The sequence below is a fragment of the Leucoraja erinacea genome, unplaced genomic scaffold (assembly GCF_028641065.1).
Source record: "Leucoraja erinacea ecotype New England unplaced genomic scaffold, Leri_hhj_1 Leri_242S, whole genome shotgun sequence".
Classification (NCBI taxonomy): Eukaryota; Metazoa; Chordata; class Chondrichthyes; order Rajiformes; family Rajidae; genus Leucoraja; species Leucoraja erinaceus.
In genome coordinates, this window is record NW_026576143.1 from 1 (window position 1) to 72,089 (window position 72,089).

The 72,089-nt window shown below is 46.7% G+C and overlaps 2 protein-coding genes across 2 annotated transcripts in view; both read right to left on the reverse strand.

Annotated features, from left to right (window-relative positions):
• Window positions 1-18: 18 nt before the first annotated feature.
• Window positions 19-44,652, reverse strand: LOC129716475 (mucin-4-like). Its single transcript, XM_055666339.1, has 15 exons — window positions 44,620-44,652; window positions 39,229-39,324; window positions 37,210-37,305; window positions 29,951-30,046; window positions 27,055-27,150; window positions 25,429-25,524; window positions 23,370-23,453; window positions 18,518-18,613; window positions 14,654-14,749; window positions 12,628-12,723; window positions 9,214-9,309; window positions 8,461-8,556; window positions 6,502-6,597; window positions 4,600-4,695; window positions 19-2,056 (listed from the first exon to the last, which is right to left on the reverse strand). The coding sequence occupies exons 2-15, from the start codon at window positions 39,314-39,316 to the stop codon at window positions 1,890-1,892; spliced, it is 1,395 nt and encodes a 464-aa protein (XP_055522314.1). The 5' UTR covers window positions 39,317-39,324; window positions 44,620-44,652; the 3' UTR covers window positions 19-1,889.
• Window positions 44,653-52,014: 7,362 nt separating this feature from the next.
• LOC129716473 (pancreatic secretory granule membrane major glycoprotein GP2-like) overlaps window positions 52,015-72,089 on the reverse strand; it is a 23,826-nt gene continuing 3,751 nt past the window's right edge. Inside the window, exons 2-6 of the mRNA XM_055666338.1 lie at window positions 71,657-71,733; window positions 69,443-69,619; window positions 58,974-59,115; window positions 56,438-56,514; window positions 52,015-52,115 (exon numbers count right to left, since the gene is read on the reverse strand). Of these exons, the coding sequence (XP_055522313.1) occupies window positions 52,015-52,115; window positions 56,438-56,514; window positions 58,974-59,115; window positions 69,443-69,619; window positions 71,657-71,733 (574 nt within the window). The remainder of the gene's footprint in view (window positions 52,116-56,437; window positions 56,515-58,973; window positions 59,116-69,442; window positions 69,620-71,656; window positions 71,734-72,089) is intronic.

Consider the following 72,089-nt stretch of genomic DNA (forward strand, 5'->3'; position numbering starts at 1 on the left):
ATCTCATGTACCATCTCTAACAGCTCATTCCATATACCCACCATCCTCAGTTGCAGTTTTCTGGCTGAAAGACATTGAACTGATCAATCCCTATAATTGATTAAACACATCTCAATAAGAACACCCATTAACTTCCTGCGTTCCAAGCAATAAAGTCCTAGCTTACGCAATCGATTCCCTATAGCTCAGGCCCTCGAGTCCTGGCAACACCCCTGTAAATTCTCTCTGCACTCTTTCCAGTTTAGTGATGTCCTTCCCAGAACAGGGTGACCAACAGGGTTTCTGTGTTGGGTCCACTGTTGTTTGTCATATACATCAATGGTCTGAATGATGGTGCGGTAAATTGGATTAGTAAGTATGCAGACGATACTAGGAAAGGTGGTGTTGTGGATAATGAAGTAGATTTTCAAAGTCTACAGAGAGATTTAGGCCATTTGGAAGAGTGGGCTGAAAGATGGCAGATGTAGTATAATGCTGATAAGTGTGAGGTGCTACATCTTGGCAAGAGAAATCAAAATAGGATGTACATGGTAAATGGTAGCGAATTGAGGAATGCAGTTGAACAGAGGGATCTAGGAATAACTGTGCGTAGTTCCCTGAATGTGGAATCTCATGTAGATAGGGCGGTAAAGAAAGCTTTTGGTGTGCTGATGGAAACATTTATGTAATTATTTCCTTGTGTATTCTATCTGTGTCTGCACAAGATTGGTTACCGAAACTGCCTAGGGCACAAGTAATTGACAGGTCTCGGTCAAGAGATTAAGAGTCTATCACAGAACTTGCAGAACGGCTAATCTTGCTCTGGTGAAACTTTCCACAGCTAAATGTTATTTCCTTTGAATTCTGAGTGTCTGTTCATTACCATTTGTCTGGATGCTTTTTTTGTCTAAATCAATGTATAAAAGAGATGGTTTTCAGCATTAGCTCAGAGAGGACTCCCACAGACACTTGGGCTCTGTGTGACTCTCTCTTGCAATAAAGTTCTACCTCCGTTTTTGTAATAGTCTTTGTTGGAAAATTTCTAACATGTGCTGGCCTTTATAAATCAGAGCATTGAGTATGGAAGTTGGGATGAAATGTTAACATTATACAAGGCATTGGTGAGACCAATTCCAGAGTATGACGTACAATTTTGGTCGCCTAATTATAGGAAGGATGTCAACAAAATAGGAGATTGCAGAGGAGATTTACTAGAATGTTGCCTGGGTTTCAGCAACTAAGTTACAGAGAAAGGTTGAACAAGTTAGGTCTTTATTCTTTGGAGCGCAGAAGGTTAAGGGGGGACTTGATAGAGGTCTTTAAAATGATGAGAGGGATAGACAGAGTTGACGTGGATAAGCTTTTTCCATTGAGAGTAGGGAAGATTCAAACAAGAGGACATGGCTTGAGAATTAAGGGACAAAAGTTGAGGGGTAACAAGAGGGGGAACTTCTTTTCTCAGAGAGTGGTGGCTGTGTGGAATGAGCTTCCAGTGGATGTGGTGGAGGCAGGTTCGAGTTTATCATTTAAAAATAAATTGGATAGGTATATGGACGGGAAAGGAATGGAGGGTTATGGTCTGAGTGCAGGTAGATGAGACTAGGTGAGAGTCAGTGTTCATCACGGACTAGTAGGGCCGAGATGGCCTGTTTCCGTGCTGTAATTGTTATATGGTTATAAGTGCTGTTTTACAAAGAAACACACAAAGTGCTGGAGTAACTTGGCGACTAGACAGCATTTCTAGAGTGGTTTCCTCAACCATCCTCAATCCAAGGGTGAAATCTGAAGAAGGGCCTCAACCTGAAACGTCATCTATTCCTTTTTTCCAGAGATGCTGCCTGACCCGCTGAGCTACTCCAGCACTTTGTGTCGATGGATCCAAGGGGGATTATTCTCTACTGTTGAACAAACTACCACCCTCTCCAAAAGCTGGCTGCAGGGTTAATGAGGATAAGGGATAACGTATGCAAGGACTTGGTACCTGAGGATGTGTCTCCCACTGGGACAGAAGACGATTCCTGGGTGGATTCTCCAGTCGATGATCCCTGGGTCTGTTTCCCTGTGGACATCTGGTGATCTGGAATAATGAAACAGAGAAACGGGAGTGTGGCAACACCACAACAGGTCATCAGACTGGAAAAAGAGGTTGGGAAATAACGGACTGGGAGCATCATCCAGTCTCTCTTCACCCACTCTCCTTCCGAAACATGTCTCACTCCACGTGACTCCCCCCCCATTCTGTGTTGGGGTGAATTTCAACGCCTGACCACAGAACCATAGATGATAGAGCACGTAAACACACCCTGCTGCCCAACTTGTCCATCTCGACGCATCTAAACGTCTCCTATTTGCCCCTCTTTAGCCCATATCAGTCTAAATCATTCCTATCCATGTACCTGTCCAAGTGGCGTATAAATGTGGTTCTTGTACCTGCCTCATGGGGAGGCCCTGACCACGGGGAATAGTGGCGGAAGAAGACTGAATTTGGTGCCTTCCCACACAGTGGGGAAATTTGACTCTGCTGTGTGGGGATGTTTTATGTCAAACCCTATAGTGTGTTATGTCCTGTTTATTTTTATTGTATGGCTGTATGGGAATTCATTTCACTGTGCCATCAGGCACATGTGACAATTAAATCTATCTTGAATCTTGAATCTTGAATCTCATGTACCATCTCTAACAGCTCATTCCATATACCCACCATCCTCAGTTGCAGTTTTCTGGCTGAAAGACATTGAACTGATCAATCCCTATAATTGATTAAACACATCTCAATAAGAACACCCATTAACTTCCTGCGTTCCAAGCAATAAAGTCCTAGCTTACGCAATCGATTCCCTATAGCTCAGGCCCTCGAGTCCTGGCAACACCCCTGTAAATTCTCTCTGCACTCTTTCCAGTTTAGTGATGTCCTTCCCAGAACAGGGTGACCAACAGGGTTTCTGTGTTGGGTCCACTGTTGTTTGTCATATACATCAATGGTCTGAATGATGGTGCGGTAAATTGGATTAGTAAGTATGCAGACGATACTAGGAAAGGTGGTGTTGTGGATAATGAAGTAGATTTTCAAAGTCTACAGAAAGATTTAGGCCATTTGGAAGAGTGGGCTGAAAGATGGCAGATGTAGTATAATGCTGATAAGTGTGAGGTGCTACATCTTGGCAGGACAAATCAAAATAGGATGTACATGGTAAATGGTAGCGAATTGAGGAATGCAGTTGAACAGAGGGATCTAGGAATAACTGTGCGTAGTTCCCTGAATGTGGAATCTCATGTAGATAGGGCGGTAAAGAAAGCTTTTGGTGTGCTGATGGAAACATTTATGTAATTATTTCCTTGTGTATTCTATCTGTGTCTGTACAAGATTGTTTACCAAAACTGCCTAGGGCACAAGTAATTGACAGGTCTCGGTCAAGAGATTAAGAGTCTATCACAGAACTTGCAGAACGGCTAATCTTGCTCTGGTGAAACTTTCCACAGCTAAATGTTATTTCCTTTGAATTCTGAGTGTCTGTTCATTACCATTTGTCTGGATGCTTTTTTTGTCTAAATCAATGTATAAAAGAGATGGTTTTCAGCATTAGCTCAGAGAGGACTCCCACAGACACTTGGGCTGTGTGTGACTCTCTCTCACAATAAAGTTCTACCTCCGTTTTTGTAATAGTCTTTGTTGGAAAATTTCTAACATGTGCTGGCCTTTATAAATCTGAGCATTGAGTATAGAAGTTGGGATGAAATGTTAACATTATACAAGGCATTGGTGAGACCAATTCCAGAGTATGATGTACAATTTTGGTCGCCTAATTATAGGAAGGATGTCAACAAAATAGGAGATTGCAGAGGAGATTTACTAGAATGTTGCCTGGGTTTCAGCAACTAAGTTACAGAGAAAGGTTGAACAAGTTAGGTCTTTATTCTTTGGAGCGCAGAAGGTTAAGGGGGGACTTGATAGAGGTCTTTAAAATGATGAGAGGGATAGACAGAGTTGACGTGGATAAGCTTTTTCCATTGAGAGTAGGGAAGATTCAAACAAGAGGACATGACTTGAGAATTAAGGAACAAAAGTTGAGGGGTAACATGAGGGGGAACTTCTTTTCTCAGGGAGTGGTAGCTGTGTGGAATGAGCTTCCAGTGGAAGTGGTGGAGGCAGGTTCGATTTTATCATTTAAAAATCAATTGGATAGGTATATGGACGGGAAAGGAATGGATGGTTATGGTCTGAGTGCAGGTAGATGGGACTAGGTGAGAGCCAGTGTTCATCACGGACTAGTAGCGCCGAGATGGCCTGTTTCCGTGCTGTAATTGTTATATGGTTATAAGTGCTGTTTTACAAAGAAAGACACAAAGTGCTGGAGTAACTCAGCGACTAGACAGCATTTCTAGAGTGGTTTCCTCAACCATCCTCAATCCAAGGGTGAAATCTGAAGAAGGGCCTCAATCCGAAACATCACCTATTCCTTTTTTCCAGAGATGCTGCCTGACCCGCTGAGCTACTCCAGCACTTTGTGTCGATGAATCCAAGGGGGATTATTGTCCACTGTTGAACAAACTACCGCCCTCTCCAAAAGCTGGCTGCAGGGTTAATGAGGACAAGGGATAACGTATGCGAGGAGTTGGTACCTGAGGATGTGTCTCCCACTGGGACAGAAGACGATTCCTGGGTGGATTCTCCAGTCGATGATCCCTGGGTCTGTTTCCCTGTGGACATCTGGTGATCTGGAATAATGAAACAGAGAAACGGGAGTGTGGCAACACCACAACAGGTCATCAGACTGGAAAAAGAGATTGGGAAATAACGGACTGGAAGCATCATCCAGTCTCCTTTCATCCACTCTCCTTCCGAAACATGTCTCACTTAAACTGTGATCCCTTGTTCTGGACTTCCGAAACATTGGAAACAATCTTCCTGCATCTAGCCTGTCCAACCCCTTAAGAATTTTGTAAGTTTCTATACGATCCCCCCACAATCTTCTAAATTCTAGCGAGTACAACCGAATCTATCCAGTCTTTCTTCATATGAAAATCCTGCCATCCCAGGAATCAGTCTGGTGAACCTTCTCTGTACTCCCTCTATGGCAAGAATGTATTTCCTCAGATTTTGAGACGAAAACTCCAGGTGTGGTCTCAGACAGACCCTGTACAATTGCAGTAGAATCTCCCTGCTCTTATACTAAAATCCCTTTGCTATGAATGCTAACATACTATTCGCTTTCTTCACTGCCTGCTGCACCTGCATGCCTAATCGTCTCCCATTTGCCCCTCTTTAGCCCACATCAGTCTAAATCTTTCCTGTCCTTGTATCTGTCCATGTGGCGTATAGATGTTGTTCTTGTACCTGCCTCATGTACCATCTCTAACAGCTCATTCCATATACCCACCATCCTCTGTTGCAGTTTTCTGGCTGAAAGACATTGAACTTATCAATTCCTATCATGATTAAACCCATCTCAATAATATCACCCATTAACCTGCTGCGTTCCAAGCAATAAAGTCATAGCTTGCCCAATCGATTCCCTATAGCGCAGGCCATCGAGTCCTGGCAACATCCCTGTAAATTCTCTCCGCACTCTTTCCAGTTTAGTGATGTCCTTCCCAGAACAGGGTGACCAAACCTGGATATGATGCTCCAAGTGTGGCCTCACCAACATCTTGTACAACTGCAAATGAATATCTAAATGTTTATACTCAATAACTTGACTGATGAAGGTCACTGTACTAAAAGCCCTGTTGACCACCCTATCTAGCTGTGACACCATTTTCAGAGTCCTATGTACCTGCACCCCTAGATCACACTGGTCTATAACACTTTCCAAGCCCCTACCAGTCACTGTGAAGCCCCCTCCCTCATTGACTTCCCAAAACAAAATTGTTGGAGGCGAGGAAGGCTGTTAAAATACACAGCAGGATATAGATTAGCTACAGAAATATGTGCAGAAAGCACAAATGGACATTAATCTAAGCAGGTGTGAGGTTCTGCACCTCAGCTGCCACCTCTCCCGAGCCTGCTCGGGCTTGCACAGTTTCTTCCAGCACTGCGGACTCGAGCCCGAGGTGATCGATAACCTGGCCAGGGAGAAGTTTGCCGCCGATGCCACCTTCGAAAGCCTTGCCCTCAAGTTTCACAGCCCGAGCTGCCCAGACTCGTCCCAGCATAGCTCCGGGGGGAAAACAAGCCTCTGCTCTTTCAGTCATCCAGTGGCTGTACGGCAGCAAGAGGGCCAAGCAGCCCAAAGGCAAGGCACCCGCTGTCCTGGTGTAGAATCAATCAAAAAATATTTCTCCCCAAATTAAAAAAATTTTTTTTTTTTAATTTCACTATTCTTTTTTTACTCTGCAGATGCTGTTTTATAAAAAAAAGACACAAAGTGCTGGAGTAACTCAGCGGGTGAGGCAACATTTCTGCAGTGATTTCCTCAACCAACCTCAATCCAAGGGGGATTGTTGTCCACTGCGGAACAAACTACCGTCCTGTCCAAATGCTGGCTGCAGGGACAGGTGATAACGTGTGAGGAGGCTTGGTACCTGAAGATGTGTCTCCCACTGGAACTGAAGATGGTTCCTGGGTGGAATCTCCAGTCGATGATCCCTGGGTCTGTCCCCTTGTGGACATCTGGGGAACTGCAATAAAGTAACAGGGAGACGGAAGTGTGGCAACACCACAACAGGTCATCAGACTTTGTGATGTGTACGGCAATCATCTGATCTCCCATCTCCCACTCTCCTTTAGAAATGTCCATCACTCCACGCTCTCCCCCTCCTCCCTTTTGAGTCAGGGCGAATTTCAACAACTGACCATAGAGCACAGAACAGGTCCGTCGGCCCACCTCGTTCATGCCGACCTATCTGTTAGTCCCATTTGGCCACATATTGCCCATATTCTGCTAAAGGTTTATTATCCATGCACCTGTCCGAGGGTATTTTAAATGTTGTTATTGTATCTCCCTCAACTATCTTCTCTGGCAGCTCGTTCCATATTTCCACCGCACTGAATGAAATGGTTGCCCCTCTTGTTCTTACTAAACCTTTCCCCTGTCATCCTAAATGTATGTCCTCTGGTTCTTGTTCCACAATTGAAATCTGAAGAAGGGCCTCAACCTGAGACATCACCTATTCCTTTTTTCCGGAGATGCTGCCTGACCCGCTGAGCTACTCCAACACTTTGTGTCGATGAACCCAAGGGGGATTATTGTCCAGTATTGAACAAACTACCGCCCTCTCCAAAAGCTGGCTGCAGGGTTATGCTATGAATGTTAACATACCATTCGCTTTCTTCACTGCCTGCTGCACCTACATGCCTAATCGTCTTGCATTTGCCCCTCTTTAGCCCACATCAGTCTAAATCTTTTCTGTCCTTGTATCTGTCCATGTCCATGTACCCACCATCCTCTGTTGCAGTTTTCTGGCTGAAAGACATTGAACTTATCAATTCCTATCATGATTGAACACATCTCAATAATATCACCCATTAACCTGCTGCGTTTCAAGCAATAAAGTCCTAGCTTGCCCAATCGATTCCCTATAGTTCAGGCCCTCGAGTCCTGGCAACACCCCTGTAAATTCTCTCCACACTCTTTCCAGTTTAGTGATGTCCTTCCTACAACACGGTGACCAAAACTGGATATGATGCTCCAAGTGTGGCCTCACCAACATCTTGTACAACTGCAACATGTTTATACTCAATAACTTGACTGATGAAGGTCACTGTACTAAAAGCCCTGTTGACCACCGTATCTAGCTGTGACACCACTTTCAGAGTCCTATGTACCTGCACCCCTAGATCACACTGGTCTATAACACTTTCCAAGCCCCTACCAGTCACTGTGAAGCCCCCTCCCTCGTTGACTTCCCAAAACAAAATTGTTGGAGTTGAGTAGGCTGTTAAAATATACAGCACCATATAGATTAGCTACAGAAATATGTGCAGAAAGTACAAATGGACTTTAATCTAAGCATGTGTGAGGTTCTGCACCTCAGCTGCCACTTCTCCCGAGCCTGCTCGGGCTTGGACAGTTTCTTCCAGCACTGCGGACTCGAGCCTGAGGTGATCGATAACCTGGCCAGGGAGAAGTTTGCCGCCGATGCCACCTTCGAAAGTCTTGCCCTCACGTTTCACAACTTGAGCTGCCCAGACTCGTCCCAGCATAGCTCGGTCATCCAGTGGCTGTACGGCAGCAAGAGAGCCAAGCAGCCCAAAGGCAAGGCACCCGCTGTCCTGGTGTAGAATCAATCAAAAAATATTTCGCCCCAAATTTAAATTTTTTTTTTTTTTAATTTCACTATTTTTTTTTACTCTGCAGATGCTGGTTTACAAAAAAAGACACAAAGTGCTGGAGTAACTCAGCGGGTGAGGCAACATTTCTGGAGTGGTTCCCTCAACCAACCTCAATCCAAGGGGGATTGTTGTCCACTGCGGAACAAACTACCGTCCTGTCCAAATGCTGGCTGCAGGGACAGGTGATAACGTGTGAGGAGGCTTGGTACCTGAAGATGTGTCTCCCACTGGGACTGAAGATGGTTCCTGGGTGGAATCTCCAGTGGATGATCCCTGGGTCTGTCCCCTTGTGGACATCTGGGGAACTGCAATAAAGTAACAGGGAGACGGAAGTGTGGCAACACCACAACAGGTCATCAGACTTTGTGATGTGTACGGCAATCATCTGATCTTCCATCTCCCACTCTCCTTCAGAAATATCCATCACTCCACGCTCTCCCCCTCCCCCCTTTTGAGTCAGGGCGAATTTCAGCAACTGACCATAGAGCACAGAACAGGTCCGTCGGCCCACCTCGTTCATGCCGACCTATCTGTTAGTCCCATTTGTCCACATATTGCCCATATTCTGCTAAAGGTTTATTATCCATGCACCTGTCCGAGGGTATTTTAAATGTTGTTATTGTATCTCCCTCAACTATCTTCTCGGGCAGCTCGTTCCATACTTCCACCGCACTGAATTAAATGGTACCCCTCTTGTTCTTATTAAACCTTTCCCTTGTCATCTTAAATGTATGTCCTCTGGTTCTTGTTCCCCAATTGAAATCTGAAGAAGGGCCTCATCCTGAGACGTTACGTATTCCTTTTTTCCAGAGATGCTGCCTGACCCGCTGAGCTACTCCAGCATTTTGTGTTGATTAATCCAAGGGGGATTATTGTCCACTGTTAAACAAACTACCAACTTCTCCAAAAGCTGGCTGCAGAGTTAATGAGGACAAGGGATAACGTATGGGAGGAGTTGGTACCTGAGGATGTGTCTCCCACTGGGACTGAAGACGATTCCTGGGTGGATTCTCCAGTCGATGATCCCTGGGTCTGTTTCCCTGTGGACATCTGGTAATCTGGAATAAGGAAACAGAGAAACGGGAGTGTGGCAACACCACAACGTGTCATCAGACTGGAAAAAGAGGTTGGGAAATAACGGACTGGAAGCATCATCCAGTCTCCCTTCATCCACTCTCCTTCCGAAACATGTCTCACTCCACGTCACTTCCCCCATTCTGTGTTGGGGTGAATTTCAACGCCTGACCACAGAACCATAGATGATAGAGCACGTAAACAGACCCTGCTGCCCAACTTGTCCATCTCAACGCATCTAAACATCTCCCATCTGCCCCTCTTTAGCCCATATCAGTCTAAATCTTTCCTATCCATGTACTTGTCCAAGTGGCGTATCAATGTGGTTCTTGTACCTGCCTCATGTACCATCTCTAACAGCTCATTCCATATACCCACCATCCTCTGTTGCAGTTTTCTGGCTGAAAGACATTGAACTTATCAATTCCTATCATGATTAAACACATCTCAATAAGAACACCCATTAACTTCCTGCGTTCCAAGCAATAAAGGCCTAGGTTGCCCAATCGATTCCCTATAGCTCAGGCCCTCGCAACACCACTGTAAATTCTCTCCGCACTGATTCCAGTTTAGTGATGTCCTTCCCAGAACAGGGTGACCAACAGGGTTTCTGTGTTGGGTCCACTGTTGTTTGTCATATACATCAATGGTCTGGATGATGTTGCGGTAAATTGGATTAGTAAGTATGCAGACGATACTAGGAAAGGTGGTGTTGTGGATAATGAAGTAGAGTTTCAAAGTCTACAGAGAGATTTAGGCCATTTGGGAGAGTGGGCTGAAAGATGGCAGATGGAGTTTAATGCTGATAAGTGTGAGGTGCTACATCTTGGCAGGACAAATCAAAATAGGACGTACATGGTAAATGGTAGCGAATTGAGGAATGCAGTTGAACAGAGGGATCTAGGAATAACTGTGCATAGTTTCCTGAAGGTGGAATCTCATGTAGATAGGGTGGTAAAGAAAGCTTTTGGTGTGCTGGCCTTTATAAATCAGAGCATTGAGCATAGAAGTTGGGATGAAATGTTAACATTGTACAAGGCATTGGTGATACCAATTCTGGAGTATGGTGTACAATGTTGGTCGCCAAATTATCGGAAAGATGTCAACAAAATAGAGAAAGTGCAGAGGAGATTTACTAGAATAGAATAGATCCTTAGTGTGGTTCAGGCAGGTTTCCGCAAGGACCGCAGCACAGGAGAACAAGTTCTGGCCCTAACCACCTGCATTGAAAACGGCTTCGAGAACAAACTGAAGATCGGGGCAGTGTTCCTTGATCTCACCGCAGCCTATGACACTGTGTGGCACAAAGGCCTCCTCCTAAAACTCACCAAAGCACTCCCTGCCTGGGCATCAGAAAGCATCAAATCTCTGCTCTCCAATCGCAGGTTCAGAGTTCACCTTGGTCAGAACAAGAGTGCATGGAGAACGCAGAAGAATGGACTCCCGCAAGGGTCAGTCTTAGCCCCAACCCTGTTCAACCTTTACACAAATGACCTACCCACCACCAAATCCCGCAAATTCATCTATGCAGATGACATCTGTTTGGCCTTCCAAGCACCAGATTTTGGTACATTGGAACAGGTGCTCAATGAAGACCTTGCTAAACTGGACAAGTACTGCAAAACCTGGCGGCTAAAACCAAGCCCAGAAAAAACGGTCTCCAGTGTGTTCCACCTCCATAATGCAGAAGCCACAAGAGAACCAAACATCTATCTGAGCAGGACCAAACTGAAGTATGCCCCCACTCCAACCTACCTCGGAGTGACCCTTGACAGGACCCTATCATACAAGGAACATCTCAAAGGAACAGCAGCTAAGGTGAAGTCCAGAAACAATCTCCCCAGTAAGCTTGATGGCAGCAGCCCCCACACTGCGCATTTCAGCACTAGCCCTTGCATTTTCTTCAGCCGAATATTGTGCCCCTGTTTGGTCCAGGTCATCCCACACACACCATGTGGACACCCAATTGAACTCAACAATGAGGATCATCACAGGAACAATCCGCTCAACACCACTCCCCTGGCTCCCTGTCCTATCCAACATAGCCCCTCCACACATCCGGCGAGTAGTCCTCACTCAAAGGATGCTCCAAAAGACCAAAAACTCCCCTCACCTGCCAATTCACATGGACATCTTCAACCCACCCACTGCTCGACTTATAACACTTATGGGAACCCACCACCAGCTGATTTCACCATCCAATCAGCTTGGAAAAAGGAATGGGAGTCCAAGAACGTCCCAAATAAACATCTGGTGTCAGACCCTACCCTACCGGTCCCTGGCACCAATCTCCCAAGGAAGCAGTGGACGACGCTGAATAGATTCAGGACTGGACATGGCCCCTGCTTGGCCAGCCTTCACAAATGGGGCAGCAGTCCAACCCCACGGTGTGCTTGTGGAGAGCAGCAAACAATGCAACACATCATTGAAGCATGCCCTCAACAAAGACTGAAAGGAGGACTTGTCACTCTTCATACAGCAGATCAAGAGGCAACTGCTTGGCTAAAGGACTTTGCATTCGCTAAATAAATACTAGAATGTTGCCTGGGTTTCAGCAACTAAGTTACAGAGAAAGGTTGAACAGGTTAGGTCTTTATTCTTTGGAGCGCAGAAGGTTAAGGGGGGACTTGATAGAGGTCTTTAAAATTATGAGAGGGATAGACAGCGTTGATGTGGATAAGCTTTTTCCATTGAGAGTAGGGAAGATTCAAACAAGAGGACATGATTTGAGAATTGAGGGACAAAAGGTGAGGGGTAACACGAGGGGGAACTTCTTTTCTCAGAGAGTGGTAGCTGTGTGGAATGAGCTTCCAGTGGATGTGGTGGAGGCAGGTTTGATTTTATCATTTAAAAATCAATTGGATAGGTATATGGACGGGAAAGGAATGGAGGGTTATGGTCTGAGTGCAGGTAGATGGGACTAGGTGAGAGTCAGTGTTCATCATGGACTAGTAGGGCCGAGATGGCCTGTTTCCGTGCTGTAATTGTTATATGGTTATAAGTGCTGTTTTACAAAGAAAGACACAAAGTGCTGGAGTAACTCAGCGACTAGACAGCATTTCTAGAGTGGTTTCCTCAACCATCCTCAATCCAAGGGTGAAATCTGAAGAAGGGCCTCAACCTGAGACATCACCTATTCCTTTTTTCCAGAGATGCTGCCTGACCCGCTGAGCTACTCCAGCACTTTGTGTCGATGAATCCAATGGGGATTATTGTCTACTGTTAAACAAACTACCGCCCTCTCCAAAAGCTGGCTGCAGGGTTAATGAGGACAAGGGATAATGTATGTGAGGACTTGGTACCTGAGGATGTGTCTCCCACTGGGACAGAAGACGATTCCTGGGTGGATTCTCCAGTCGATGATCCCTGGGTCTGTTTCCCTGTGGACATCTGGTGATCTGGAATAATGAAACAGAGAAACTGGAGTGTGGCAACACCACAACAGGTCATCAGACTGGAAAAAGAGGTTGGGAAATAACGGACTGGAAGCATCATCCAGTCACCCTTCATCCACTCTCCTTCCGAAACATGTCTCACTCCACGTGACTCCCCCCATTCTGTGTTGGGATGAATTTCAACGCCTGACCAGAGAACCATAGATGATAGAGCACGTAAACAGACCCTGCTGCCCAACTTGTCCATCTCGACGCATCTAAACGTCTCCCATTTGCCCCTCTTTAGTCCATATCAGTCTAAATCTTTCCTATCCATGTACCTGTCCAAGTGGCATATAAATGTGGTTCTTGTACCTGCCTCATGTACCATCTCCACCAGCTCATTCCATATACCCACCATCCTCTGTTGCAGTTTTCTGGCTGAAAGACATTGAACTTATCAATTCCTATCATGATTAAGCACATCTCAATAATATCACCCATTAACCTTCCTGCGTTCCAAGCAATAAAGTCCTAGCTTGCCCAATCGATTCCCTATAGCTCAGGCCCTCGAGTCCTGGCAACACCACTGGAAATTCTCTCCGCACTCTTTCCAGTTTAGTGATGTCCTTCCCAGAACAGGGTGACCAACTGGGTTTCTGTGTTGGGTCCACTGTTGTTTGTCATATACATCAATGGTCTGGATGATGTTGCGGTAAATTGGATTAGTAAGTATGCAGACGATACTAGGAACGGTGGTGTTGTGGATAATGAAGTAGATTTTCAAAGTCTACAGAGAGATTTAGGCCATTTGGAAGAGTGGGCTGAAAGATGGCAGATGGAGTTTAATGCTGATAAGTGTGAGGTGCTACATCTTGGCAGGACAAATCAAAATAGGACGTACATGGTAAATGGTAGCGACTTGAGGAATGCAGTTGAACAGAGGGATCTAGGAATAACTGTGCATAGTTCCCTGAAGGTGGAATCTCATGTAGATAGGGTGGAAAAGAAAGCTTTTGGTATGCTAGCCTTTATAAATCAGAGCATTGAGTATAGAAGTTGGGATGAAATGTTAAAATTGTACAAGGCATTGGTGAGACCAATTCTGGAGTCTGGTGTACAATTCTGGTCGCCCAATTAGCGGAAGGATGTTAACAAAATAGAGAGAGTACAGAGGAGATTTACTAGAATGTTGCCTGGGTTTCAGCAACTGAGTTACAGAGAAAGGTTGAACAAGTTAGGTCTTTATTCTTTGGAGCGCAGAAGGTTAAGGGGGGACTTGATGGAGGTCTTTAAAATCAGCAGAGGGATAGACAGAGTTGACGTGGATAAGCTTTTCCCACTGAGAGTAGGGAAGATTCAAACAAGAGGACATGGCTTGAGAATTAAGGGACAAAAGTTGAGGGGTAACAAGAGGAGGAACTTCTTTACTCAGAGAGTGGTAGCTGTGTGGAATGAGCTGCCAGTGGATGTGGTGGAGGCAGGTTCGATTTTATCATTTAAAAATAAATTGGATAGGTATATGGACGGGAAAGGAATGGAGGGTTATGGTCTGAGTGCAGTTAGATGGGACTAGGTGAGAGCCAGTGTTCATCACGGACTAGTAGGGCCGAGATGGCCTGTTTCCGTGCTGTAATTGTTATATGGTTATAAGTGCTGTTTTACAAAGAAAGACACAAAGTGCTGGAGTAACTCAGCGACTAGACAGCATTTCTAGAGTGGTTTCCTCAACCATCCTCAATCCAAGGGTGAAATCTGAAGAAGGGCCTCAACCTGAAACGTCATCTATTCCTTTTTTCCAGAGATGCTGCCTGACCCGCTGAGCTACTCCAGCACTTTGTGTCGATGAACCCAAGGGGGATTATTGTCCACTGTTAAACAAACTACCGCCCTCTCCAAAAGCTGGCTGCAGGGTTAATGAGGACAAGGGATAACCTATGCGAGGACTTGGTACCTGAGGATGTGTCTCCCACTGGGACAGAAGACGATTCCTGGGTGGATTCTCCGGTCGATGATCCATGGGTCTGTTTCCCTGTGGCCAACTGGTGATCTGGAATAATGAAACAGAGAAACGGGAGTGTGGCAACACCACAACAGGTCAACAGACTGGAAAAAGAGGTTGGGAAATAACGGACTGGAAGCATCATCCAGTCTCTCTTCATCCACTCTCCTTCCGAAACATGTCTCACTCCATGTGACTCCCCCCATTCTGTGTTGGGGTGAATTTCAACGCCTGACCACAGAACCATAGATGATAGAGCACGTAAACAGACCCTGCTGCCCAACTTGTCCATCTCAACGCATCTAATCATAGAAACATAGAAACTAGGAGCAGGAGTAGGCCATTCGGCCCTTCGAGCCTGCACCGCCATTCAATATGATCACGGCTGATCATCCAACTCAGTATCCTGCACCTGCCTTCTCTCCATACCCCCTGATCCCTTTAACCACAAGGGCCACATCTAGCTCCCTCTTAAATATAGACAATGACCTGGCCTCAACTACATTCTGTGGCAGAGAATTCCACAGATTCACCACTCTCTGTGTAAAAAATATTTTTCTCATCTCAGTCCTAAAAGATTCCCCCTTATCCTTAAACTGTGACCCCTTGTTCTGGACTTCCCCAACATTGAAAACAATCCTCCTGCATCTAGCCTGTCCAACCCCTTAAGAATTTTGTAAGTTTCTGTACGATTCATATGAAAGTCCTGCCATCCCAGGAATCAGTCTGGTGAACCTTCTCTGTATTCCCTCTATGGCAAGAATGTCTTTCCTCAGATTTGGAGACCAAAACTGTACGCAAAACTCCAGGTGTGGTCTCAGCTAGACCCAGTACAACTGCAGTAGAATCTCCTATACTCAAATCCTTTTGCTATGAATGCTAACATACTATTCGCTTTCTTCACTGCCTGCTGCACCTGCATGCCTAATCGTTTTGCATTTGCCCCTCTTTAGCCCACATCAGTCAAAATCTTTCCTATCCATGTACCTGTCCAAGTGGCGTATAAATGTGGTTCTTGTACCTGCCTCATGTACCATCTCTAACAGCTCATTCCATATACCCACCATCCTCTGTTGCAGTTTGCTGGCTGAAAGACATTGAACTTATCAATTCCTATCATGATTAAACACATCTCAATAAGAACACCCATTAACCTCCTGCGTTCCAGGCAATAAAGTCCTAGCTTGCCCAATCGATTCCCTATAGCTCAGGCCCTCGAGTCCTGGCAACACCACTGCAAATTCTCACCCCACTCTTTCCAGTTTAGTGATGTCCTTCCCAGAACAGGGTGACCAACAGGGTTTCTGTGTTGGGTCCACTGTTGTTTGTCATATTCATCAATGGTCTGGATGATGGTGCGGTAAATTGGATTAGTAAGTATGCAGATGATACTAGGAAAGGTGGTGTTGTGGATAATGAAGTAGATTTTCAAAGTCTACAGAGAGATTTAGGCCATTTGAAAGAGTGGGCTGAAAGATGGCAGATGGTGTTTAATGCTGATAAGTGTGAGGTGCTACATCTTGGCAGGACAAATCAAAATAGGACGTACGTGGTAAATGGTAGCGAATTGAGGAATGCAGTTGAACAGAGGGATCTAGGAATAACTGCATAGTTCCCTGAAGGTGGAATATCATGTAGATAGGGTGGTCAAGAAAGCTTTTGGTGTGCTGGCCTTTATAAATCAGAGCATTGAGTATAAGTTGGGATGAAATGTTAACATTGTACAAGGCATTGGTGAGACCAATTCTGGAGTATGGTGTACAATTTTGATCGCCAAATTATCGGAAAGATGCTAACAAAATAGAGAGAGTGCAGAGGAGATTTACTAGAATAGAATAGATCCTTAGTGTGGATCTGGCAGGTTTCCGCAAGGACCGCAGCACAGGAGAACAAGTTCTGGCCCTAACCACCTGCATTGAAAACGGCTTCGAGAACAAACTGAAGACCGGGGCAGTGTTCCTTGATCTCATCGCAGCCTATGACACTGTGTGGCACAAAGGCCTCCTCCTAAAACTCACCAAAGCACTCCCTGCCTGGGTATCAGAAAGCATCAAATCTCTGCTCTCCAATCGCAGGTTCAGAGTTCACCTTGGTCAGTACAAGAGTGCATGGAGAACGCAGAAGAATGGACTCCCGCAAGGGTCAGTCTTAGCCCCAACCCTGTTCAACCTTTACACAAATGACCTACCCACCACCAAATCCCGCAAATTCATCTATGCAGATGACATCTGTTTGGCCTTCCAAGCACCAGATTTTGGTACATTGGAACAGGTGCTCAATGAAGACCATGCTAAACTGGACAAGTACTGCAAAACCTGGCGGCTAAAACCAAGCCCAGAAAAAACGGTCTCCAGTGCGTTCCACCTCCATAATGCAGAAGCCACAAGAGAACCAAACATCTATCTGAGCAGAACCAAACTGAAGTATGCCCCCACTCCAACCTACCTCGGAGTGACCCTTGACAGGACCCTATCCTTCAAGGAACATCTCAAAAGAACAGCAGCTAAGGTGAAGTCCAGAAACAATCTCCTCAGTAAGCTTGCTGGCAGCAGCCCCCACACTGCGCATTTCAGCACTAGCCCTTGCATTTTCTTCAGCCGAATATTGTGCCCCTGTTTGGTCCAGGTCATCCCACACACACCATGTGGACACCCAATTGAACTCAACAATGAGGATCATCACAGGAACAATCCACTCAACACCGCTCCCCTGGCTCCCTGTCCTATCCAACATAGCCCCTCCACACATCCGGCGAGTAGTCCTCACTCAAAGGATGCTCCAAAAGACCAAAAACTCCCCTCACCTGCCAATTCACATGGACATCTTCAACCCACCCACTGCTCGACTTATAACACTTATGGGAACCCACCACCAGCTGATTTCACCATCCAATCAGCTTGGAAAAAGGAATGGAGTCCAAGAACGTCCCAAATAAACATCTGGTGTCGGACCCCACCCTACCGGTCCCTGGCACCAATCTCCCAAGGAAGCAGTGGACGACGCTGAATAGATTCAGGACTGGACATGGCCCCTGCTTGGCCAGCCTTCACAAATGGGGCAGCAGTCCAACCCCACGGTGTGCTTGTGGAGAGCAGCAAACAATGCACCACATCATTGAAGCATGCCCTCAACAAAGACTCAAAGGAGGACTTGTCACTCTTCATACAGCAGATCAAGAGGCAACTGCTTGGCTAAAGGACTTTGCATTCGCTAAATAAATACTAGAATGTTGCCTGGGTTTAGCAACGAAGTTACAGAGAAAGGTTGAACAGGTTAGGTCTTTATTCTTTGGAGCGCAGAAGGTTAAGGGGGAACTTGATAGAGGTCTTTAAAATGATGAGAGGGATAGACAGAGTTGAGGTGGATAAGCTTTTCCCACTGAGAGTAGGGAAGATTCAAGCAAGAGGACATGATTTGAGAATTAAGGGACAAAAGTTGAGGGGTAACATGAGGGGGAACTTCTTTACTCAGAGAGTGGTAGCTGTGTGGAATGAGCTTCCAGTGGATGTGGTGGAGGCAGGTTTGATTTTATCATTTAAAAATAAATTGGATAGGTATATGGACGGGAAAGGAATGGAGGGTTATGGTCTGAGTGCAGGTAGATGGGACTAGGTGAGAGTCGGTGTTCATCACGGACTAGTAGGGCCGAGATGGCCTCTTTCCGTGCTGTAATTGTTATATGGTTATAAGTCCAGCACTTTGTGTCGATGAATCCAAGGGGGATTATTGTCCACTGTTAAACAAACTACCACCTTCTCCAAAAGCTGGCTGCAGGGTTAATGAGGACAAGGGATAACGTATGCGAGAACTTGGTACCTGAGGATGTGTCTCCCACTGGGACAGAAGACGATTCCTGGGTGGATTCTCCAATCGATGATCCCTGGGTCTGTTTCCCTGTGGACATCTGGTGATCTGGAATAATGAAACAGAGAAACGGGAGTGTGGCAACACCACAACAGTTCATCAGACTGGAAAAAAAGGTCAGGAACTAAAGGACTGTAAGCATCATCCAGTCGCCCTTCACCCATTCTCCTTCCGAAACATATCTCACTCCACGTGTCTCCCCCCATTCTGAGTTGGGGTGAATTTCAACGCCTGACCACAGAATCATAGACCATAGAGCACGTAAACAGACCCTGCTGCCCAACTTGTCCATCTCAACGCATCTAATCATAGAAACATAGAAACATAGAAAATAGGTGCAGGAGTAGGCCAGTCGGCTCTTCGAGGCTGCACCGCCATTCAATATGATCATGGCTGATCATCCAACTCAGTATCCTGTACCTGCCTTCTCTGCATACCTCCTGATCCCATTAGCCACAACGGCCACATCTAACTTTCTTAAATGTAGCCAATGAACTGGCCTCCACTACATTCTGTGGCAGAGAATTCCACAGATTCACCACTCTGTGTAAAAAATATTTTTCTCATCTCAGTCCTAAAAGATTTATCCTTAAACTGTGACCCCTTGTTCTGGACTTCCCCAACATTGGGATCAATCTTCCTGCATCTAGCATTAAGAATTTTGTAAGTTTCTATACGATCCCCCCCTCAATCTTCTAAATTCTAGCGAGTACAAGCCGAGTCTATTCAGTCTTTCTTCATATGAAAGTCCTGCCATCCCAGGAATCAGTCTGGTGAACCTTCTCTGTACTCCCTCTATGGCAAAAATATCTATCCTCAGATTTGGAGACCAAAGCTGTACGCAATACTCCAGGTGTGGTCTCAGCTAGACCACACCTTACTCTTATACTCAAATCGTTTTGCTATGAATGCTAACATACTATTCGCTTTCTTCACTGCCTGCTGCACCTGCATGCCTAATAGTCTCCCATTTGCCACTCTTTAGCCCACATCAGTCTAAATCTTTCCTGTCCTTGTATCTGTCCATGTGGCGTATACATGTGGTTCTTGTACCTGCCTCATGTACCATCTCTAACAGCTCATTCCATATACCCACCATCCTCTGTTTTCCGGCTGAAAGACATTGAACTTTTCAATTCCTATCATGATTAAATACATCTCAATAATATCACCCATTAACCTGCTGCGTTCCAAGCAATAAATTCATGGCTTGCCCAATCGATTCCCTATAGCTCAGGCCCTCGAGTCCTGGCAACACCACTGTAAATTCTCTGTGCACTCTTTCCAGTTTAGTGATGTCCTTCCTGGAATAGCTACAGAAATATGTGCAGAAAGCACAAATGGACTTTAATCTAAGCATGTGTGAGGTTCTGCACCTCAGCTGCCACTTCTCCCGAGCCTGCTCGGGCTTGGACAGTTTCTTCCAGCACTGCGGACTCGAGCCCGAGGTGATCGATAACCTGGCCAGGGAGAAGTTTGCCGCCGATGCCACCTTCGAAAGCCTTGCCCTCAAGTTTCACAGCCCGAGCTGCCCAGACTCGTCCCAGCATAGCTCCGGGGGAAGAACAAGCCTCTGCTCTATCGGTCATCAAAGGCAATGCCACGGTCATCCAGTGGCTGTACGGCAGCAAGAGGGCCAAGCAGCCCAAAGGCAATGCACCCGCTGTCCTGGTGTAGAATCAATCAAAAAATATTTCGCCCCAAATTTTAAAAACATTTAAAAAATTTCACTATTTTGTTTTACTCTGCAGATGCTGTTTCACAAAAAAAGACACAAAGTGCTGGAGTAACTCAGCGCGTGAGGCAACATTTCTGGAGTGGTTCCCTCAACCAACCTCAATCCAAGGGGGATTGTTGTCCACTGCGGAACAAAGTAACATCCTGTCCAAATGCAGGCTGCAGGGACAGGTGATAACATGTGAGGAGGCTTGGTACCTGAAGATGTGTCTCCCACTGGAACTGAAGATGGTTCCTGGGTGGAATCTCCAGTCGATGATCCCTGGGTCTGTCCCCTTGTGGACATCTGGGGAACTGCAATAAAGTAACAGGGAGACGGAAGTGTGGCAACACCACAACAGGTCATCAGACTTTGTGATGTGTACGGCAATCATCTGATCTCCCATCTCCCACTCTCCTTCAGAAATGTCCATCACTCCACGCTCTCCCCCACCCCCTCCCCCCTTTTGAGTCAGGGCGAATTTCAGCAACTGACCATAGAGCACAGAACAGGTCCGTCGGACCACCTCGTTCATGCCGACCTATCTGTTAGTCCCATTTGTCCACATATTGCCCATATTCTGCTAAAGATTTATTATCCATGCACCTGTCCGAGGGTATTTTAAATGTTGTTATTGTATCTCCCTCAACTATCTTCTCTGGCAACTCGTTCCATACTTCCACCGCACTGAATGAAATGGTTGCCCCTCTTGTTCTTATTAAACCTTTCCCCTGTCATCTTAAATGTATGTCCTCTGGTTCTTGTTCCCTAATTGAAATCTGAAGAAAGGCCTCAACCTGAGACGTCATCTATTCCTTTTTTCCAGAGATGCTGCCTGACCCGCTGAGTTACTCCAGCACTTTGTGTCTATGAATCCAAGGGGGATTATTGTCCACTGTTAAACAAACTACTGCCCTCTCCAAAAGCTGGCTGCAGGGTTTTCAAGGGAAATTGGACACTTGGTTTGGAAGAGAGAGATCTATAATAATTATCGGCAGCATGGGGAAAATGAAGGTTTCTGCAGCTATATTAATAGCAAAAGGATAACGAGGGATAAAATTGGGGGAATATTGAACAATTTATTTTCTTCGGTATTCACCAATGAAAAGGATATTGAATTATGTGAGGTAAGGGAAACAAGTAGAGTAGCTATGGAAATGATGAGATTCAAAGAAGAGGAAGTACTGACCCTTTTGAAAAATATAAAAGTGGATAAGTCCCCAGGTCCTGACAGGATATTCCCTAGGACATGGAGGGAGGTTAATGTAGAAACAGCAGGGGCTATGACAGAAATACTTCAAATGTCATTAGAAACGGGAATAATTCCGGAGGATTGGCGTACAGCGCATGTTGTTCCATTGTTTAAAAAGGGTTCTAAGAGTAAACCTAGCAATTATAGACCTGTTAGTTTGATGTCAGTGGTGGCCAAATTAATGGAAAGGATACTTAGAGATAATATATATAAGCATCTGGATAAACAGGGTCTGATTCGGAACAGTTAACATGGATTTGTGCCTGGAAGGTCATGTTTGACTAATCTCCTTGAATTTTTTGAAGAGGTTACTCGGGAAATTGATGAGGGTAAAGCAGTGGATGTTGTCTATTTGGACTTCAGTAAGGCCTTTGAAAAGGTTCCTCATGAAAGGTTGGTTAAGAAGGTTCAATTGTTGGGTATTAATGGTGGAGTAGCAAGCTGGATTCAACAGTGGCTGAATGGGAGATGGCAGAGAGTAATGGTGGATGGCTGTTTGTCAGGTTGGAGGCCGGTTACTAGTGGGGTGCCACAGGGATCTGTGTTGGGTCCACTGTTGTTTGTCATGTACATCAATGATCGGGATGATGGTGTGGTAAATTGGATTAGTAAGTATGCAGATGATACTAAGATAGGTGGTGTTGTGGATAATGAAGTAGATTTTCAAAGTCTACAGAGAGATTTAGGCCATTTGGAAGAGTGGGCTGAAAGATGGCAGATGGAGTTTAATGTTGATAAGTGTGAGGTGCTACATCTTGGCAGGACAAATCAAAATAGGATGTACATGGTAAATGGTAGCGAATTGAGGAATGCAGTTGAACAGAGGGATCTAGTAATAACTGTGCATAGTTCCCTGAAGGTGGAATCTCATGTCGATAGGGTGGTAACGAAAGCTTTTGGTGTGCTGGCCTTTATAAATCAGAGCATTGAGTATAGAAGTTGGGATGTAATGTTAAAATTGTACAAGGCATTGGCGAGGCTAATTCTGGAGTATGGTGTACAATTTTGGTCGCCTAATTATAGGAAGGGTGTCAACAAAATAGAGAGAGTGCAGAGGAGATTTACTAGAATGTTGCCTGGGTTTCAGCAACTGAGCTACAGAGAAAGGTTGAACAAGTTAGGTCTTTATTCTTTGGAGCGCAGAAGGTTAAGGGGGGACTTGATGGAGGTCTTTAAAATCATGAGAGGGATAGACAGAGTTGACGTGGATAAGCTTTTCCCACTGAGAGTAGGGAAGATTCAAGCAAGAGGACATGATTTGAGAATTAAGGGACAAAAGTTGAGGGGTAACATGAGGGGGAACTTCTTCACTCAGAGAGTGGTAGCTGTGTGGAATGAGCTTCCAGTGGAAGTGGTGGAGGCAGGTTTGATTTTATCATTTAAAAATAAATTGGATAGGTATATGGACGGGAAAGGAATGGAGGGTTATGGTCTGAGTGCAGGTAGATGGGACTAGGGGAGAGTCAGTGTTCATCACGGACTAGTAGGGCCGAGATGGCCTGTTTCCGTGCTGTAATTGTTATATGGTTATAAGTGCTGTTTTACAAAGAAAGACACAAAGTGCTGGAGTAACTCAGCGACTAGACAGCATTTCTAGAGTGGTTTCCACAACCATCCTCAATCCAAGGGTGAAATCTGAAGAAGGGCCTCAACCTGAGACGTCACCTATTCCTTCTTTTCCAGACATGCTGCCTGACCCGCTGAGCTACTCCAGCACTTTGTGCCGATGAATCCAATGGGGATTATTGTCTACTGTTAAACAAACTACAATCTTCTCCAAAAGCTAGCTGCAGGGTTAATGAGGACAAGGGATAATGTATGTGAGGACTTGGTACCTGAGGATGTGTCTCCCACTGGGACTGAAGACGATTCCTCAGTCGATGATCCATGGGTCTGTTTCCCTGTGGACATCTGGTGATCTGGAATAATGAAACAGAGAAACGGGAGTGTGGCAATACCACAACAGGTCATCAGACTGGAAAAAGAGGTTGGGAAATAACGGACTGGAAGCATCATCTAGTCTCTCTTCACCCACTCTCCTTCCGAAACATGTCTCACTCAAGAGTCAAGAGAGTCAAGAGTCAAGAGTCAATTTAATTGTCATTTGGACCCCTGGAGGTCCAAACTCCACGTGTCTCCCCCCCATTCTGGGTTGTGAATTTCAACGCCTGACCACAGAACCATAGACCATAGAGCCTGCTGCCCAACTTGTCCATCTCAACGCATATAAACGTCTCCCATTTGCCCCTCTTTAGCCCATATCAGTCTAAATTATTCCTATCCATGTACCTGTCCAAGTGGCGTATAAATATGTTTCTTGTACCTGCCTCATGTACCATCTCTAACAGCTCATTCCATATACCCACTATCCTCTGTTGCAGTTTTCTGGCTGAAAGACATTGAACTTATCAATTCCTATCATGATTAAACACATCTCAATAAGAACACCCATTAACCTTCCTGCGTTCCAAGCAATAAAGTCCTAGCTTGCCCAATCGATTCCCTATAGCTCAGGCCCTCGAGTCCTGGCAACACCACTGGAAATTCTCTCCGCACTCTTTCCAGTTTAGTGATGTCCTTCCCAGAACAGGGTGACCAACAGGGTTTCTGTGTTGGGTCCACTGTTGTTTGTCATATACATCAATGGTCTGGATGATGGTGCGGTAAATTGGATTAGTAAGTATGCAGACGATACTAGGAAAGGTGGTGTTGTGGATATTGAAGTAGATTTTCAAAGTCTACAGAGAGATTTAGGCCATTTGGAAGAGTGGGCTGAAAGATGGCAGATGGAGTTTAATGCTGATAAGTGTGAGGTGCTGCATCTTGGCAGGACAAATCAAAATAGGACGTAAATGGTAAATGGTAGCGAATTGAGGAATGCTGTTGAACAGAGGGATCTAGTAATAACTGTGCATAGTTCCCTGAAGGTGGAATCTCATGTAGATAGGGTGGCAAAGAAAGCTTTTGGTGTGCTGGCCTTTATAAATCAGAGCATTGAGTATAGAAGTTGGGATGAAATGTTAACATTGTACAAGGCATTGGTGAGACCAATTCTGGAGTCTGGTGTACAATTTTGGTCGCCAAATTATCGGAAAGATGTCAACAAAATAGAGAGAGTGCAGAGGAGATTTACTAGAATGTTGCCTGGGTTTCAGCAACTAAGTTACAGAGAAAGGTTGAACAGGTTAGGTCTTTATTCTTTGGAGCGCTGAAGGTTAAGGGGGGGACTTGATAGAGGTCTTTAAAATGATGAGAGGGATAGACATGTATAAGCTTTTCCCATTGAGAGTAGGGAAGATTCAAACTAGAGGACATGATTTGAGAATTAAGGGACAAAAGTTGAGGGGTAACATAAGGGGGAACTTCTTCACTCAGAGAGTGGTAGCTGTGTGGAATGAGCTTCCAGTGGAAGTGGTGGAGGCAGGTTCGATTTTATCATTTAAAAATAAATTGGATAGGTATATGGACGGGAAAGGAATGGAAGGTTATGGTCTGAGTGCAGGTAGATGGGACTAGGTGTGAGTCAGTGTTCATCACGGACTAGTAGGGCCGAGATGGCCTGTTTCCGTGCTGTAATTGTTATATGGTTATAAGTGTTGTTTTACAAAGAAAGACACAAAGTGCTGGAGTAACTCAGCGACTAGACAGCATTTCTAGAGTGGTTTCCTCAACCATCCTCAATCCAAGGGTGAAATCTGAAGAAGGGCCTCAACCTGAGACGTCACCTATTCCTTTTTTCCAGAGTTGCTGCCTGACCCGCTGAGCTACTCCAGCACTTTGTGTCGATGAACCCAAGGGGGATTATTGTCCACTGTTAAACAAACTACCGCCCTCTCCAAAAGCTGGCTGCAGGGTTAATGAGGACAAGGGATAACGTATGGGAGGACTTGGTACCTGAGGATGTGTCTCCCACTGGGACAGAAGATGATTCCTGGGTGGATTCTCCAGTCGATGATCCCTGGGTCTGTTCCCCTGTGGACATCTGGTGATCTGGAATAATGAAACAGAGAAACGGGAGTGTGGCAACACCACAACAGGTCATCAGACTGGAAAAAGAGGTTGGGAAATAACGGACTGGAAGCATCATCCAGTCTCCCTTCATCCACTCTCCTTCCGAAACATGTCTCACTCCACGTGACTCCCCCCATTCTGTGTTGGGATGAATTTCAACGCCTGACCACAGAACCATAGATGATAGAGCACGTAAACAGACTCTGCTGCCCAACTTGTCCATCTCGACGCATCTAAACGTCTCCCATTTGCCCCTCTTTAGCCCATATCAGTCTAAATCTTTCCTATCCATGTACCTGTCCAAGTGGCGTATAAATGTGGTTCTTGTACCTGCCTCATGTACCATCGCTAACAGCTCATTCCATATACCCACCATCCTCTGTTGCAGTTTTCTGGCTGAAAGACATTGAACTTATCAATTCCTATCATGATTGAACACATCTCAATAATATCACCCATTAACTTCCTGCGTTCCAAGCAATAAAGTCCTAGCTTGCCCAATCGATTCCCTATAGCTCAGGCCCTCGAGTGCTGGCAACACCCCTGTAAATTCTCTCCGCACTCTTTCCAGTTTAGTGATGTCCTTCCTAGAACAGGGTGACCAAAACTGGATATGATGCTCCAAGTGTGGCCTCACCAACATCTTGTACAACAGCAACATGTTTATACTCAATAACTTGACTGATGAAGGTCACTGTACTAAAAGCCCTGTTGACCACCCTATCTAGCTGTGACACCACTTTCAGAGTCCTATGTACCTGCACCCCTAGATCACACTGGTCTATAACACTTTCCAAGCCCCTGCCAGTCACTGTGAAGCCCCCTCCCTCGTTGACTTCCCAAAACAAAATTGTTGGAGTTGAGGAAGGATGTTAAAATATACAGCAGGATATAGATTAGCTACAGAAATATGTGCAGAAAGCACAAATGGACTTTAATCTAAGCATGTGTGAGGTTCTGCACCTCAGCTGCCACTTCTCCCGAGCCTGTTCGGGCTTGGACAGTTTCTTCCAGCGCAGCGGACTCGAGCCTGAGGTGATTGATAACCTGGCCAGGGAGAAGTTTGCCGCTGATGCCACCTTCGAAAGTTTCACAGGCTGAGCTGCCCAGACTCGTCCCAGCATAGCTCCAGGGGAAGAACAAGTCTCTGCTCTATCGGTCATCGAGGGCAATGCCACGGTCATCCAGTGGCTGTATGGCAGCAAGAGGGCCAAGCAGCCCAAAGACAATGCACCCGCTGTCCTGGTGTAGAATCAATCAAAAAATATTTCGCCCCAAATTTTTTAAAAAATTAAAAAATGTCACTATTTTTTTTTACTCTGCAGATGCTGTTTTACAAAAAAAGACACAAAGTGCTGGAGTAACTCAGTGGGTGAGGCAACATTTCTGGAGTGATTCCCTCAACCAACCTCAATCCAAGGGGGATTGTTGTCCACTGCGGAACAAAGTACCGTCCTGTCCAAATGCTGGCTGCAGGGACAGGTGATAACGTGTGAGGAGGCTTGGTACCTGAAGATGTGTCTCCCACTGGAACTGAAGATGGTTCCTGGGTGGAATCTCCAGTCGATGATTCCTGGGTCTGTCCCCTTGTGGACATCTGGGGAACTGCAATAAAGTAACAGGGAGACGGAAGTGTGGCAACACCACAACAGGTCATCAGACTTTGAGATGTGTGCGGCAATCATCTGATCTCCCATCTCCCACTCTCCGTCAGAAATGTCCATCACTCCACGCTCTCCCCCTCCCCCCTTTTGAGTCAGGGCGAATTTCAGCAACTGACCATAGAGCACAGAACAGGTCCGTCGGCCCACCTCGTTCATGCCGACCTATCTGTTAGTCCCATTTGTCCACATATTGCCCATATTCTGCTAAAGATTTATTATCCATGCACCTGTCCGAGGGTATTTTAAATGTTGTTATTGTATCTCCCTCAATTATCTTCTCTGGCAGCTCGTTCCATACTTCCACTGCACTGAATGAAATGGTTGCCCCTCTTGTTCTTATTAAACCTTTCCCCTGTCATCTTAAATGTATGTCCTCTGGTTCTTGTTCCCCAATTGAAATCTGAAGAAGGCCCTCAAACTGAGACATCACCTATTCCTTTTTTCCAGAGATGCTGCCTGACCCGCTGAGCTACTCCAGCACTTTGTGTCTATGAATCCAAGGGGGATTATTGTCCACTGTGGAACAAACTACTGCCCACTCAAAAAGCTGGATGCAGGGTTTTCAAGGGAAATTGGATACTTGGTTTGGAAGAGAGAGATCTATAATAATTATCGGCAGCATGGGGAAAATGAGGGTTTCTGCAGCTATATTAATAGCAAAAGGATAATGAGGGATAAAAATGGTCCATTAGAGAGTCAGAGTGGACAGCTATCTGCAGAGCCAAAAGAAATGGGGGAATATTGAACAATTTCTTTTCTTCGGTATTCACCAAGGAAAAGGATATTGAATTATGTGAGGTAAGGGAAACAAGTAGAGTAGCTAGGGAAATGATGAGATTCAAAGGAAGTACTGACACTTTTGAAAAATATAAAAGTGGATAAGTCTCCAGGTCCTGACAGGATATTCCCGAGGACATTGAGGGAGGTTAATGTAGAAACAGCAGGGGCTATGACAGAAATATTTCAAATGTCATTAGAAACGGGAATAGTTCCGGAGGATTGGCGTACAGCGCATGTTGTTCCATTGTTTAAAAAGGGTTCTAAGAGTAAACCTAGCAATTATAGACCTGTTAATTTGATGTCAGTGGTGGCCAAATTAATGGAAAGGATACTTAGAGATAATATATATAAGCATCTGGATAAACAGGGTCTGATTCGGAACAGTTAACATGGATTTGTGCCTGGAAGGTCATGTTTGACTAATCTCCTTGAATTTTTTGAAGAGGTTACTCGGGAAATTGATGAGGGTAAAGCAGTGGATGTTGTCTATTTGGACTTCAGTAAGGCCTTTGACAAGGTTCCTCATGGAAGGTTGGTTAAGAAGGTTCAATTGTTGGGTATTAATGGTGGAGTAGCATGATGGATTCAACAGTGGCTGAATGGGAGATGGCAGAGAGTAATGGTGGCTGGCTGTTTGTCAGGTTGGAGGCCGGTTACTAGTGGGGTGCCTCAGGGATCTGTGTTGGGTCCACTGTTGTTTGTCATGTACATCAATGATCGGGATGATGGTGTAGCAAATTGGATTAGTAAGTATGCAGACGATACTAAGATAGGTGGTGTTGTGGATAATGAAGTCGATTTTCAAAATCTACAGAGAGATTTAGGCCATTTGGAAGAGTGGGCTGAAAGATGGCAGATGGAGTTTAATGTTGATAAGTGTGAGGTGCTACATCTTGGCAGGACAAATCAAAATAGGATGTACATGGTAAATGGTAGCGAATTGAGGAATGCAGTTGAACAGAGGGATCTAGTAATAACTGTGCATAGTTCCCTGAAGGTGGAATCTCATGTAGATAGGGTGGTAAAGAAAGCTTTTGGTGCGCTGGTCTTTATAAATCAGAGCATTGAGTATAGAAGTTGGGATGTAATGTTAAAATTTTATAAGGCTAATTCTGGAGTCTGGTGTACAATTTTGGTCGCCAAATTATTGGAAGGATGTCAACAAAATAGAGAGAGTGCAGAGGAGATTTACTAGAATGTTGCCTGGGTTTCAGCAACTAGGTTACAGAGAAAGGTTGAACAGGTTAAGTCTTTATTCTTTGGAGCGCTGAAGGTTAAGGGGGGGGACTTGATGGAAGTTTTTAAAATCATGAGAGGGATAGACAGAGTTCACGTGGATAAGCTTTTCCCATTGAGAGTAGGGAAGATTCAAACAAGAGGACATGACTTGAGAATTAAGGGACAAAAGTTGAGGGGTAACATGAGGGGGAACTTCTTTACTCAGAGAGTGGTAGCTGTGTGGAATGAGCTTCCAGTGGACGTGGTGGAGGCAGATTCGATTTTATTATTTAAAAATAAATTGGATAGGTATATGGACGGGAAAGGTATGGGGGGTTATGGTCTGAGTGCAGGTAGACGGGACTAGGTGCGAGTCAGTGTTCATCACGGACTGGTAGGGCTGAGATGGCCTGTTTCCGTGCTGTAATTGTTATATGGTTATCTGCTGTTTTACAAAGAAAGACACAAAGTGCTGGAGTAACTCAGCGACTAGACAGCATTTCTAGAGCGGTTTCCTCAACCATCATCAATCCAAGGGTGAAATCTGAAGAAGGGCCTCAACCTGAAACGTCATCTATTCCTTTTTTCCAGAGATGCTGCCTGACCCTCTGAGCTACTCCAGTATTTTGTGTCGTTGAATCCAAGGGAGATTATTGTCCACTGTTGAACAAACTACCACCCTCTCCAAAAGCTGGCTGCAGGGTTAATGAGGACAAGGGATAACGTATGGGAGGTCTTGGTACCTGAGGATGTGTCACCCACTGGGACAGAAGACGATTCCTGGGTGGATTCTCCAGTCGATGATCCCTGGGTCTGTTTCCCTGTGGACATCTGGTGATCTGGAATAATGAAACAGAGAAACGGGAGTGTGGCAACACCACAACAGGTCATCAGACTGGAAAAAGAGGTTGGGGAATAACGGACTGGAAGCATCATCCAGTCTCCCTTCATCCACTCTCCTTCCGAAACATGTCTCACTCCACGTGACTCCCCCCCATTCTGTGTTGGGGTGAATTTCAACGTCTGACCACAGAACAATAGATGATAGAGCACGTAAACAGACCCTGCTGCCCAACTTGTCCATCTCGACGCATCTAAACGTATCCCATTTGCCCCTCTTTAGCCCATATCAGTCTAAATCTTTCCTATCCATGTACCTGTCCATGTGGCGTATAAATGTGGTTCTTGTACCTGCCTCATGTACCATCTCTAACAGCTCATTCCATATACCTATCATCCTCTGTCGCAGTTTTCTGGCTGAAAGACATTGAACTTATCAATTCCTATCATGATTAAACACATCTCAATAAGAACACCCATTAACTTCCTGCGTTCCAAGCAATAAAGACCTAGCTTGCCCAATCGATTCCCCGTAGCTCAGGCCCTCGAGTCCTAGCAACACCCCTGTAAATTCTCTCCGCACTCTTTCCAGTTTAGTGATGTCCTTCCCAGAACAGGGTGACCAACAGGGTTTCTGTGTTGGGTCCACTGTTGTTTGTCATATACATCAATGGTCTGGATGATGTTGCGGTAAATTGGATTAGTAAGTATGCGGACGATATTAGGAAAGGTGGTGTTGTGGATAATGAAGTAGATTTTCAAAGTCTACAGAGAGATTTAGGCCATTTGGAAGAGTGGGCTGAAAGATGGCAGATGGAGTTTAATGCTGATAAGTGTGAGGTGCTACATCATGGCAGGACAAATCAAAATAGGACGTAAATGGTAGCGAATTGAGGAATGCAGTTGAACAGAGGGATCTAGGAATAACTGTGCGTAGTTCCCTGAATGTGGAATCTCATGTAGATAGGGCGGTAAAGAAAGCTTTTGGTGTGCTGATGGAAACATTTATGTAATTATTTCCTTGTGTATTCTATCTGTGTCTGCACAAGATTGGTTACCGAAACTGCCTAGGGCACAAGTAATTGACAGGTCTCGGTCAAGAGATTAAGAGTCTATCACAGAACTTGCAGAACGGCTAATCTTGCTCTGGTGAAACTTTCCACAGCTAAATGTTATTTCCTTTGAATTCTGAGTGTCTGTTCATTACCATTTGTCTGGATGCTTTTTTTTTGTCTAAATCAATGTATAAAAGAGATGGTTTTCAGCATTAGCTCAGAGAGGACTCCCACAGACACTTGGGCTCTGTGTGACTCTCTCTTGCAATAAAGTTCTACCTCCGTTTTTGTAATAGTCTTTGTTGGAAAATTTCTAACATGTGCTGGCCTTTATAAATCAGAGCATTGAGTATGGAAGTTGGGATGAAATGTTAACATTATACAAGGCATTGGTGAGACCAATTCCAGAGTATGATGTACAATTTTGGTCGCCTAATTATAGGAAGGATGTCAACAAAATAGGAGATTGCAGAGGAGATTTACTAGAATGTTGCCTGGGTTTCAGCAACTAAGTTACAGAGAAAGGTTGAACAAGTTAGGTCTTTATTCTTTGGAGCGCAGAAGGTTAAGGGGGGACTTGATAGAGGTCTTTAAAATGATGAGAGGGATAGACAGAGTTGACGTGGTAAAGAAAGCTTTTGGTGTGCTGGCCTTTATAAATCAGAGCATTGAGTATAGAAGTTGGGATGAAATGTTAACATTGTAAAAGGCATTGGTGAGACCAATTCTGGAGTCTGGTGTACAATTTTGGTCGCCAAATTATTGGAAAGATGTCAACAAAATAGAGAGAGTGCAGAGGAGATTTACTAGAATGTTGCCTGGGTTTCAGCAACTAAGTTACAGAGAAAGGTTGAACAGGTTAGGTCTTTATTCTTTGGAGGCATCATCCAGTCTCCCTTCATCCACTCTCCTTCCGAAACATGTCTCACTCCTATCCATGTACCTGTCCAAGTGGCGTATAAATGTGGTTCTTGTACCTGCATCATGTACCATCGCTAACAGCTCATTCCATATACCCACCATCCTCTGTTGCAATTTTCTGGCTGAAAGACATTGAACTTATCAATTCCTATCATGATTAAACACATCTCAATAAGAACACCCATTAACTTCCTGCGTTCCAAGCAATAAAGTCCTAGCTTGCCCAATCGATTCCCTATAGCTCAGGCCCTCGAGTCCTGGCAACACCCCTGTAAATTCTCTCCGCACTCTTTCCAGTTTAGTGATGTCCTTCCTAGAACAGGGTGACCAAAACTGGATATGATGCTCCAAGTGTGGCCTCACCAACATCTTGTACAACTGCAACATGTTTATATTCAATAACTTGACTGATGAAGGTCACTGTACTAAAAGCCCTGTTGACCACCCTATCTAGCTGTGACACCACTTTCAGAGTCCTATGTACCTGCACCCCTAGATCACACTTGTCTATAACACTTTCCAAGCCCCTACCAGTCACTGTGAAGCCCTCTCCCTAGTTTGACTTCCCAAAACAAAATTGGTGGAGGTGAGGAAGGATGTTAAAGTATACAGCAGGATATAGATTAGCTACAGAAATATGTGCAGAAAGCACAAATGGACATTAATCTAAGCATGCTGCCCAGACTCGTCCGAGCATAGCAGCAGCGATAGCGGCAACGAGCTGCTCCAGTGGAAGAACAAGCCTCTGCTCTCTCGGTCAACGAGGGCAATGCCACGGTCATCCAGTGGCTGTACGGCAGCAAGAGGGCCAAGCAGCCCAAAGGCAAGGCACCCGCTGTCCTGGTGTAGAATAAATTAAATAAAATTTCCCCCCAATTTAAAAAAAAATTTTCACTCTATTTTTTTAATTCTGCAGATGCTGGTTTACAAAAAAAGACACAAAGTGCTGGAGTAACTCAGCGGGTGAGGCAACATTTCTGGAGTGGTTCCCTCAACCAACCTCAATCCAAGGGGGATTGTTGTCCACTGCGGAACAAACTACCGTCCTGTCCAAATGCTGGCTGCAGGGACAGGTGATAACGTGTGAGGAGGCTTGGTACCTGAAGATGTGTCTCCCACTGGAACTGAAGATGGTTCCTGGGTGGAATCTCCAGTCGATGATCCCTGGGTCTGTCCCCTTGTGGACATCTGGGGAACTGCAATAAAGTAACAGGGAGACGGAAGTGTGGCAACACCACAACAGGTCATCAGACTTTGTGATGTGTACGGCAATCATCTGATCTCCCATCTCCCACTCTCCTTCAGAAATGTCCATCACTCCACGCTCTCCCCCTCCCCCCTTTTGAGTCAGGGCGAATTTCAGCAACTGACCATAGAGCACAGAACAGGTCCGTCGGCCCACCTCGTTCATGCCGACCTATCTGTTAGTCCCATTTGTCCACATATTGCCCATATTCTGCTAAAGGTTTATTATCCATGCACCTGTCCGAGGGTATTTTAAATGTTGTTATTGTATCTCCCTCAACTATCTTCTCTGACAGCTCGTTCCATACTTCCACCGCACTGAATGAAATGGTTGCCCCTCTTGTTCTTATTAAACCTTTCCCCTGTCATCTTAAATGTATGTCCTCTGGTTCTTGTTCCCGAATTGAAATCTGAAATTGAGATCTATAATAATTATCGGCAGCATGGGGAAAATGAGGGTTTCTGCAGCTATATTAATAGCAAAAGGATAACGAGGGATAAAATTGGTCCATTAGATAGTCAGAGTGGACAGCTATCTGCAGAGCCAAAAGAAATGGGGGAATATTGCACAATTTCTTTTCTTCGGTATTCACCAAGGAAAAGGATATTGAATTATGTGAGGTAAGGGAAACAAGTAGAGTAGCTATGGAAATGATGAGATTCAAAGAAGAGGAAGTACTGATACTATTGAAAAATATAAAAGTGGATAAGTCTCCAGGTCCTGACAGGATATTCCCTAGGACATTGAGGGAGGTTAATGTAGACACAGCAGGGGCTATGACAGAAATAATTCAAATGTCATTAGAAACGGGAATAGTTCCGGAGGATTGGCGTACAGCGCATGTTGTTCCATTGTTTAAAAAGGGTTCTAAGAGTAAACCTAGCAATTACAGACCTGTCAATTTGATGTCAGTGGTGGCCAAATTAATGGAAAGGATACTTAGAGATAATATATATAAGCATCTGGATAAAGCGGGTCTGATTCGGAACAGTTAACATGGATTTGTGCCTGGAAGGTCATGTTTGACTAATCTCCTTGAATTTTTTGAAGAGGTTACTCGGGAAATTGATGAGGGTAAAGCAGTGGATGTTGTCTATTTGGACTTCAGTAACGCCTTTGACAAGGTTCCTCATGGAAGGTTGGTTAAGAAGGTTCAATTGTTGGGTATTAATGGTGGAGTAGCAAGATGGATTCAACAGTGGCTGAATGGGAGATGACAGAGCGTAATGGTGGATGGCTGTGTCAGGTTGGAGGCCGGTTACTAGTGGGGTGCCTCAGGGATCTGTGTTGGGTCCACTGTTGTTTGTCATGTACATCAATGATCGGGATGATGGTGTGGTAAATTGGATTAGTAAGTTTGCAGATGATACTAAGATAGGTGGTGTTGTGGATAATGAAGTAGATTTTCAAAGTCTACAGAGAGATTTAGGCCATTTGGAAGAATGGGCTGAAAGATGGCAGATGGAGTTTAATGTTGATAAGTGTGAGGTGCTACATCTTGGCAGGACAAATAAAAATAGGATGTACATGGTAAATGGTAGCGAATTGAGGAATGCAGTTGAACAGAGGGATCTAGTAATAACTGTGCATAGTTCCCTGAAGGTGGAATCTCATGTCGATAGGGTGGTAAAGAAAGCTCTTGGTGTGGTGGCCTTTATAAATCAGAGCATTCAGTATAGAAGTTGGGATGTAATGTTAAAATTGTACAAGGCATTGGTGAGGCTAATTCTGGAGTAAATGTGGTTCTTGTACCTGCCTCATGGGGAGGCCCTGACCACGGAATAGTGGCGGAAGAAGACTGAATTTGGTGCCTTCCCACACAGTGGGGAACTTTGATTCTGCTGTGTGGGGATGTTTTATGTCAAACCCTATAGTGTGTTATGTCCTGTTTATTTTTATTGTATGGCTGTATGGGAATTCATTTCACTGTGCCATCAGGCACATGTGACAATTAAATCTATCTTGAATCTTGAATCTTGAATCTCATGTACCATCTCTAACAGCTCATTCCATATACCCACCATCCTCAGTTGCAGTTTTCTGGCTGAAAGACATTGAACTGATCAATCCCTATAATTGATTAAACACATCTCAATAAGAACACCCATTAACTTCCTGCGTTCCAAGCAATAAAGTCCTAGCTTACGCAATCGATTCCCTATAGCTCAGGCCCTCGAGTCCTGGCAACACCCCTGTAAATTCTCTCTGCACTCTTTCCAGTTTAGTGATGTCCTTCCCAGAACAGGGTGACCAACAGGGTTTCTGTGTTGGGTCCACTGTTGTTTGTCATATACATCAATGGTCTGAATGATGGTGCGGTAAATTGGATTAGTAAGTATGCAGACGATACTAGGAAAGGTGGTGTTGTGGATAATGAAGTAGATTTTCAAAGTCTACAGAGAGATTTAGGCCATTTGGAAGAGTGGGCTGAAAGATGGCAGATGGAGTTTAATGCTGATAAGTGTGAGGTGCTACATCTTGGCAAGAGAAATCAAAATAGGATGTACATGGTAAATGGTAGCGAATTGAGGAATGCAGTTGAACAGAGGGATCTAGGAATAACTGTGCGTAGTTCCCTGAATGTGGAATCTCATGTAGATAGGGCGGTAAAGAAAGCTTTTGGTGTGCTGATGGAAACATTTATGTAATTATTTCCTTGTGTATTCTATCTGTGTCTGCACAAGATTGGTTACCGAAACTGCCTAGGGCACAAGTAATTGACAGGTCTCGGTCAAGAGATTAAGAGTCTATCACAGAACTTGCAGAACGGCTAATCTTGCTCTGGTGAAACTTTCCACAGCTAAATGTTATTTCCTTTGAATTCTGAGTGTCTGTTCATTACCATTTGTCTGGATGCTTTTTTTGTCTAAATCAATGTATAAAAGAGATGGTTTTCAGCATTAGCTCAGAGAGGACTCCCACAGACACTTGGGCTCTGTGTGACTCTCTCTTGCAATAAAGTTCTACCTCCGTTTTTGTAATAGTCTTTGTTGGAAAATTTCTAACATGTGCTGGCCTTTATAAATCAGAGCATTGAGTATAGAAGTTGGGATGAAATGTTAACATTATACAAGGCATTGGTGAGACCAATTCCAGAGTATGATGTACAATTTTGGTCGCCTAATTATAGGAAGGATGTCAACAAAATAGGAGATTGCAGAGGAGATTTACTAGAATGTTGCCTGGGTTTCAGCAACTAAGTTACAGAGAAAGGTTGAACAAGTTAGGTCTTTATTCTTTGGAGCGCAGAAGGTTAAGGGGGGACTTGATAGAGGTCTTTAAAATGATGAGAGGGATAGACAGAGTTGACGTGGATAAGCTTTTTCCATTGAGAGTAGGGAAGATTCAAACAAGAGGACATGGCTTGAGAATTAAGGGACAAAAGTTGAGGGGTAACAAGAGGGGGAACTTCTTTTCTCAGAGAGTGGTGGCTGTGTGGAATGAGCTTCCAGTGGATGTGGTGGAGGCAGGTTCGAGTTTATCATTTAAAAATAAATTGGATAGGTATATGGACGGGAAAGGAATGGAGGGTTATGGTCTGAGTGCAGGTAGATGAGACTAGGTGAGAGTCAGTGTTCATCACGGACTAGTAGGGCCGAGATGGCCTGTTTCCGTGCTGTAATTGTTATATGGTTATAAGTGCTGTTTTACAAAGAAACACACAAAGTGCTGGAGTAACTTGGCGACTAGACAGCATTTCTAGAGTGGTTTCCTCAACCATCCTCAATCCAAGGGTGAAATCTGAAGAAGGGCCTCAACCTGAAACGTCATCTATTCCTTTTTTCCAGAGATGCTGCCTGACCCGCTGAGCTACTCCAGCACTTTGTGTCGATGGATCCAAGGGGGATTATTCTCTACTGTTGAACAAACTACCACCCTCTCCAAAAGCTGGCTGCAGGGTTAATGAGGACAAGGGATAACGTATGCAAGGACTTGGTACCTGAGGATGTGTCTCCCACTGGGACAGAAGACGATTCCTGGGTGGATTCTCCAGTCGATGATCCCTGGGTCTGTTTCCCTGTGGACATCTGGTGATCTGGAATAATGAAACAGAGAAACGGGAGTGTGGCAACACCACAACAGGTCATCAGACTGGAAAAAGAGGTTGGGAAATAACGGACTGGGAGCATCATCCAGTCTCTCTTCACCCACTCTCCTTCCGAAACATGTCTCACTCCACGTGACTCCCCCCCCATTCTGTGTTGGGGTGAATTTCAACGCCTGACCACAGAACCATAGATGATAGAGCACGTAAACACACCCTGCTGCCCAACTTGTCCATCTCGACGCATCTAAACGTCTCCTATTTGCCCCTCTTTAGCCCATATCAGTCTAAATCATTCCTATCCATGTACCTGTCCAAGTGGCGTATAAATGTGGTTCTTGTACCTGCCTCATGTACCATCTCTAGCAGCTCATTCCATATACCCACCATCCTCTGTTGCAGTTTTCTGGCTGAAAGACATTGAACTTATCAATTCCTATCATGATTAAACACATCTCAATAAGAACACCCATTAACTTCCTGCGTTCCAAGCAATAAAGTCCTAGCTTGCCAAATCGATTCCCTATAGCTCAGGCCCTCGAGTCCTGGCAACACCACTGTAAATTCTCTCCGCACTCTTTCCAGTTTAGTGATGTCCTTCCCAGAACAGGGTGACCAACTGGGTTTCTGTGTTGGGTCCACTGTTGTTTGTCATATACATCAATGGTCTGGATGATGGTGCGGTAAATTGGATTAGTAAGTATGCAGACGATACTAGGAAAGGTGGTGTTGTGGATAATGAAGTAGATTTTCAAAGTCTACAGAGAGATTTAGGCCATTTGGAAGAGTGGGCTGAAAGATGGCAGGTGGAGTTTAATGCTGATAAGTGTGAGGTGCTACATCTTGGCAGGACAAATCAAAATAGGACGTAAATGGTAAATGGTAGCGAATTGAGGAATGCAGTTGAGCAGAGGGATCTAGTAATAACTGTGCATAGTTCCCTGAAGGTGGAATCTCATGTAGATAGGGTGGCAAAGAAAGCTTTTGGTGTGCTGGCCTTTATAAATCAGAGCATTGAGTATAGAAGTTGGGATGAAATGTTAACATTGTACAAGGCATTGGTGAGACCAATTCTGGAGTCTGGTGTACAATTTTGGTCGCCAAATTATCGGAAAGATGTCAACAAAATAGAGAGAGTGCAGAGGAGATTTACTAGAATGTTGCCTGGGTTTCAGCAACTAAGTTACAGAGAAAGGTTGAACAGGTTAGGTCTTTATTCTTTGCAGCGCAGAAGGTTAAGGGGGGGACTTGATAGAGGTCTTTAAAATGATGAGAGGGATAGACATGTATAAGCTTTTCCCATTGAGAGTAGGGAAGATTCAAATAAGAGGACTAGATTTGAGAATTAAGGGACAAAAGTTGAGGGGTAACATAAGGGGGAACTTCTTCACTCAGAGAGTGGTAGCTGTGTGGAATGAGCTTCCAGTGGAAGTGGTGGAGGCAGGTTCGATTTTATCATTTAAAAATAAATTGGATAGGTATATGGACGGGAAAGAAATGGAGGGTTATGGTCTGAGTGCAGGTAGATGGGACTAGGTGAGAGTCAGTGTTCATCACGGACTAGTAGGGCCGAGATGGCCTGTTTCCGTGCTGTAATTGTTATATGGTTATAAGTGCTGTTTTACAAAGAAAGACACAAAGTGCTGGAGTAACTCAGCGACTAGACAGCATTTCTAGAGTGGTTTCCTCAACCATTCTCAATCCAAGGGTGAAATGTGAAGAAGGGCCTCAACCTGAGACGTCACCTATTCCTTTTTTCCAGAGTTGCTGCCTGACCCGCTGAGCTACTCCAGCACTTTGTGTCGATGAATCCAAGGGGGATTATTGTCCACTGTTGAACAAACTACCACCTTCTCCAAAAGCTGGCTGCAGGGTTAATGAGGACAAGGGATAACCTATGCGAGGAGTTGGTACCTGAGGATGTGTCTCCCACTGGGACTGAAGATGATTCCTGGGTGGATTCTCCAGTCGATGATCTCTGGGTCTGTTCCCCTGTGGACATCTGGTGATCTGGAATAATGAAACAGAGAAACGGGAGTGTGGCAACACCACAACAGGTCATCAGGCTGGAAAAAGAGGTTGGGAACTAACGGACTGGGAGCATCATCCAGTCGCCCTTCACCCACTCCCCTTCCGAAACATGTCTCACTCCACGTGACTCCCCCCATTCTGTGTTGGGGTGAATTTCAACGCCTGACCACAGAACAATAGATGATAGAGCACGTAAACAGACCCTGCTGCCCAACTTGTCCATCTCGACGCATCTAAACGTCTCCCATTTGCCCCTCTTTAGCCCATATCAATCTAAATATTTCCTATCTATGTACCTGGCCATGTGGCGTATAAATGTGGTTCTTGTACCTGCCTCATGTACCATCTCTAACAGCTCATTCCATATACCCACCATCCTCTGTTGCAGTTTTCTGGCTGAATGACATTGAACTTATCAATTCCTATCATGATTAAACACACCTCAATAAGAACACCCATTAACTTCCTGCGTTCCAAGCAATAAAGTCCTAGCTTGCCCAATCGATTCCCTATAGCTCAGGCCCTCGAGTCCTGGCAACACCACTGTAAATTCTCTCCGCACTCTTTCCAGTTTAGTGATGTCCTTCCCAGAACAGGGTGACCAACAGGGTTTCTGTGTTGGGTCCACTGTTGTTTGTCATATACATCAATGGTCTGGATGATGTTGCGGTAAATTGGATTAGTAAGTATGCAGACGATACTAGGAAAGGTGGTGTTGTGGATAATGAAGTAGATTTTCAAAGTCTACAGAGAGATTTAGGCCATTTGGAAGTGGGCTGAAAGATGGCAGATGGAGTTTAATGCTGATAAGTGTGAGGTGCTACATCTTGGCAGGACAAATTCAAAATAGGACGTAAATGGTAAATGGTAGCGAATTGAGGAATGCAGTTGAACAGAGGGATCTAGGAATAACTGTGCATAGTTCCCTGAAGGTGGAATCTCATGTAGATAGGGTGGTAAAGAAAGCTTTTGGTGTGCTGGCCTTTATAAATCAGAGCATTGAGTATAGAAGTTGGGATGAAATGTTAACATTGTACAAGGCATTGGTGAGGCCAATTCTGGAGTATGTTGTACAATTTTGGTCGCCTAATTATAGGAAGGATGTCAACAAAATAGAGAGAGGACAGAGGAGATTTACTTGTATGTTGCCTGGGTTTCAGCAACTAAGTTACAGAGAAAGGTTGAACAAGTTAGGTCTTTATTCTTTGGAGCGCAGAAGATTAAGGGGGGACTTGATGGAGGTCTTTAAAATGATGAGAGGGATAGACATAGTTGACGTGAATAAGCTTTTTCCATTGAGAATAGGGAAGATTCAAACAAGAGGACACGAGTTGAGAATTAAGGGACAGAAGTTTAGGGGTAACATGAGGAGGAACTTCTTTACTCAGAGAGTGGTAGCGGTGTGGAATGAGCTTCCAGTGGAAGTGGTGGAGGCAGGTTCATTGGTATCATTTAAAAATAAATTGGATAGGCATATGGATGAGAAGGGAATGGAGGGTTATGGTATGAGTGCAGGCAGGTGGGACTAAGGGAAAAAAGTTGTTCGGCATGGTCTTGTAGGGCCGAGATGGCCTGTTTCCGTGCTGTAATTGTTATATGGTTATATGATTAATGTCCATAAGGAATAGATATAGAGGTTCTAAGTCAGTAACAACATTAAGGTGGCAACACAAAAGATGCATTGATAAAGGAGGCGTATGGTCTGTTTGACTTCATCGCTTGGGGCGTTGAGTATAAGAGTCAGGATGTTAATTATTACAAAATTCTTAAGGGGTTGGACAGGCTAGATGCAGGAAGATTGTTCCCGATGTTGGGGAAGTCCAGAACAAGGGGTCACAGTTTAAGGATAAAGGGGAAATATTTTAGGACCGAGATGAGAAAAACATTTTTCACACAGAGAGTGGTGAATCTCTGGAATTCTCTGCCACAGAAGTAGTTGAGGCCAGTTCATTGGCTATATTTAAGAGGGAGTTAGATGTGGCCCTTGTGGCTAAAGGGATCAGAGGGTATGGAGAGAAGGCAGGTAAAGGATACCGAGTTGGATGATCAGCCATGATCATATTGAATGGCGGTGCAGGCTCGAAGAGCCGAATGGCCTCTACTGCTGCACCTATTGTCTATGTTCCTAAGATGCATTGATAAAGCAGGCATATGGTTTGCTTGCCTTCATCGCTTGGGGCGTTGAGTATAAGAGTCAGGATGTTATGATGCAATTATATGGAGCTTTGATTAGGCTACATTTGGAGTATTCTTTACCACTCTAGGAAGGATGAGGAGGCCACAGAGAGGACACAGACGGGCTTTACCAGAATGCTGCCTGGATTAGAGTAGGTACGTTATGAGGAGAGGTTGGAGAAATCTGTTTTTTTCCAGGTCGTTGAGGATGAGTGTAGACCAGACGGAAATAAATACAATTATGAGGCATCGACAGAGTAGCCGTTCAGAATGGTTGCCCCACGATGGAAATGTCAAAGATAGGAGAGAATGGTTTTAACGGCAGGAGCAAAGTTTAAAGGAGATCAAGCTGCCAGAGGAGGTAGTTGAGGCTGGGACTATCCTAACATTTAAGAAACAGTTGGACAAGTACATGGCTAGGACAGGTTTAAAGGGGTAAGGCCAAATGCTGGCAGGTGGGATAAGTGTAGCTGGGACATGTTGGCCAGTGTGGGCAAGTTGGGCTGAAGGGCCTGTTTCTGTGCTGTGTCACTCTATGACTAGTGTAGCTGGGACATGTTGGCCGGTGTGGGCCGTAGGGCTGAAGGGTCTGTTTCCGTGCTGTGTCACTCCTCAAACACAGTCTACGCCGCACTTCCTTGTTCATCCTCGACTCTCTCTTAGGGATTCTCTCCTCCCCCCACACCAACTCCTCGCCTCCCTCTGTCCCACACTGACTCCACCCCCAGAGGAGCTCTCTCCTCTCCTCTATCAAAACTTTCACCCCCCCCCCCCCACGCTCACTCCTCCCCCTACACTGCACTGTCACTTGGCAGTGACTTTTAAAATTCTTTTGGCTACGCACAGGTTTAGCTTGGCATTATGTTGGGCATGTACATTGTGGTCCCATGGGACTGTTCCATGTTCTATATTCCACTATGTTCCAGTTGCTTCTAATCCCTTGGTTGGGCACATGGTAACGCAGGAACTGCAGTGATAAGTGTATCCCGAGGCCAGTTTAACTTGGCATCATGCGCGGAGATTGTGGGGACAAATGACCTGTTCCTGTGCTGTCCTGTTCTGCGTGTCACACTCCCCACCACTGATAACTGCAAGAGCGGAACTCGCTATCAAAACATGGAGGGGACCGGGGGACACAATTTCTTTGTGGCCAGGCGCGCACACACACACACGCACGCACACACGCACGCACACACGCACGCACGGCTCAAACGAGCGCTAAATGCAGCTCAACTCTGCCTGTCTCGCGGGGTTAACCTACAAGCCCTGCCTGGACCGACGGGACACCAGCGCTGCTTCTCCGGGTTGCCCATATTTCCCGCAAGTCCAGGGAGGGCTGTAGGCTCACCTGGCGGGACAGGCAGAGTTGAGCTGGGTTTAGCGCTGTTTCTCTGCGCTGGCTGTGGGCCTGGGGGCACTGTGCCCGTCTGACTCCCGGCCTCTCTGGCCACCCGTGGTGGGGGGGCTCTCTGGACAGCGCCGGAGACCCGGCCGGGATCGATCCTGGCTGCTGATGAAGTGCAGCTATGTGCCATGTCTCCCTCCTTCAATCACCACACTCTATCCTCAGTCCCACCTCCCTCCTCCAATCATCGCTCTGAATCATCATGTCCCGCCCCCATTGCCTGCTGACCGATGTCTCTCTCGTCCAATCGGCGCCCTCGATCATCAGTCCCACCCCCACTGTCTCACTGAGATTTCACCGGGTTTTAAAATCCGGATTTTAAAAACTTGGGGGGGGGGGGGGGCTCTCCCCCCCCCCTAAAAACCTGGGGAGGGACGCGTCCCCTCTACCCCCCCCCCCCCCTCCCGGGTTTTCCGCCCCTGGATAACTCAGCTTGCAGACCCTGCTGGGTCACCGGTCGAACCCTGACCACAGTCTCCAGGGGGTTTCCTGAGTTGTGCCCGGTGGTGGATCTTGGGGAAAGGGGGGAGGGCACAGAGGGTGAGAAAGTAAAAACGCACTAAAGAGCTGATCTGGAGGGAGTCACCAGTCGGTGCTAACACCAACACACACCAGGTCTCACACATCTTGCCTTGAACATTACACACTCCTCAAATACGGTCCACGCCACACTTCGTTTCATCGCAAAAGGATTTGAGTATAGGAGCAGGGAGGTTCTACTGCAGTTGTACAAGGTCTTGGTGAGACCACACCTGGAGTATTGCGTACAGTTTTGGTCTCCCAATCTGAGGAAAGACATTCTTGCCATAGAGGGAGTACAGAGAAGGTTCACCAGACTGATTCCTGGGATGGCAGGACTTTCATATGAAGAAAGACTGGATAGACTTGGCTTGTACTGGCTAGAATTCAGAAGATTGAGGGGGTACCTTATAGAAACTTACAAAATTCTTAAGGGGTTGGACAGGCCAGATGCAGGAAGATTATTCCCGATGTTGGGGAAGTCCAGAACAAGGGGTCACAGTTTAAGAATAAGGGGGAAGTCTTTTAGGACCTAGAAAATCATTTTTTACACAGAGAGTGGTGAATCTGTGGAATTCTCTGCCACAGAAGGCAGTTGAGGCCAATTCATTGGCTATATTTAAGAGGGAGTTAGATGTGGCCCTTGGGGCTAAAGGGATCAGGGGGTATGGAGAGAAGGCAGGGATGGGATATTGAGTTGGATAATCAGCCATGATCATATTGAATGGCGGTGCAGGCTTGAAGGGCCGAATGGCCTACTCCTGCACCTATTTTCTATGTTTTTTTGTTCCTCCTCGACTCTCTCCTGGGAACTCTCTCCTCCCTCCACACCTCATCTCCCCCCACGTCACACTGACTCCACCCCTATCTCTCACTCCATCCTGTGCCCACCCCACCCTCTCACCTCCCCCACCCCATGCTCCCCTCCTCCGCCTTGCGTTCTCTCCTCCCTCTGCCCCGATCTCTCCACCCACACCGCACTGTCCCCCCCCATCCCACATCCCCTCCACCCCCCATCGCATCCCCACCTCCCCCACACCACACTCTCTCCTGCCTCTCCACCCGTGCTCTCTCCTCCCCCCCCTTCAATCCATCTCCCACCCCCAACCTCACACTCCCAAGTCACCGTCCCCTTCTCTACCCCCCTACTGTTCCAGCAATACCTCCATTGATACCTGAGTTTGTATCTGGTTGTGGGGCAGTGGACAAATCCTCTTGGGGTTTAGGTGTTGTTTCCTGGGGTTCCCTAGTTGGTACGGATCCTGGATCTGTAATAAAGTGTGGACAGACAGTGGGTGTAGTGGGGAAATAATCCAGCAACTGTGGGATGGAAGGAAACTGAAATACACGGCTGACACCAGTGCCTGGTGACCCCAATTGTCCAGCCCTTTCCTGTATCACTCCGCTCCCCTCTCCCTCCATTCCATCATTCCAGCCGTTACTCAATGCACTCCTTCCGTCTCATTCCTGCCCTCATTTAATTGCAAACTCCCCCGCTCCCTCTGTCCCTTTATCCCCGTACCCCGTCTGTTCCCCAAGACGTGCCCTCCCCTCACAAGCCACCGGGAACCAGCCTCCCAACCCCCGACTTTCCCCCCCACTGCTCCTTCGCACCTCTCTTCCCCGGCTGATAAACTCCCCCTCTTTTCCCTCCCAGGGGGACGGGGTGGGGGGGGGGGGGACGGGGTGGGGCAGGGGATGGCCAGATACTGGGGTGGGGGAGGGGACGGGGTGGGTCAGGGGACGGGGTGGGGGAGGGGGACGGGGTGGGGGAGGGGACGGGGTGGGGGAGGGGACGGGGTGGGGGAGGGGACGGGGTGGGTCAGGGGACGGGGTGGGTCAGGGGACGGGGTGGGTCAGGGGACGGGGTGGGGGAGGGGACGGGGTGGGGGAGGGGACGGGTGGGGGGAGGGGACGGGGTGGGGGGGAGGGGGTGGGGGGTGGGGGAGGGGACGGGGTGGGTCAGGGGACGGGGTGGGGGAGGGGGACGGGGTGGGGGAGGGGACGGGGTGGGGGGGGAGGGGACGGGGGGGGGGGAGGGGACGGGGTGGGTCAGGGGACGGGGGGGGGTGGGGGAGGGGACGGGGTGGGGGGAGGGGACGGGGTGGGGGGGACGGGGGGTGGGGACGGGGTGGGGGGAGGGGACGGGGTGGGGGGGGGGGACGGGGTGGGGGAGGGGACGGGGTGGGTGAGGGGACGGGGGGGGGTGGGGGACGGGACGGGGTGGGGGAGGGGAGGGGTGGGGGGGGGGGGGACGGGGTGGGGGAGGGGACGGCCAGGTGGCGGGGTGGGGGAGGGATATTGCTGAGCCCTGGGGGCAGATGGCTTGGAGGTGGGGAGAGGGGATGGCTGGGTTCTGGGGGAGGTGTGGGTGGAGTGGATGGGACGTCTGGGCCCCAAGGAGGGGGGTGGGGTGCGGGAGGAAGGATCGGAGGAGGAGCCATCTTGGGGAACGGCTGCTAACCAGCAGCCGTCCGTTTCATTCGGTGCCTCGGCTTCGGTGGCGGCACAGAGCTGGAGCGCTATCACGGAGCAGAGCGGGCGATGCCTTGCCTGGGTCGCCGCGCTGGATCGATGCGCTGGAGCTCCAGTGAGCTGGACCGCCGACATCAACACCTCCGGGCTGCGGGTCTGCGGAGCGGGGGTGCCGACATTAACATCGGGAGCCTGGGAGCTCCAACCCGGTGCGTCCTTGTCGGCTTCGGAAGCCGACAATCACCTGCTAGGAAGCGGCCGTTCCAGGTGGCCCAGCCGCTGTGAGGACTCTCCCGACGCCGAGACAAGACCACCCGGCCAGAACGGCCAGGAACATCGGGCCTCCGTAGAGGCAACAGCGGTGGCCTTAATAGGCCTGACTTTTGAGAGAATTGGGGTTGGGGACTGGACTTTGTGCCTTCCCCCACAGTGGTAACCACTGTGGGGGGGATGATTTTTCTGTGTGTAAGTTACTTTGTTAGTCTGTGTCCAAGATGGCTGTCGGAAGAGAGAGTGGACACTGGCGCGCTCTAGCTGCCTCTGCTCTCTCTTCACATTGTGTTTTTTTGATTTTTTGATTTTGTGTCTTTGGAGCGATTTCTATCTTTAATTTGTGTATTGATGATGTCTTTATTATTTATTTTTCTCCGACTACATATTTTTTTCTCTTCTGTTATTCTTTGTAAGGTGACTTGAGATTTGAATGGCGCCCGAAAATAAAATTTATTATTATTATTATTATTATTATTATTATTATTATTATTAAGGATATGATGTGCTGCGGGAGGGAATCGATAGCTGGATCCAGAGGGGAGGCTACGGGACCGCGGGTCCCGGAGGAGGTCAGGGGTTGAGACGGCTGGTTCCCAGTGGGTTGTGAGGGGAGGGCACATCTCAGGGAACAGCCGGGGTACGGGTAGAAACGGGTCAGCTGAGTCCTGGATGAGTGGGGAATGAGGGAACAGTCTAGTCCGCAGAGGGTGGAAGCAATGAGTGAGTCGGTGAGCTGGGGCAGGGGACATCCTACATGTGAGGTGGGGTCAGTAACGGGGTGGGGGTATTGAATGGGCTCGGTGATGGGGCGCGGGTCAGATCCCGAGGGTTTAGCTCAGACAGTTGGTGTGGGACTGTGACCCGAGATGATCACAGACACAGACTGGGGATTGGAAAATTGCTGACTCAGCACTCTCCAGATTTTTCCCACCAACCTCCCATACAAGTTGCAGTGTGTGAACAGCGACGTACCTGTATAATGCACCTCGTTACAGCACAGTGTGGGCACCAGCCTATACACAAATAAACTTCTGCAGTTTTGAACCTTGATCTCTTGATGTCTCTGACAGGTGTTTCCAGCCCAGGTGAAATAGGCTGTTCTGTTCACCTCCCCGTCTCCCACACTGGGATAGGAACCTGGAATGAGGTTTATAAACATTGTAAATTATACCCAGTCCCACAGTGCGGTTGGGAATGTGAATCTGGAGACAGTGTAATACAGTGACCACAACCCATACTCTGGGCTGATCTGTATCAGTCAGTGGTGACCTGCTGCCCTCGCCTTCCCCACAGCAGCAGCTGCTTCCTGAGACCAGCTCCTGGTGCTGACACCCTGGGGTGCTGGGTCTGGAGATACAGGGAGAGAAGGCAGGAGGGTTAGGAGGGTGAGATAGATCAGCCATGACTGAATGGTGGAGTAGACTTGATGGGCCGAATGGCCTAATTCTGCTCCTATCACTTGTGAACATGACTGGAAACACCAGCCCCGACCCTGATGGGAGCTGGCGCCAGGGGCGGGGCTTCATCTGTCCGTGTGCATCGGGGGCGGGGCTTCACCTGTCACTGTCAACCAGGGGCGGGGCATCACCTGTCAGCACCCATCAGGGGTGGGGCTTCACTTGTCAGCACCCATCAGGGGTGGGGCTTCACTTGTCAGCACCCATCAGGGGCGGGGCTTCACCTGTCAGCACCCATCAGGGGCGGGGCTTCACTTGTCAGCACCCATCAGGGGCGGGGCTTCACCTGTCAGCACCCATCAGGGGCGGGGCTTCACCTGTCAGCACCCATCAGGGGCGGGGCTTCACCTGTCAGCACCCATCTGGGGCGGGGCATCTGACCCTCCCAGGCCATTCTCTGAGCCCCAGAGTTGCAAACTGTGACCCTACCGTTTAACAAGCCTGGGCTCTGTCCGGAGCAGTGATGGGTGGGAACGCCAGTCTCGGGAATCTTCAATCCGCCAGAACTGAAACAACAATCAGAGAGTTAGCCCCTGAACTGAGGGAGTTTGTCCACCCAGAGAGAGGCCGGTAGTGGGCCCCACTCTCAATATTCACTCACCACTGGGATCCATTTGTTTATTTCCCCTTCAACAGATTCATGCAGCTTGTACAGTGCAGGAATGGCCCTTCAGCCCACAATGTCCAGCCTGACTGTTTTGTCAAATCCCATTTACATGCATATGGACCAGAATTCTTCTGTGCTTTCCCTATTTGACGGAGAAATAATCCTTACACATAATATTTGTACTGATTGCATCTCATCCTTTGGTCGTGTGTTCTGGATAATCAACCACTCCCTGTCCCATTAATGTCCAGGTGATCTCCCTGTATCCACACTGATTAATGCACAGATGTGACTCCCTGTACCACACTTTAACAGCAATGGGCTCTGTTTTGAGATTTAGTCAAGTCTGCAATTTAACCCATCAGATCGGTTTAATTTGACACTTCCATTCGCCAAGAACTGAAACAACAATCAGACTTGTTAGCCCCCTGAACATGAGGGAGTTCGTAGTCAAAAGCACATTTCTTAAGAGAGGCCTAAGTGTCCAGTGGGCCCCACTCTCAATGATTTTTACTCTACCATTAATGGCCAAATCCATTTGTTTATTTCCCCTTCAACAGATTCTAGTGCAGCTTGTACAGTGCATGTTGAATGGCCCTTCAGCCCACAAATGTCCAGCCTGACTGTTTTGTCAAATCCCATTTACATGCATATGGACCCCATTTAATGAAAAATTCTTCTGTTTGCTTTCCCTATTTGCGGAATGAAATAAGCTTTTAAACATAATATTTGTACTGATTGCATCTCATCCTTTGGTCGTGTGTTCTGGATAATCAACCACTCCCTGTCCCATTAATGTCACAGGTGATTAGTCTCCCTGTATCCACACTGTCCCATTAATGTCACAGATGATTAGTCTCCCTGTATCCACACTGTCCCATAAATGTCACAGATGATTAGTCTCCCTGTATCCACACTGTCCCATTAATGTCACAGATGATTAGTCTCCCTGTATCCACACTGTCCCATTACTGCCATTGACCACACTTGTCTCCTCCATCTCCCCTCACTGGCCTGTGTTTCTGATATATTTTCTGCATCATTGATTAATACAATTATCTCCTCGTTGGGGTGGGAGATTGCAACCTTCACGTGGTCCGCCCTGTTTCGACGAATGCAATCAACCCGGCGTGCACAATCAAATAGAACAAGTTGTCCTACAACTTTAGGCTGTGCACGCCATACGCAAGAAGAAGAAGAAGAAGTTCTCCTCGTTACCTCATAAATCTGAACCATCCCACTGTATGATTGTTGTCATTTATCCATATGTTGCCAGAACACTTTTGTTCCACACAACCGATGTTCCTCCAGGGCTGGTCCAGGTCGCTGTGGTTCACACACGGATCACCGAGTGCTGAGTCTGCGTCTGGAGGACATGATGATGGTCAGAGTTAATGTCCACTTCAGACAAAGTCACCCAGCCTCTTTTACCCCCACTCACCTGCACCAACCTCCGCTCTACTCTCTGAAATATAACATCACCTAAATAATGTTCCCCACCGAAAATATCACCTATCCATTCCCTCCACAGATGCTGCCTGACCCACTGAGTACCTCAAGCATTTTATTCAAGGTTTCAGCATCGGCAGTTTCTTATGTTACTATCTTTAAGCTTAGTTCATCGATCTAACTCTACTTATTCCCTTATTCACACAGTACAGTATGGAAACAGTACATTCGGCCCAACTCGCCCATGCTGGCCAAGGGCACCCCTCCTCCATACGTCACATCTCCCTGCATCTACTTGCTTTTATTCATCGGCAATTCAATTAATCTCAACATTTGTTGAACTTTGTTGACTTCAACCAATCTCTCAGGCAATGTATGCCAGGTGGCCACTACTCTCTGGAGAAGGCGACCACTCATCTGCCTTCTATATCTCTTCATAGAAACATAGAAAATAAGTGCAGGAGGAAGCCATTCGGCCCTTCGAGCCAGCACCGCCATTCATTGTGATCATGGCTGATCATCCCCTATCAATAACCCGTGCCTGCCTTCTCCCTATATCCCTTCACTCCACTAGCCCCTAGAGCTCTATCTAACTCTCTCTTAAATCCATCCAATGATTTGGCCTCCACTGCCCTCTGTGGCAGGGAATTCCATAAATACACAACTCTCTGGGTGAAAAAGTTTTTTCTCACCTCAGTCTTAAATGACCTCCCCTTTATTCTAAGACGGTGGCCTCTGGTTCTTCATCTTCATCACCCAACATCTTCCTCTCTACCATAATCATTCCTCCTTACCCATATCTCTCATTCGCTTATAATATCTCATCTAATTCTCTTCAGACACAGGGAAAATAGTCTGGCTCTCTGTAGAGGATTTGGAGAGAGCACAGAAGAGTTTTACCAGAATGTTGCCTGAATTAGAGAGTATTAGCTGTAGGGAAGGTTGGACAAGCTTGGATTTTTTTTTTGAGCATCGGACCAAGGCTGACAGGTGGCCTGGTAGATGTATATAGCATTTGGGAGGCATAGACTGGGTAGAATGGAAACATCTAAGACCAGAGGGCATAGCTGTAAGGTGAGAGGAGAAAGTTTAAAGAAGATTTACAAGGCAAAATCTGTTTTTACACAGAGTGGGAGATGCCCAGACTATGCAGCTGAGGTGGTGATTGAAGCAGTTATGGCAGCAATGTTTAGTCTACATTATAGGAGCAGGGAGGTTCTACTGCAGTTGTATAGGGTCTTGGTGAGAGCACACCTGGAGTATTGCGTACAGTTTTGGTCTCCTAATCTGAGGAAGGACATTCTTGCCATAGAGGGAGCACAGAGAAGGTTCACCAGACTGATTCCTGGGATAGCAGGACTTTCATATGAAGAAAGTCTATCCAGTATCGGCTTGTACTCGCTAGAATTTAGAAGATTGAGGGGGGATCTTATAGAAACGTACAAAAGTCTTGAGGGGTTTGGACAGGCTAGATGCAGGAAGATTGTTCCCGATGTTGGGGAAGTCCAGAACAAGGGGTCACAGTTCAAGGATAAGGGGGAAATCATTTAGGACTGAGATGAGAAAAACATTTTTTACACAGAGAGTAGTGAATCTGTGGAATTATCTGCCACAGAAGGTAGTGGAGGCCAGTTCATTGGCTATATTTAAGAGGGAGTTAGATGTGGCCCTTGTGGCTAAAGGGATCAGGGGGTATGGATAGAAGGCAGGTACAGGATACTGAGTTGGATGATCAGCCATGATCATATTGAATAGCGGTGCAGGCTCGAAGGGCCGAATGGCCTACTCCTGCACCTATTTTCTATGTTTCTATGTTTCTATGTTTCTATGTTAAGCCAAAAACACAAAGAGGCAGAGAATGGAAGGATATATTTCAAATGAACATCACGGCCAGTACAGATGTGTGCAGAAGGGTCTGTACTTGTGTAGATAAAATCCAACCTCATTCAAATTAAAGAGTCCAAGCTTTGAGCATTTGCTCACTGTCACAAACAAAAACACCGACAACTAGGTACAGAGCATTACATTGGACAGCTTATTTCAGAATAGGTGCGGGGGAACTGAGTAAAGTGATCACTGACTGGCGCTGGGATCTGTTGTATTAGTGACTCAGGACAGCCCAGAGTTTCCACACAACCCCTCACATCTCTTGTCAATATGTAACAGCCACGTACCTGTACAATACACAGCCTGGTCACTGGGTGTTGGCTTCAACTGGTATACAAAGTAACTGCTGCAGTTTTTAACCTGGATGTCCAGTTTGATGCTGCACCCGGCGTTTCCACTCCCGGGGTTTGCATTTGCGGTGTTTACATTTTTGCAATCCTGGCGGTTTCATTCGCGGGGTTTGCAGCCTCTTTGAAACATACTGTCCTGGTCACCTCCCCCTCGTTTACGCTTGGATGGGAACCTGGAATGAGGTTTATAATCATTGTAAAATATACCTGGTCCCACAGTGGTGCAGCTGGTGCAGCCACTGCCTAACAGCACCAGACACCCGGGTTATGTCCTGTCCTGACCTGGTGGGCTGTCTGAGACCGTGTGGTTTTTCTCTGGGTGGTCCAGTTTCATTCCCACAACCAAACACGAGTGAATTAGTCAGTTAATTAGCCTTGGTTAACAAGACCTGCCCCCGATTTGTTTTCATTTAGGTTAAAGGGCCGGTCCCACCAGCATGCGGCAAGCACGACCTAACCGCGGTCGAACCGCTAACCGCGGGGGCCACGCGGAGGTCGAGTGAGTGACATGAAGTTCGAGCGAAGTCCGTGGGAAGTTCGTGCGCGACGTACGGCGTCGAGGCGGCTGCGGGCCGGCAGGCCGTTGCCGCACAGAATTTTTGAACACGGTCAGTTTTTTTGAGCCCGGCGCAATGTCAGGACCAGCTCCGCACAACTCCATACGGCTCCGGCGATCGAAGTGGGACCGGCCCCGCGAGGCCGTACGGCTGAAGCGACTACATTAGGTCGCGTGCCACATGGAGTCGCATGCTCGTGGGACAGGCCCTTTAGGTAGTGCTTGCCGCATGGAGTCGCATGCTGGTGGGACAGGCCCTTTAGGTCGTGCTTGCCGCATGGAGTCGCATGCTGGTGGGACAGGCCCTTAGGTTTATTATTGTCATTTGTTTTGCATGCCATCCAATCAGATACGATAAAACTATCAAAGAATACATTCAACTCAAACTCATGCACAACAGGTTGACCAAAGGGGAAGATACAGAGTGAAGACATTGTAACACATTAGTTCCAGAGACAAAATTCAATGTACACAATGGGGTGGAGGTGCATCAGACAGTTCCCAAGGTTATGGAAGGACTGTGCAGAATCCTGATAACAGAGACAAAGAAGTCTGGTGATGGGCGTTTACAAGCGTCTGTGCCTTCCCATCGGGAGCACGGAGGTGGAAGAATGACCAGGTGGGATGTCTTTTGGTCTCCTAATCTGAGGAAAGACATTCGTGCCATAGAGGGAGTACAGAGAAGGTTCACCAGACTGATTCCTGGGATGGCAGGACTCATATGAAGAAAGACTGGATAGAGTCGGCTTGTACTCGCTAGAATTTAGAGGATTGAGGGGGGATCTTATAGAAACTTACAAAATTCTTAAGGGGTTGGACAGGCTAAATGCAGGAAGATTGTTCCCGATGTTGGGGAAGTCCAGAACAAGGGGTCACAGTTTAAGGATAAAGGGGAAATCTTTTGGGACTGAGATGAGAAAAACATTTTTTACACAAAGTGGATGAATCTGTGGAATTCTCTGCCACAGAAGGTAGTTGAGGCCAGTTCATTGGCTATATTTAAGATGGAGTTAGATGTGGCCCTTGTGGTTAAAGGGACCAGGGAGTATGGAGAGAAAGCAGGTACAGGATACTGAGTTGCATGATCAGCCATGATCATATTGAATGGCGGTGCAGGCTCGAAGGGCCGAATGGCCTACTCCTGCACATATTTTCTATATTTCTATGTTTCTATGTCTTTAATGGTGTAGGCTGCGTCTTCGAGGCAGCATGAAGTGTAGATTAAATCAAAAGTGGGACGTCTAGTTTGTGTCAATGAAGCTAAACCCCTGCCTGACCACCTGATAAAAATATCAAAAGCCTTTATTTTTCAGTGAAATTCAGAGACATTTCACCGCCTTGCAAAAACAGTGAACATTTTGAGTGCTGAAGGCTACAGGGAAGATTCTACAAGAACTTGATTCTGAGTGTCTGGGTCCAGAGCAACAAGCACTCGCATGTTTTACTGACGCAGTTTGCAAACATTCGTGGCATTGATATATCGTTTGGGAAGGTATTGAATTGCGCACAGCAATGTATGTATGGAGTAATAAGTCCCAATCGTACAGCACAGAAGCAGGCCCTTCGACCCAACTCATCCACGATGACCACCATGCCTCATCTATGATTTGATAAAGGACCTCGAGGTTAATGAGCTATTAGGAGGCAGTGACCATAACATGGTCAGGTTTAATCTACAATTGGAGAGGGAGAAGGGTAGATCGGAGGTGTCAGAGAAACATAGAAACATAGAAAATAGGTGCAGCAGGAGGCCATTCGGCCCTTCGAGCCAGCACCGCCATTCATTGTGATCGTGGCTGATCGTCCCCTATCAATAACCCGTGCCTGCCTTCTCCCCATATCCTTTGACTCCACTAGCCCCTAGAGCTCTATCTAACTCTCTCTTAAATCCATCCAGTGACTTGGCCTCCACTGCCCTCTGTGGCAGGGAATTCCATAAATTCACAACTCTCTGGATGAAAATGTTTTTTCCCACCTCACTCTTAAATGACCTCCCCTTTATTCTAAGGCTGTGGCCCCTGGTTCTGGACTCGCCCAACATTTGGAATATTTTTCCTGCATCTAGCTTGTCCAGTCCTTTTATAATTTTATATGTTTCTATTAGATTGCCCCTCATCCTTCTAAACTCCAGTGAATATAAGCCTAGTCTTTTCAATCTTTCGTCTATGACAGTCCCGCCACCCCACGGATCAATCTCGTGAACCTATGCTGCACTGCCTCAATCACAAGGATGTTCTTCCTCAAATTTAATAGCAACCGGAGGGGGAACAGTTTCAACACACAGGGTGGTGAAACATGGAACGAGCTGTCAGAAGATGGAATTGGGGCAGGTACCACAACAATATTTAAAATACATTAAGGCAGGTGCATGGATAGGAAAGATTTCAAGGGATATGGGCCAAATAGGACTGGCTTTGTTTTGGCATCTTGTTCAGCATGGAGGAGTTGGGACAAATTATTTGTTTCTGCATTGTATGACTCGTTCAATGTGACCTGATTAATTTATGAACTGGGAGTGTCAGTCGTGGAGTATTGTGTACAGTTTTGGTCTCCTAATCTGAGGAAAGACATTCTTGCCATAGAGGGAGTACAGAGAAGGTTCACCAGACTGATTCCTGTGATGTCAGGACTTTAATATGTAGAAAGACTGGATAGACTCGCTAGAATTTAGAAGATTGAGGGGGGATCTTCTAGAAACTTACAAAATTAGTAAGGGTTGGACAGGCTAGATGCTGGAAGATTGTTCCCGATGTTGGGGAAGTCCAGAACAAGGGGTCACAGTTTAAGGATAAGGGGGAAATCTTTTAGGACAGAGATGAGAAAAACATTTTTCACACAGAGAGTGGTGAATCTGTGGAATTCTCTGCCACAGAAGGTAGTTGAGGCCATTTCATTGGCTATATTTAAGAGGGAGTTAGATGTGGCCCTTGTGGCTAAAGGGATCAGGGGGGTATGGAGAGAAGGCAGGTACGGGACACTGAGTTGGATGATCAGCCATGATCACATTGAAGGGCCGAATGGCCTACTCCTGCACCTATTTTCTATGTTTCTATGTTAAGCCAAAAACATGAAGAGGCAGAGAATGGAAGGAAGGTACACAAAAAAGCTGGAGAAACTGAGCGGGTGCAGCAGCATCTATGGAGCAAAGGAAATAGGCAACGTTTCGGGCCGAAACCCTTCTTCAGACATAGATGCTGCTGCACCCGCTGAGTTTCTCCAGCTTTTTTGTGTACCTTCGATTCTCCAGCATCTGCAGTTCCTTCTTAAACAGAGAATGGAAGGATATTGGCTATATTTTAGAGGGAATTAGATGTGGCCCTTGTGGCTAAAGGGATCAGGGGTTATGGAGAGAAGGCAGGTATGGGATATTGGATGGGATATTGATTTGGGCGGTGCAGGCTTGAAGGGCCGAATGGCCTACTCCTGCACCTATTTTCTATGTTTTCTATGATTGGAGCTGCTGAAACTGCTCCAGGTCTAGTCTGTAGTGGGGACAGCAGCCGACCGATCAATAGCACGATACCGGGAAACAGGGGGCTGGAGCTCTGTCACCTGACTCCATGAAGATCCTGGGCTGAGAGACTGTGGGGAGAAACCTTCAGGGAGTTTGGGTTCGTTGTCCAGGTGGAGGACCCTCTGAAGTGATCACAGTCATAATAATAATAATAATAATAATTTTATTTATAGAGCACTTTAAAAACAAACACAGCTGCAACAAAGTGCTGTACATCACTAATAATTGACAAAAAAGTTAATACACACCAAAAATAACAATCAAAAGAAATAGTAGGAAAAGACATGTAAAATAAAGAAACATCAAAAACACCACAAACAGAAGCAAAGCCTCAGGCATGGTCAAAAGCCAGGGAGTACAAATGTGTTTCAGTCTGACCCTCCCTGACAAAAGCTAAGTACCAAAGTAGCAAACTCTAACCCTACCGTTTAACCAGCCTGCGTTCTTCCCAGAGCAGTGATTCGCTGGAACAGTCGTCTCCGGAATCCTCCATCCGCCAAAACTGAAACAACAATCAGAGAGTCAGCCCCTGAACTGGGGTCTTTTATTCAGTGAGAGAGAGACCAGGAAGTGAGGACAATCTGTCCGCAACCCGTCCTATTTCAATATCACCCACTGCCAGATAATCTCCAGGGCTCTCACTCAACTTTTTGTCCGTGTTGCCAGCAGGGCAACCTTGACAGCTTTTGAGGTTCCCAAATGACAGTTTAGGTGGTCATTTAAGACGGTTTGCGATAATGTGCTCGGACAAAGTGCGTAGTTACCAGTCGGAATTATGCTCAATGAAGCATTCACATATTATATTCAAGAAGGAACTGCAGATGCTGGAAAATCGAAGGTAGACAAAAGAGAGAGAGAGAGAGAGAGAGAGGGGGGGAGGGGCAGAGGAGGTGGGGAGGAAGGAAGGTCAGCACTCCTCGGACAACATCACCGCGCTGCCTTGGCCGTCCCTGTCCAACGCCAAAGTGCCGCCGCCTCCCCTCCTCCGCCAGCCGACAGGAAGGTGCGGGGCCGAGCGGTGCAGCTCAAAGATCATATAGCTATAGGTAAGTATGTTGCAAAGCCTACCTGAAGCGTCGCTGAAAATCTGTCCCAGCCAGTGTGCGCGATTTTGGCACCGTTTAGAGGGGGGCGGGTTTAAAACGCGATTTCCCCTAGGCTGTTCAAATCGAGGATGTTCAGCCTAGTTAATTATTAACGAAAAATCGCTGGAAGATTCCGTCGCTTTAGCTATTATTACTTTTAAGGGCTATATATAGTTGTTATAGTAGTTTAAAAATTAACCTCTAAACCCCCGACCGCCGGCAACCAGCCGGATCTCATAAGGGGACAACAGGAGGTAGGCTGTTTTTTTTACATTAAAAAGGGCTTCTTAAGATCCCTTTATACAAAGTTTAATGTTGCGAGTAGCTCATTTTGGCCCCATTATATCCCGCAGTATTTTTCTGGGCATTTGGGGCACAAATCCACCGCAATGTGAACGTTATAAACCAGCGCGTTCACAGGATCCCACGAGAAAGCTGATTTAAATGGACTTTAATTTACAGCAATTGAACACTAAATTCTTTCCATTGGGCCTATAAATTAATGTCAATGAGATTTAAAAATCATGTTTTATTGTGAATTATTTGTGAATATTATATGGACTATTTAAAATGGTCTAAAGGCTATTTAAAAATGTTAATCATTTATTAAGAAATGGATAGATGTTTAGATCTACAATTGGGTAACTAACTAATTATATGCTTTAATTTCAGGTTATCCAAGTAAGATTATTTTATATTTGTTTCAGAATGGTTCAATCTATGGTAATAGAAATTTTAATTCAGTTCTCTTAATTTTTAAGAAAGTTATGGGCTTTTGACTGTCCACGATCACAGTTTTTTTGTTATGTCCATAGAAAATCAATAGGGAACAAGATGCTAATTTCCGAGCATGAAAATAGCCATAATTTTTTTAATACTTGAGAAATGAAAGTGAATTAGGTGTCAAATTAAACTTATTTTTATGCTTTATCTGATGGGATACATTGCAGACCTTCTTTTTAAAAGATCACATGTTTGTAACATTGCTACTATAGGGTCTTTGGTGCAGCAGTTTCAGACAGCGGAAGGAGGTCTCTCTCTCTCTCACTCCCTCTCCCTTTCTCTCTCCCTCTCTCTCCCTCTCTCTCTCTCTCTCCCTCTCCCTCCCTCTCTCCCTCTCTCCTCTCCCTCTCCCTCTCTCTCCCTCTCCCTCTCTCTCTCTCCTCTCCCTCCTCCCTGCCTCGGCGTGCGAAAGTAGTTGTTTTGAAAGCGCCATTGGCGGTTTGGCAAGCAGTAGCCGTTATCAGGGCGACAACGACCGCTGCTTGCAAATCTGCCAATGGCGCTTTTCAAAACAACCCCTCTCGCACGCCAAGGCCGGGAAGAGGGAGGGATGGAGGGAGAGCGAGGTCTCCTTCCGCCGGGTAGGGGGGCGGGGGGCGGGAGAAGGAGGCGGTGGTGCCGCTGTCACGGCCGCTGTTGCCGCTGTTTGGGACCTGTCATTCGCACCGACCCTTTGTCACCACTCACCCAGTATCTTTGCCCGCAATACAGCCGCCGCCGCCGACACGAAACGTCACGTTCCTATTCTCCAGAGATACTGCCTGACAAGCGGAGTTACTCCAGTTTTTTGTGTCTATCGGTTTAAACCAGTATTTGATTGCCAAGCCGGGCAAAATGACTCGGTGTTTAAGTTGCCCGGCGGCACTTCGGGTGGTCAATGGCACCCAGGCAACCGCTAATTTTGAGCCCTGATATCCCGTTGAATCCCGGCCCCTATCCTCCTCGTCTCTCACGGTCCAGAATTTGAGAGATACACATCCCAGTTTTTACTCACTGCCCCTCTGTGATAACTGACGACCTGATCTTCCATTATGTCCTCACCCCTCCTCCTCCCTCACTGACCGAGTTTGATGGAATAATTTCCTCACATTACCTGTAGAATCTGTACCATCCTTTTGCAAGGTTTTTATCAGACTTCATTTCGCCATTTGTGGACTGAGTGTCGGAACAATCCGTGCTCCTCCAGGGCTGATCCAGGACGGTGTGATTTACACATGGGTCACTGTGTATGGAGTCTGTGGGTGGGACACAAGATGAAGGTCAGTGTTAGTGTAACGTCCACTTGCCTTCACACAGCCTCTGATACACCCAGCTGCACTTCCACTGTTCTTGGAGCAGACCAACCTCAGTTTTATTCTCCAAGCGCAGATAGACCATATTAAATAAAAGCCTCACACGCGTTCCATTTCAAACCGTTGCCCCATTGCTCTCTCCCATCTGCTAACTTGCTGTGGCAGATATATTGGTCTGATATGTCTTTCATATGAAGAAAGACTGGATAGACTCGGCTTTTACACGCTAGGATTTAGAAGATTGAGGGGGGATCTTATAGAAACTTCAAAAATTCTTAAGGGGTTGAACAGGCTAGATGCAGGAAGATTGTTCCCGATGTTGGGGAAGTCCAGAACAAGGGGTCACAGTTTAAGGATAAAGGGGAAATCTTTTAGGACCAAGATGAGAAAAACATTTTTAACACAGAGAGTGGTGAATCTGTGGAATTCTCTGCCACAGATATAGTTGAGGCCAGTTCATTGGCTATATTTAAGAGGGAGTTAGATGTGGCCCTTGTGGCTAAAGGGATCAGGGGGTATGGAGAGAAGGCAGGTATGGGATACTGAGTTGGATGATCAGCCATGATCATATTGAATGGCGGTGCAGGCTCGAAGGGCCGAATGGCCTACTCCTGCACCTAATTTCTATGTTTCTATATGTTTCTACGTTTCTATGATATAGTAAATCTTGTATTTATATATCACCAGTGAAACTCACTGGCTGCACTAGAGTGTTAGTGAACTGCACGAGGAGTTTGGCTACTGTTGTAATGTGGGGAGTCCAGCAACCCGTTACTGAAGAACAGTGTTTCCAAGAACAGTTTGTTAATAATGTGTTGTCTGAGATACAAGGAACTACAGATGTTGGTTCACAAAAAAAGCACAAAGTGCTGGAGTAACTCAGCAGGTCAGGTAGCATCTCTGTTGAACATGGGTGGGTGACACATCAGGCCAGGATCCTTTTGAAGAAAGATCCTCACCAGAAATGTCACAAATCCATGTTCTCCAGAAACTCTGCTTGAATTGCTGAGTTACTCCAGCACATTGTGTCTAATATGTGCTGTCATCATGTTCATGCCTGAACATTGCCACCCATCCCTCTCCTGCACCCCCCTGTCTCTCCTCCACTCTCATCATTTACTAACACCCCTCCATTTCACTCCACTTCTAACCCCTCCCTTTTCTCCTCTTCCCTCAGGGGAATGGATGAACTACTTTTGAAGCCTGATGTCTTTCAATGAAATAAGTCTGCTGCCCGACAGTCAGGTCTGTGCCTCCTACTAGTTGCTGTGTCACAGCCGGTGAGACTGGTGTCACACAGTGACCCAGCCGGTGAGACTGTTGCTGTCACACGGTGACCCAGCCGGTGAGGCCACTGTCACACAGTGACCCAGCCGGTGAGACTGTTGCTGTCACACAGTGGCCCAGGCGGTGAGACTGTTGCTGTCACACAGTGACCCAGCCGGTGAGACTGTTGCTGTCACACAGTGGCCCAGGCGGTGAGACTGTTGCTGTCACACAGTGGCCCAGGCGGTGAGACTGTTGCTGTCACACAGTGACGCAGCCGGTGAGGCCACTGTCACACAGTGACCCAGCCGGTGAGGCCACTGTCACACAGTGACCCAGCCGGTGAGACCACTGTCACACAGTGACCCAGCCGGTGAGACCACTGTCACACAGTGACCCAGCCGGTGAGGCCACTGTCACACAGTGACCCAGCCGGTGAGGCCACTGTCACACAGTGACCCAGCCGGTGAGACCACTGTCACACAGTGACCCAGCCGGTGAGACCACTGTCACACAGTGACCCAGCCGGTGAGACCACTGTCACACAGTGACCCAGCCGGTGAGACCACTGTCACACAGTGACCCAGCCGGTGAGACCACTGTCACACAGTGACCCAGTCGGTGAGACCACTGTCACACAGTGACCCAGCCGGTGAGACCACTGTCACACAGTGACCCAGCCGGTGAGACCACTGTCACACAGTGACCCAGCCGGTGAGACCACTGTCACACAGTGACCCAGCCGGTGAGACCACTGTCACACAGTGACCCAGCCAGTGAGACTGCTGTCACACAGTGACCGAGCCAGTGAGACCACTGTCACACAGTGACCCAGCCGGTGGGACCACTGTCACACAGTGACCCAGCCGGTGAGACCACTGTCACACAGTGACCCAGCCGGTGAGACCACTGTCACACAGTGACCCAGCCGGTGAGACCACTGTCACACAGTGACCCAGCCAGTGAGACTGCTGTCACACAGTGACCGAGCCAGTGAGACCACTGTCACACAGTGACCCAGCCGGTGAGACCACTGTCACACAGTGACCCAGGCGTTGAGACTGCCTTCACACAGTGATCTCAGCTCCTGATCTCCGATCTTATCCCAGCTTCTAGTGCTGTCTATGTGGAGGCTGCACGATCTGGTGACCACTTGCTTCCCCCAGCTGTTTGGTTTGCCTCTTCCTTGGCCACTGTGCATTGCCCCAAGTGTCTGGATTCATGCTGGAGTTTGGGGGCAGTTGATGGGAATGTGGGGAGAATGGGATCAGAGTAGTAATGGTATCAACCGGTTGGCTCATTTTGTGGGCCAATGTTACAGGCTCTGTAACCCACCAATGTGCTCCATGTTCAAGTCTCCCACCCCAGTCATTCCTGCTTCTCCCCACTCCATCGTGGCGGCTGTGAGGGGGTGGGGGTGGGAGAGTGGGAGGGGGGAGTGGAGTGTGTGTGATTGTGGGAGGGGGTGTGGGGAGGCAGTGGGTCGACTGGGAGGGGTTGGAATTTCTCGAGTGGAGAGGGGGGATTGGGTGGGGGTGGGGGTGGCAGTGATGGCATGAAATGGCCGGCTGGGAGGGGGGGTGGGGAGGTCTGCGTGGGGTGTTCAGCGCCTGGAGGGGAGGGGGGGGGGCAGTGCGACAGAAGGAAGGATCATAGCAAGAGGATTTGAGTATAGGAGCAGGGAGGTTCTACTGCAGTTGTACAGGATCTTGGTGAGAGCACATCTGGAGTATTGCGTACAGTTTTCGTCTCCCAATCTGAGGAAAGACATTCTTGCCATAGAAGGAGTGCAGAGATGGTTCACCAGACTGATTCCTGGGATGTCAGGACTTTCATATGAAGAAAGACTGGATAGACTCGGCTTGTACTCGCTAGAATTTAGAAGATTGAGGGGGGATCTTATAGAAACTTACAAAATTCTTAAGGGGTTTGACAGGCTAGACGCAGGAAGACTGTTCCCGATGTTGGGGAAGTCCAGAACAAGGGGTCACAGTTTAAGGATAAGGGGGAAATCTTTTAGGACCGAGATGAGAAAAACATTTTTCACACGGAGAGTGGTGAATCTGTGGAATTTTACTTCGGAGTCACGTGAGGGACTCCATGAAGAAGCCCGCCCACAGCGCATGCGTGTCATATCGCAAACAACGCATGAACGAGTCGCACCTGGGGAGGACGTCCCCGTGAATGGGAGAATAAAAGCCGACGAACGGCAGGTAAGTGACTCTGCATTGCTAACTTGTTTTAGGAATGGACAGAGTGCCTACAAGAAAGTCGGTGAGGAAGCAGCAAATGAGTCGGGAAGGAGCCAGGGACCGGCAGCAGCAGCAGCCGTTGCCACAGGTGTTATCCATGGAGGAACCTGTGATGCCCGACTTGAGCCCCGCGCCGGCTACATCGATTGCTAGACCGGGCGGGAAGGCAAAACGAAAGTCCCATCACCTTAATTCGGGTGGTGGAGACAGTCCTTACCAGTTCAGGGGAACTGATGAGCAGCTGCGGGATATGGAGCAGCCAGGAGCGGCCAGCCCTACGGAGCTGGAAAGCCGCTATCAGTGGATGGATGTCCAGCCGCCGGCGACAGGTGCTTGTGAGTACCGGGGTCGGGAAGCGCGGCAGGATAGCACGGAGCGGCCGGGAGCGACCAGTGCAGGAAGGCATGGGGACCGGCAACGGGTACCGCGAGCGACTAGTGCCCGAGTGCACGGAAGTCGGTTGGAGCGGCCCGGGAAGCACCCGCGATCGACCAGCGCCCGAGAGCGCGAAAGTCGGCTGGAGCGGCTGCTGGACGAAATAGTCCTGAGTGGCAGGCTCCATGAGAGGCAAGATAGCCACAGTGGGCACTATGTAAGCCCCACAGCAGGTTCCCTTAAAGGGCTGCAAGATATCTCAGACTCCTCTGAGGGGGATATTGAAAGTCTGATGAGCTCACAATCGGAGCAAGAGGTGGATTCGGCTTCTCCCATTGAAGGGAGGGAGCATAATTTACTGGATATGGTGGGACACTATTTTCAGCAGCAGCAGACCGGCAAGGAGCTCGAGGAAAGGATGGCTGCAAGTATCGAATACATGTCCACACACCAGTTGCAGGCTAATACGATGGCTGAAGTATTGGCTAGGCATTTACCACCTAAGAATTGTAATGCGCTGCATGTAGCCAGTGTTAACAAGTGTATTTGGAAGCATGTGGGGGGCGGTATCAGAAATCAGGATCTTAAGGTCCAAAGCGCCCTCAAGAGTCTCACAGCGGGGCTCACAGCTCTGGCCCGTTCCTTTGAGAATGTGGAAATGAATAGCGACCAAAAGGATGCATTAGCATTACTGTGTAATGTGCAGTTTGTATTGAATAACTTAAGGAAGGGAGCTATTCAGCCGGTACTTGACCCTAAATTCGCGGTCTTGTGCAAGGAGAGGGATATTAAACCTCAAACGCTTCTATTTGGTGGAGACTTGTCTAAGCAGGTCAAAGAGTTGGATGAGGAGGCCAGGACTTTGGGGCTGATAAGGGCAGCGAAGGGGTACCTAGGTAGAAGGTATCAACCCTATGGGCGTCCTAGAAAGGGTGGCCAATTTAATACCACCAGGAATTGGAAAGAGAGGAGCCCACAGCGGCAACAGCGTCCTTTTTTAGGGTTTGGCCCGGGACGTCCGCAGTGGAAAATGAGGAAGCCAGTACATCAGCAGCCATCGTATACCCAACAGCAAGGGCCTCCACATCAGCGCACCAAACCAAGAAAATAAATAAATTGTCACCGATAACCATGGAGGTAGGTGAATCTGCGGCTCCGAAAGTTGTAGGGAGCACGGAGGTTGGAGGGGTATTGCAATTTCATTTGCAAGCATGGTGCAGTATAACTCAGGACAGATTTATCCTTAGCAGTATTAAGGGATATCTCATAGAGTTTATACATGAACATAACCCTCCAGTACAACATACACCGGTCAGGAAATATATACTTACTAAATTAGAACAAGCAAAAGCTCACATAGAAATAAAAAGGTTATTTAATCAAGGAGTCATTGAACAAACCAAACCTGAAAAACAGGAGTTTGTATCCAACATATTCATTAGGAATAAGAAAGATGGAGGTTGTCGAGTTATTATTGATTTGTCAACATTTAATGATTTTGTGCAATATGTTCATTTTAAAATGGATACGTTTAGCACTGCTATAGACTTAGTGTCTAAAGGCTATTTTATGGCAAGTATTGACCTTAAGGATGCTTATTATACAATACCCATTAGATATAGACACAGGAGGTTTTTGAAATTTAATTGGATGGGACAGCTTTGGCAGTATAAGGCTTTGCCAAATGGACTTACGTCTGCGCCCAGGTTGTTTACAAAAATTCTAAAACCAGCCTTGGCACTGCTGCGACAACAAAATCATAGAGTAATGGCATATTTGGATGATATCCTTATAGTGGGGAAAACTTATGAATTGGCATGTCAGGCAGTGGAGGCCACCAAGCAATTGTTTCAACACCTGGGGTTCATTATCCATCCAATTAAGTCCAATTTAACACCATCAACTAATATGGATTACCTGGGGTTCACCATTAACTCAATTGATATGCTAGTGACTTTACCTCTAGGGAAAGCCACAGAAATACAAAGTGATTGTTTAGAGCTTATTAATACTGTTAAGCCATCCATTAGACGGGTAGCCAGGATGATTGGGAAGATTGTGGCTACTTTTCCTGCCATACAATTTGGACCATTACATTACCAAAACTTACAGAGAGACAAAATTAGAGCACTTAAAAAGAATAGAGGCCATTTTGATAGGCCAATGGAGCTAACAATTGACGCTATAAAAGAACTACAATGGTGGGAACACAATGTTAAGTATGGCTCCAACCCAATAGTTATTGATAACCCGTCTATGGTATTACAAACAGATGCCAGTGCAATTGGTTGGGGTGCTACGGATACCATCTCCAGCTGTGGAGGGAGATGGAATATTCAAGAAGCTAACCTACTAAACACCATGGGTATAAATTATTTGGAAATGCTGAGTGCATTTCATGGGCTTAAGTCTTTTTGCTCAGGAATGAGCCAGCAGCATGTTAGGTTGCAGATAGACAATACCACGGTGGTGGCATATATAAATCATATGGGTGGAAATATATCAATATCTTGTGACAAGTTGGCTAATTTAATTTGGCAATGGTGTATCCAAAGAGATATTTGGTTATCGGCTACGTACCTACCAGGGGTACTAAATTCAGTGGCGGACGCCAGGTCACGAAAATTTAATGAAAATACAGAATGGATGTTGAATAAAAAGGTCTTCGGGGTAATCATAGAAAAGTATGGAAGACCGGATATTGATCTTTTTGCATCCAGGTTAAACCACCAGTTATCAAGGTATGTATCATGGGAACCAGATCCTGGGGCAGAAGCTACAGACGCTTTTTCTCTGCACTGGGGGAAATGGTTCATATATGCATTTCCTCCTTTCTGCCTCATCAATCGGGTACTAAGGAAAATTCAACAGGATTCGGCATCTGGGATTCTCATAGTACCTGATTGGCCTACTCAACCATGGTTCTCGGTGATACAGGATATGGTTTTGGAACCATGTATGCACTTGAAACATAGTAATAAGTTGCTGGTGCATCCAGTAACCTACGATAGCCATCCGTGTTATAAAAATATTAATTTGTTGGCTTGTAGACTTTGAAGGAACCTCTACGAGACATGGGGCTATCCAGTAGAACGGTGGATATGATTACTGCAGCCCAAAGAAAGTCAACTCAGAAACAATACTTATGTCACATTAAAAAATGGATTAATTACTGTTGTTATAATCATCTGGACCACAGGGATAAGAATGTGCCGGCAGTGCTAGAGTTCCTCACTAGTCTGCACTACGAAGGACTTGGTTATAGCACTATTAATAGTGCGAAAAGTGCTTTATCTACCTTTTTGTGGCAAGGATCAGATCACCTGTCAGTGGGGTCTCATCCACTGGTAATAAAATTGTTGAGAGGAATCTTTAACACCAGACCTCCTAAACCTAGGTATACCCAGATCTGGGATGCAGGAGTGGTCCTCAACTTGCTTAGAACTTGGTCGCCGGCCACAGCATTGACGATGGACATGTTAACTCGGAAAATGGTTATGCTGATGGCGTTGGTTACAGCACAGAGGGTCCAGTCACTGCAAAAGTTGAGACTGGATAGTTTCTCTAAGATGGCAGGACGGTTGGTCTTTGTTATACAGGAGTTGGTTAAACAGAACAGACCAGGATCAGCAGGACAAGTCCTTGAATTTCTGGCTTACCCTCAGGACGAACGTCTCTGTGTAATGACACATATTTTATTGTATATTGAACGGACTAAGGCCGTTAGAGGCAAAGAAATGGGGCTGTTAATCAGCTATAGGAAACCTTATAATAGGGTGTCTACTCAGACCATTTCTAGATGGATTAAATATGGTTTAAACAAGGCAGGAGTGGACACTAATATTTTTAAATCTCACTCCACCAGGGCGGCAGCTACATCCGCAGCAAAACGCCTTGAGGTCTCCATGGACCAAATCCTCAGGACGGCAGGATGGTCGTCGGAGAGGACATTTCAAAGATTCTATAATAAACCACTTAGTGGTATAGAGTCGTTTTCGGGGAAACTTTTAAGTTCCGTGTTATAATTTATCCCTGAGGAATAAGGGTTATGATTTGATTTAATAAATATGATTTATTGTTACGTTATACAATTTGCATTAAGTTTCTGGTTTTTGAAATCATTAACAATTTCTCCCAAACTACCAAGGCAGTTGTGAAGCATGGACTCGGATTTCCAGGGCGTGAGGTCACAGAGCTTTGAAATCTTCATGGAGTCCCTCACGTGACTCCGAAGTAAAATAGTAAGATTAAACGAGAACTTACCAGTTTGAAGTTTGATCTGTATTTTATGAGGAGGAACGTTGAGGGAATACATGCCCTCCGCTCCCACCCTCATAGGGTCAAATCTGGAGCTGGTATCTCTTTGTAATCTTGCTATTTTAGGTCAATATAGGGTATCTGTGACCTCACACCACTGCTTTGAAGGATGACACGCATGCGCTGTGGGCGGGCTTCTTCATGTATTCCCTCAACGTTCCTCCTCATAAAATACAGATCAAACTTCAAACTGGTAAGTTCTCGTTTAATCTTACTATTCTCTGCCACAGAAGGTAGTTGAGGCCAGTTCATTGGCTGTATTTAAGAGGGAGTTAGATGTTTTGGGGCTAAAGGGATCAGGGAGTATGGAGAGAAGGCAGGTACAGGATAGTTAGTTGGATGATCAGCCATGATCATGTTGAATGGCGGTGCAGGCTCGAAGGGCCGAATGGCCTATTCCTGCACCTATTTTCTATGTTTCTATGAGTGGGAAGGACAGGGGGATGGATGAGGGGGTTGATAGCCGGGAGGGGGGCGTGGGGCCGCTCTGTCCTGGGGGAACACGTACTCACAATGGAACAATGAAAGGAGCCGCCAGCCCAAGGGGCTGTGACAAATCAGGATGCAGGGGTAAGGGGCTAAGATTGGTGATCCGTGGTCAGGCGGTGGGGGCAGGTTGGATACGAGCCAGGTTCTCTGCATGGGACATCCTGCCCAGCTTCAGTGGTCACCCTCAGCCACAGTGTATGTGTGTGGGCTGTGCTGTTCATTGTGGGGCCAGGGGAGGGTTGACCATGGCAGACACCGGCAGTTCACTATGTGTGTGTGGGGGGGGTGGCAACAGTAAGGTGGGTGGGGGGAGGGGTGACCATGACAGACAGAAGCAGTTCACCTGCGGGGTGAGCAACAGTACCGGGGGTGGGAGTGGACAGGGCATTGGTCCAGGTATTTTAGTTGGAGTATGCGACCCAGGTGCAGCGAGAACTGGGTGTCCTTGTACACCGGTCACTGAAAGTTGACGTGCAGGTACAGCAGGCAGTGAAGAAAGCTAATCGAATGGTGGCGTTCATAACAAGAGGATTTCAGTATAGGAGTAGAGAGATTCTTCTGCAGTTGTATAGGGGTCTGGTGAGACCACACCTGGAGTATTGCGTACAGTTTTGGTCTCCTAATTTGAGGAAGGACATCCTTGTGATTGAGGCAGTGCAGCGTAGGTTCACGAGATTGATCCCTGGGATGGCGGGACTGTCATATGAGGAAAGATTGAAAAGACTAGGCTGGTATTCACTGGAGTTTAGAAGGATGAGGGGGATCTTATAGAAACATATTAAATTATAAAAGGACTGGACAAGCTAGATGCAGGAAAAATGTTCCCAATGTTGGGCGAGTCCAGAACCAGGGGCCACCGTCTTAGAATCAAGGGGAGGTCATTTAAGACTGAGGTGAGAAAAAACTGTTTCACCCAGAGAGTTGTGAATTTGTGGAATTCCCTGCCACAGAGGGCTGTGGAGGCCAAGTTACTTGATGGATTTAAGAGAGAGTTAGATAGAGCTCTAGGGGCTAGTGGAGTCAAGGGATATGGGGAGAAGGCAGGCACGGGTTATTGATAGGGGTTATTGATAGGGGACGATCAGCCATGATCACAATGAAGGGTTTCGGCCCGAAACGTTGTTTTGTGTAACCTTCGAGTCTCCAGCATCTGCAGTTCCCTCTTAAACACAATGAATGGCGGTGCTGGCTCGAAGGGCCGAATGGCCTCCTCCTGCACCTAATTTCTATGTTCCTATGTTTCTATGACCCCGACTGTGGACGGGTCACACGTCAGTCATAGGGAAGGGGACAGGGAGTGGGGGTGGGAGTCATAGGTCACAGGTCACTCCAGGAAGGTGAGGTCCAGACTCAACAGCTTGATCAGACTGTGGGAGAGGGAGATGTGAGGGAGGGGAGCACTGACCACAGACAGCAACATTCAGCCCTGTGTGTGGGCCGATGGCTTGGGACATCCCAGAATTCACCCCCCCCCCCCCCCCCCTCTCCCTCTCCTCCCCCCCCCCCCCCCCCCCCCCCCCCCCACAAGCCCCACCCCCACCCACACTTTATCAACATGAAGAGCAACATACCTGCACAATACACACTGTAATTCCCAGATGTCGGCTTCAGAAAATACACAAAATAATCACCACAGTTTTTGATTTTGATCTCCTGATGCGTGAGGCAGGTGTCATCATTGCCGTAGCGATTAACCGGGTGGAAACAGACTGTCCTGGTCACCTCCCCGTCTCCACTGGGATGGGAACCTGCAATGAGGTTTATAGGCATTACATAGAAACATAGAAACATAGGTGCAGGAGGAGGCCATTCGGCCCTTCGAGCCAGCACCGCCATTCATTGTGATCATGGCTGATCGTCCCCTATCAATAACCCGTGCCTGTCTTCTCCCCATATCCCTTGACTCCACTAGCCCCTAGAGCTCTATCTAACTCTCTCTTAAATCCATCCAGTGATTTGGCCTCCACTGCCCTCTGTGGCAGGGAATTCCATAAATTCACAACTCTCTGGGTGAAAAAGTTTTTTCTCACCTCAGTCTTAAATGACCTCCCCTTTATTCTAAGACGGTGTATCGTTGTACCTCCCCCTTACCTAACCTAACCCCATTGAGATAATAATCTGCCCCCTTGTTTTTGCCGCCAAAGTGGATAACCTCACATTTATCTATATTAAAATGTAACCGGTCCCTCAGTGCGGCAGGGAATGTGAATCTGGAGCCAGTGTAACACAGTGATCATAACCCAGTCATTCTCAGTGTCAGTCAGCAGTGAGCTGCTGCCCTCACCCTCGCCACCCACACTCCCCACAGCAGCAGCTGCTCCCTGATATCCTGTGGGTCACTGGGCTCCTGTATGGCCACACATTGCCCACCCCTGATCTGCCTCAGCTTCAGGCTGACTGGCCATCAAACGTCACAAAGTCTTCAACTTTCACACATATTTAGAGACACAAACATTGAAAATATACAAAACTATTAAAATACAATCAGAATATTTAAACAAAATCAAGTTTTGCAAAAAGTTAATTTGATTAACTTAAAACAGAGATGTCTTGTTATAACTATGAACTACGACTTGGATAGGCTGGGTGAGTGGGCAAATGTGTGGCAGATGCAGTATAATGTGGATAAATGAGAGGTTATCCACTTTGGTGACAAAAACAGGAAAGTAGACTATTATCTGAATGGTGGCCGATTAGGAAAAGGGGAGATGCAACGAGACCTGGGTGTCATTGTACACCAGTCATTGAAAGTAGGCATGCAGGTGCAGCAGGCAGTGAAGAAAGCGAATGGTATGTTAGCATTCATAGCAAAAGGATTTGAGTATAGGAGCAGGGAGGTTCTACTGCAGTTGTACAGGGTCTTGGTGAGACCACACCTGGTGTATTGCGTACAATTTTGGTCTCCTAATCTGAGGAAGGACATTCTTGCCATAGAGGGAGTACAGAGAAGAGTTCACCAGACTGATTCCTGGGATGGCAGCACTTTCATATGAAGAAAGACTGGATAGAGTCGACTTGTACTCGCTCGAATTTAGAAGATTGAGGGGGGATCCTATAGAAACTTACAAAATTCGTAAGGGGTTGGGCAGGCTAGATGCAGGAAGATTGTTCCCGATATTGGGGAAGTCCAGAACAAGGGGTCGCAGTTTAAGGATAAAGGGGAAATCTTTTGGGACTGAGATGAGAAAAACATTTTTTACACAGAGAGTGATGAATCTCTGGAATTCTCTGCCACAAAATGTAGTTGAGGCCAGTTCATTGGCTATATTTAAGAGGGAGTTAGATGTGGCCCTTGTGGCTAAAGGGATCAGGGAGTATGGAGAGAAAGCAGGTACAGGATACCGAGTTGGATGATCATATTGAATGGCGGTGCAGGCTCAAAGGGCCGAATAGCCTACTCCTGCACCTATTTTCTATGTTTCTAAGTGTGTTGATGAGGCCACACCCTGACCACACTCTCATTTTGCTGTTACCATGGGGAAGAAGGTACAGGAGCCTGAAAACCTCGACCTCCAGGTTCAAGAACAGCTTCTCCCTAGCAACTATCAGGCTCTTGAACACTGCACAACACTAGCCTCAGCAACCATGATGTTCCATCGACCGTCACTTTGGTTGTACTGGAGACTTTGGTGTTTGCACTCTTACAGTTACCACATGTTGCGGTTATTAATTCATTGTATTTGTTAATGTTCTATTATATCTGTGGTGCTGTAGAGATCTGGATCATCACTCTGACCTTTGCTAAAGCAACACAGTGCATCAGTTGTACAAACTTGTACACCTACCATTTAACCAGCCTGGACTCCACCCAGAGCAGCGATAGTATGGAACCACACTCTCAGGAATCGTCACATTGTCGTAACTGAAACAACAAGCAGAGAGTCAGTCCCCGACTGAGTGAAAGAGTAGCGACTGAGGTCAATACCATCACACTGTGCAACATTGGTCTAGTGCCAGGAAACACATTTTTGCCCTTCTCAAAGTTTCTTTTCCCTTCCTCCAGAATGTGAGTTTCCTTTCCCTGTGTTCCACTCTCTGTTCCACAATGAGGGCTGACACTATCAACCTAACATGCCTTATTCTCTTTCAGTTACTTAATATATAACAGTAGGTTGCCATTCTGCCCATCATGATCATACTAGCCTTCAGGAAAGTGAACCCTTCAGTACGCTGCCCCTTTTCCTATTTTCCCTGTAGCACTGCAACGTATTCCCTCAC

What these genes read in the sequence shown, in the direction of transcription:
- LOC129716475 (XM_055666339.1), bottom strand. Translation starts at nt 39,316, where the DNA reads ATGTCCACAGGGGAACAGACCCAGAGATCATCGACTGGAGAATCCACC. An exon ending in AGTGGGAGACACATCCTCAG is followed by an intron (nt 12,724 to 14,653) that starts GTACCAAGTCCT and finishes TCATTATTCCAG; the next exon opens with ATCACCAGATGTCCACAGGG. An exon ending in AGTGGGAGACACATCCTCAG is followed by an intron (nt 2,057 to 4,599) that starts GTACCAACTCCT and finishes TCATTATTCCAG; the next exon opens with ATCACCAGATGTCCACAGGG.